The sequence below is a fragment of the Labeo rohita genome, chromosome 9, assembly GCF_022985175.1.
Source record: "Labeo rohita strain BAU-BD-2019 chromosome 9, IGBB_LRoh.1.0, whole genome shotgun sequence".
NCBI lineage: Eukaryota > Metazoa > Chordata > Actinopteri > Cypriniformes > Cyprinidae > Labeo > Labeo rohita.
Window position 1 is genome coordinate 30,373,095 of NC_066877.1, and position 72,089 is coordinate 30,445,183.

At 34.3% G+C, this 72,089-nt stretch overlaps 3 protein-coding genes across 5 annotated transcripts; 2 read left to right on the plus strand and 1 right to left on the minus strand.

Annotated features, from left to right (window-relative positions):
* Positions 1-7,623: 7,623 nt before the first annotated feature.
* Positions 7,624-12,343, minus strand: agr1 (anterior gradient 1). Its single transcript, XM_051119053.1, has 8 exons — positions 12,253-12,343; positions 11,551-11,670; positions 11,391-11,454; positions 11,246-11,298; positions 9,816-9,892; positions 9,651-9,714; positions 8,039-8,122; positions 7,624-7,788 (listed from the first exon to the last, which is right to left on the minus strand). Exons 2-8 carry the CDS (start codon positions 11,645-11,647, stop codon positions 7,721-7,723), a joined length of 507 nt encoding a protein of 168 aa, XP_050975010.1. The 5' UTR covers positions 11,648-11,670; positions 12,253-12,343; the 3' UTR covers positions 7,624-7,720.
* A 4,423-nt stretch (positions 12,344-16,766) lies between these two features.
* traf3ip1 (TNF receptor-associated factor 3 interacting protein 1) lies at positions 16,767-50,287 on the plus strand. 3 transcript variants are annotated; one of them, XM_051119043.1, is made up of 17 exons: positions 16,767-17,008; positions 18,469-18,537; positions 23,034-23,195; positions 25,132-25,260; positions 25,459-25,869; positions 27,261-27,341; positions 27,475-27,495; positions 29,687-29,710; positions 29,939-30,014; positions 30,181-30,201; positions 31,787-31,871; positions 32,312-32,398; positions 33,976-34,108; positions 34,199-34,235; positions 34,332-34,405; positions 47,014-47,237; positions 48,430-50,287. In XM_051119043.1, exons 1-17 carry the CDS (start codon positions 16,886-16,888, stop codon positions 48,593-48,595), a joined length of 1,923 nt encoding a protein of 640 aa, XP_050975000.1. In that variant the 5' UTR covers positions 16,767-16,885; the 3' UTR covers positions 48,596-50,287. The 3 variants fall into 3 exon arrangements, with proteins under 3 accessions (XP_050975000.1, XP_050975001.1, XP_050975002.1); XM_051119044.1 differs by lacking the exon at positions 29,687-29,710; XM_051119045.1 differs by lacking the exons at positions 27,475-27,495; positions 29,687-29,710.
* A 3,412-nt stretch (positions 50,288-53,699) lies between these two features.
* asb1 (ankyrin repeat and SOCS box containing 1) lies at positions 53,700-62,486 on the plus strand. The gene is made up of 5 exons (XM_051119047.1): positions 53,700-53,919; positions 55,823-55,964; positions 56,392-56,694; positions 58,031-58,413; positions 59,643-62,486. Exons 1-5 carry the CDS (start codon positions 53,829-53,831, stop codon positions 59,771-59,773), a joined length of 1,050 nt encoding a protein of 349 aa, XP_050975004.1. The 5' UTR covers positions 53,700-53,828; the 3' UTR covers positions 59,774-62,486.
* The last annotated feature ends 9,603 nt before the right edge of the window (positions 62,487-72,089 follow it).

The following is a 72,089-nucleotide window of genomic DNA, read 5'->3' on the forward strand; positions in this document are numbered from 1 at the left end:
ATATTAAAATAAATAAGTAAATAGATTAGTACAGTACTGCATTGACGTTACTTTATAGAGACTAAATATTTTCCAACAATTTACACATATTTATATTCATTTTTCACAGGATACATTGAGTCTTTATACAAGAAACTTTATAGATGCCTTTACATTTTGAAAAGCCTTGTAATAGTTCTGGTTATGGTTTCGAACAAATGTTTTATTACTATTATTATTATTATTATTATTATTTGATTGTTTATTTGTTTGTTTATGTTGCAGACATAGATAAGACTTTAAATAATGCAGCTTGTTAAGGATTTATTAATTTATTAATTTTTATTTTAATTGATTTTTTTTTTTTTAGCCAAGATATTAGCCTGGCAGATGATAACATGGACTAACATGCTTGATATTGCAATTTGGTGTGTCTTACCTTATTATTTTAATGTATTATCTTAATTATGAACAAATTTGTTATTAGTGCAAACAGTTTTACTGTTTACTGCACGTTGTTATTCTTCTCGTTATTTCCCTGTAGTGGCTAATGAACCAGAAGTCTCACCCATAAGCTTATTTCTGTGTTGAAGAATATGGTCGCATTGGCAATGAGTTTTGCATGACCAAACACCTCTAACATTTAATCAAATGTAGTGTATTTACATGCAAATTCTGATCTTTTGGAAATCTTTGTCATGTTTTGCTGTTGCAGACTTTTGCATTGCAGCCGTGTGAGTTTTTCTCCACCTTTGCTGAGAACAGAGCCCTCACCTCACAATAGAGATCTGTTGGTGTTTGTGTGCGCTAGATTTGAGCCGGCCTGTGATTACATTGTTTCCTGATGTCAAATAAAACACTACACGGCCGTTCACTTCACACGAGCATTTAGCTAATGTCCCGAGAGTTAATTGGCCCCGTTCCCTCTGCCAACCCACAGCATATTGATCTACAGTAATTACTCTTGAGGTACGACCTGAGAGCCCGCGAGGAGACGTCGTCACAGGAATGGATAACAGTTATCTGAGAGCTCAGACCTTTGCGCGCGCCGCGAAATTCTGACGAGGAATTCTTTGAAGCTGACAGAATAATTAAAAACATCGACCCGGCCTCTATTGATGAGTGAGGGAGACTTGGTGGAAGAATGAGAGCGAATTAGCATTTTGACCTTCCTGTTTCAATGGCACGGATGCCCCTTTCTTTCCAGGGCACACGGTGGACTCAAAGAGACATCATAGACCTCGCTCTGGCAAAGGTGCGTTACGGGACAAACGCAGAAAGAGAGAGAGATTAATGTCACATTACCTATTCAGCTTCTCATTGCAAACAGTTTCCACAAAGCGAGGGCATATTTGAATATCTAAATTGTCTGAGCGGAGCTGGAATGGCAGCTAATGGGTCTTTGTCCTTGTCAGATTTCAGCAAGTCAAAAAGGAGTGCAGAATTTCACTGGTAAATGTCTAACTGTTGGAGCTTCCTCATACACTTCCTATCCTTAAAATTCAAATAATATATGCAACTATTAAAATAGTATGCATTGTAATATTGTGTATAATAGGTTTATACTAAATGCTTTTTGGACCCTACTGTAGATGAGACTGAGGCTAGTTGTTTTTTTACTTCAGCAAACATGTCTTGGGTGGGTTTGTGTTTTAAATTGGATCTATGTATAGATACAAGCTTTGACGGCTACGAAAAATTGGCTGTTGAATATTTACAGCATTATTGCATGGAGAAAAAAAACATTAATTCAGCACATATAATCATTTGTGACAACTAATGCCCTAATAAATGATATGGTTGCATGAAGAAGAGCTCAAACAAAATATAGTTGTTGTTGATGTTTTTGTAGTTATCGATGTTATTGAATGTTGTCGTTGTCGCTGGGGAGGGCTGGGGGTCCAAAATAAAAAAAAAATAAAAAAAAAAAAAAAAATAAAAAACATTAAAAAGTACAAAATGAATAAAAACAATAATTAAATTTACAAATAAATAAATATTAAAATAAATCTTAAATATGAGATTAAATAAAAACAGATTAAAATACAACAAAAATTATAAAAAAAAATACAATATTAATAATAACAATAATCAAATGTGTATATAAATGAATAAATAAATAATTTGTAAAAATGAGATTAAATAAATTTGATTAAATAAAAACTTAGATAAAAATAAAAATTATATAATATAACAATAATTAAATGTATAAATAAATAAATAATTTTTACAAATTAGAATAAATAAAAACAGATTAAAATAGAAAAAAGTTAATAAATAGAATAAAAGAATAAACAATAGAAGAAAGTACAAAATAAATCATAACAATTTTAAATATAAAAATAAGTAAATAAAGATTAAAATACATTTTAAAAATCAGATTAAATAAAAACAGATTTAAAATAAAAAATTGAAAAAAAGTACAACATTAATAATAACAATAATTAAATGTAAGAATAGATAAAAAATAAAAATAAAGATCAAAGTAAATAAATAAAATAAAGTGTAAAATAAATTGAAAACAATAAATAAAAATTAGAATCAAACAAATAAGTACAAAAATACATGTAACAATAAATAAATGCAATAAAATATATAAATAAAAACAGATAAAAATAAATAAATAAATAAAAATTAGATAACAATTAGACTACAATAATTAAAAATTATAAACAGGTAAATAAAAGAGTACAGTACTATACTGATATAACTTCATAGAAATATTTTCCTAAATAATTTGTGATTATTACCAGTAGTGTGAAATAACATGCACAAGAGAAAACACACATTTGTGTAATTGTAAACTCAAAGCCTTATAATATTATACATTGTTAAATAAATAAATAAATAAATAAATAAAACAAAAATTACTGAAGCAAGTTTTACAAGAAAATACTAATGTGTTTTCCATGTTGTGTATTATTGTACTGGACAAAATGTTGTCTTTATACTATTACAATTTATTTTAACAATTTAGATATTTGCTTAATGTAAATGTACACATTTGATTGTGATTTATAATATTTAATAATTAGAAATATGTAATATATAATTGTATTACTTTTTATTTAATATACAAATTTATAATTATTTTATTTTATTTTATTTTTTATTTAGTGTTTAAACTGGGGTGCAAATAACATTTCCCCCTCTTATTTATATTTAGAATAAAACAAATTAGTACAAAAATACATGTACAAATAAATAATTGCATGTAAAATAAATAATTAAAAGATATAAATTAAAAAATATATAAAAATAATTAAATGTATAAAAATAGATTAAACCAAGTAAAAAAATTAATAACATTTTAAAAAGTGAAATCAACCTCAAAATTGTTTAGCTTGAGTTATTGTTTTTGTATTATACACGTTATTTCATTTTTAGTATTATATTTTTTAACTCTTCCCTGAATATTTTCACACCATCTCATAATTTTTAAATTATAATCACGTCGACCTTGAGTAAGTGTAAAGCCCTCGAAACCCTCAGCCTTTGAAATAAACTGGCCTTTAGATTGCATGCATGACCATCTCACATCTGTCCTTGAGTAACACTACAGCTCTCAAAAACATCCTCCAGAATCTATGACCATCGCTGCATTCGCCCAATAAAATAACTTAATATAGACAACCGAATGGTACAGTATTGACTCTTCTCAGTGCATATACTGGTCTCTCACCGTGAAATGAATAGTTTACAGCAGATAATTGATAATATGACATGGCCTTCAGGAAGAATACACTTTCTACTGTAGATACAACAGTTTTTCTGAGTTGTGCTGTACTTAATATCACAGCAGAGCTGAGTGAGAGCAGCTGCCAGACGATATGACGAATGGGATTTGTCTTGAACTGTTGTGCTGGATGTGCTGTTGTTTGAGACATTCATTTTTGAAGAGTGTCTTTCTGTTGTGATGCATACAGCAGGTCGCAGAAGCCTTTGTGCTTTGTATCAGGCACTGAGGAGAGGAGAACATCTAAACATATCACAAACATGAATCATATTTCTGTGAGGATGTGCTTTGAGACAGGCAGACTTGCTGAATGTGGGTTTTCTCTGTCTCTGGCGTTGTATTGTTTCACTTGTTATCTTAATCTCTCTCTCTTGTTATCTCTATTTTTTCATTTGTAATTGAATTCCTCTCATGCTCATTTATTTATTTTTCATTTATTTTTCATTTAATTTAATTAACTGTATTTATTTTATTTTGTTCTAAATTAAGACCATGAAAATGTCTTCTGGATAACAGATTAAAATATTATTTTTTTGTCTAATAAGAATTTTTTTTCATATTTTATATTTTATTTTATTTTAAAATGTACCATCTTTTGGAATGACAGATAAAAATATTCATGACTCATGACATGACATTTTTGTCACATTTTTAAGAATTTGAATTTATTTTTATTTTATTTACTTTTAAATATTTTTTCATGTATTGTTTATTTTATTTTATTTTTATTTTATTTTACTAATATTTTATTCTAAATTAAGATACTTAAAATGTACCATCTTCTATGATAACAGTCTAAAACATTTATGACTTACCCACATTTTTGTCTAATATGAATTTTATTTTATTTATTTATTTTTTATTTTATTTTATTTTATTTATTTATTTTTTTGGCCCATTAGGCCACTGTTCAAAAATATATAATATTCTTGTGTAATATTATACATTTCTTTAATATCCCTCAAGAATAAAAGTAATAATTTATTTCTTACAAAACAAGTACAAGATAATTTGTAATCAATTTTAAAGGAATATTTTTAAATTTTTTTAAGGTTTCACTTTTTTTTTTTTCATTTTCAGATTTTTTCCCTCACTTTTTAAAGATTATTTTATTTTATTTTATTTTATTTACATTTTTAAATTAAGACATTAATACAAAAGTTTGGGGTCTTTAATGTTTTTAAATATATATAATATATTGTATAATATATAATATTCTTTTGTAATATTATAAATGTCTTTAATATCACTTTTTGATAAATGAAATATCTTACAAAACAAAATAGTAAAATATCATATTTAATTTTTAAAGTAATCATTTTTTTTATTTTAAGTTTAAAACTTCTTTCTTTGTTTCTTTCTTTTTTTCATTTTTAGACTTTTTGAATTGAGTGAGTTGCTTCAAAAAGTGAGCACTGAACACATTTATTATTTGTACATTTCTTTGGTGTGACTGTGACCATCCTTGCTGTCCTTTGTCAAGGGCTTGTGTGTGTGTGTGTGTGTGTACTGACAGCGGCAGTCTTATTGGTGAGGTGAGAGGGTGTGCTCATCTGTGGCGTTAATAAGACCGTTCCCGCGCCTGCGTGTGAGCAGCGTGCGTCTGTCAGTCAGAGCCGTAACCAGGCGTACAGCATTAATTCACTCTGTCGACGGAGGAATGACCATCCTGCTCCGCTCCATTACTCTCTGTGACCCTGGGCCGGAGGAGGATGGCCGCGGGATTAAAGTCTGTCACCTCACCTCCCCTTCATTCAGCACACTCAGCAACTCCTGACTCATAGTCATAAAGCTGCTTTTTCAAATCCTGTTGAAATTCAGTGTTTTCAGAGCTTCAGGCCCACCTCTAGCAGACATACTGCAGTGCATTAATGCATGTGGCACGTGCTTTTTGCAGATCTTACCATACTCCACTGTTTAAGGTACTAATAAATGCTTCACAAAAGCAATGTTTACATGTATATTCTAACCCTGTGCTAGATATTTGACTTTTAAATGACTTATTTAGACACCATGACCCACATGTACTGTACAGTTGTTTGTGCAGGGTTATTTTAAAGAATAGACAGCAACAGTGCTGATCATACAGAAAATAAATTGCAATTATTTTCACCATTAAAAAAAAAACAACAACACAATTTTGTACAGACAAGTTGTACAGACCTACTATAAGCTTTGGTTGTTAAGTAATGATAAATGCTATTTTTCTTTTCTTTGTCTGTTTGTTTGAATATGTTATCAATACACTTAAAATGTGGTGTCCTATAAAAAAAATTATATAATCATATTATGAGTTAGTTTGCTCATAAGTACCTTAGTTTGTTTATTTTATTTTATTTTATTTTATTTTTTATTCAATAGTTGTACTGTGTTAGCCAGTTGGTTTGCAATTCAGTTTTTCATAATCATATATAATAATTCATATTATGAGTTAGTTTGCTCATAAGTACCTTAGTTTGTTTATTTTTAATTTAATTTAATTTAATTTAATTTAATTTAATTTAATTTAATTTAATTTTACTATTTATTTTTTTATTTTTTATTTTATTTTATTCATAAATACCTTAGTCTATTTATTTTATTTTATTTTATTTTATTTATTTTATTTTATTTTATTTTATTCAATAGTTGTAGTGTGTTTGCCAGTTAATTTGCAATTCAGTTTTTCATAATCATATATAATAATTCATTTTATGAGTTAGTTTGCTCACAAGTACCTTAGTCTATTTTTTTATTTTATTTTATTTTATTTTATTTTATTTTATTTTATTTTATTTTATTCAATAGTTGTAGTTTGTTTGCCAGTTGGTTTGCAATTCAGTTTTTCATAATGATATATAATAATTCATATTATGAGCTCATAAGTACCTTATTTTATTTTATTTTATTTTATTTTATTTTATTCAATAGTTGTAGTGTGTTTGCCTGTTGATTTGCAATTCAAATTTAATTTGAATAATTTATTTTTTCGAGTTCGTTCATGCATAAAAAGTACCTTTATCTATTTTATTTTTTTATTTTACATTATTTTATTTTTTAATCAATAGTTGTGTTTTCTAGTTGATTAAGGAAAAAAATCTTCTAGAAATAAGGCAGCTGCAATTTGAATTTTCATAATCATTTATAATAATTCACGTTATGAGTTCGTTTTTATTTTATTTTATTTTTAAAAAAGTACATTGCTAAAATATAATTTTCTAAATAAATAATTTAATTTTCTAAAAATATCCTCTAAATAATAATTCTATATATATTTTCTAAAATAAAATATTTATATAAAAAATATTTCCAGAAATAAGGCTGCTTAAAATCACAGCAACTGCACTTTTGTGTATTAATTTAGCAATTTCAATTTTTGTCCATCCAAAAGTGTTTATTTCATAGCTCATATGTTTACTTTTATGAAATCTTTATGTTTGGTAGCCATTTAATATTTATCTGCTGAAGTCCACCTTTTAATTAATGTGATAATATTAATAAATAAATGAATTAATATTGTACTTGTAATTTACTTGGAGCATATGCTCATCTATTTAGAGCAATAAATTGATGGTCATGACAGTCTTCTGTATATAGTGTGTTCTGCCATCTAGTGTTTACTCTGTGTCACTGCATAATGGAAGATGTTTGCATTTTTCCTGATTGTAACTTAAACATTGATTCTTATTTCACATCATTGATCCTTTTAACAAATCACAGACAAGTCATGCCTCTTAATTCTTGTACAGTGGAGGTTAATGGACCTTCAACTGTGTATTCATGATGATCTTAGTCATGTAGATCACTTTGCTCTACCTGGTGCTGCCAAAGGGTCAAATGAAGCCAGAGGCAAAATAAACCCTGACTGTTTCGCATAGTTTGCATTATTTCTTGCTGTTTAAGGAATGAACACAATAATATTACTACAACTAACAGACTTTATTCAAAGTTGAATATTGTTAGTTGTGCAAAGAAACCTGTGTATTGCATACAGTTCTTGAAAGAGGGTAAACTGTTGTCACTGCATCACAGATCATCGTGATTCTCGTGTTCATCCTTGAGCAGGATCTTGGCTTTCATCATGTTCTCTGCCACTGCGCACAAACAAAGATATTGGCAAGGGATATGATTAATGCATGATTAACTAATGACTTTAGTAAATCAAATATTAATTTTCAACATTAGCACATTCACATGCAGATAGAGTAGGAAAGAATGGGTTACGGATGAGTGTGAATAAACAAATGAACAGCTCGGTGTCTGCAGTTGGGAGTCGGAAAGCAATTGACAGTGTGGAGCTGGAGTCTCTCAGTGGAGCTCATTAGACGGCAGAAAGACACTCACAGAAGTCTATGTCGCTCGGCTCGTACGTGTACATTCGGTTGGCGTATTTTCCAGCAATGTCAGCTCGCACAGTCAGTGAGGGATCTGGGTAGAGGAGGAAAGAAGATGAATCTCTTGAAAACATATAGTAAGCCCAATATTAAAGCTAAAAAGTATTTAAATATTTTGCATAAAGAGTATAAAACCACTTAGCCCTACTAATTTGAAACATAACTTAAACATTAGAAACAATATATAATATAATATAATATTAAATAATATAATATAAAAGTTAAACTGGTAGTCAAAAGTTTGGCATAATTAAGATTTGTTTATTGTTTTTGAAAGAAATCTCTTATGCGGACCAAGGCTGCATTTATTTGATCAAAAATATAGTAAAAAACTGCTGGTTACACTTTACAATAGGGTCCCATTTATTAACATTAGTTAACATTTACTAACAATGGAAAATAATATTTACAACTAACCCACATTTTTGTCTAATAAGAATTTTATTTTATGTTATTTTATTTTATTTTTATTTTATTTTATATTTTATACTTGTCTTCAGTGACAAGATCTTTCAGAAATCATAATAATTAATGTTGAACTGCTTAATAGTTTTGTTTAAACAATAATGTATTTTTCAGGATTTGATGAATAAGTGCTGGTAATACTTTGCAATAGTATTTGTAACTAACATTTGTTAACATTAGTTAACATTTACTAACAATGGAAAATACTCCTAAATCATCTTAATGTTAATTCCAGCATTTACTAATACATTATTAAAATCAAGTTGTAGCTATAATGTTATTAGTAACACTTCACAATAAGGTGTCATTTGTTAACATTAGTTAATGTATTTAACATGAACAAACAACGAACAATACATTTATTACAGTATTTATTCATCTTTATTCATTTTAGCTAATAAAAATACATGTTGTTCATTGTTTGTTCATGTTAGTTCACAGTGCATTAACTAATGTCAGCAAACACAACACAAACACGCAGTATTGTTCATTCTTAGTTCATGTTAACTAATGTAGTTAACTAATGTTAACTAATAAACCTTAATGTAAAGTGTTACCATGTTATTTAATGGACCTGAGCCAACATGGACTAACAGTGAACAGTTGTATTTTATTAACTAACGTTAACAAAGATGAACAAATACTGTAACAGTGTATTACTCATTGTTAGTTAATGTTAGCTAATTTTCGTAATCATTTATAATAATTCATGTTATGAGTTCCTTCACTCTTAAGGAAAATTCATTTTTGCCATCATAGGAATAAGTTACAATTTAAAAGTAGTTATTATAACAAAAAACAGTTATTTTAAATTGTAATAATATTTTGCAATAATACTGTCTCCTTTATTTTGGACAAATAAATGCAGCTTTGGTGTGCATGGTAGTCTTCATTTAAAAAAAAAAACTAAATAAAAATCTGAATTATTTCACTCTTTTTACCGCCAGAGACTGTGAAACAATAATATTTATCACTTTTGCTATTAAAATCCCATTATTACAGAGTTACGAGTATACAGTATTATCAGATAATCTTGGGTGTACAGTATAAGTCATTACATTGAACTGTTTCATAAAAAATATTATGTGAAAACTCACCAACAAACAAGATCCTGGGGACATAGTAGCCGTCAGGTGCCAAGTTGTTATCGGTGGTCTCATGCTGAAAATCAAAATCACTGGAATCAATAGTTTATTCTTACAGTTTCAGATGTGTTTCTCACTCCATTGTGTGTTGAATATTTGATCATAATTGTACTTTACCACTAAATTGAGCATGATGAAATCTGATTTGGCCAGCCTTTGAATAGATTGATGTTCAGTAAAAGCCTTTTTCAGAGCTAAAAGGGAGCAAACAGTGTACAGAAAGAGATTAATACATTGACATGCAGTAGCATTTTATGCAAACACGTAATTCAAGTCAAACACTTGTTACTTTCAGGTTGTGATTTAAACTAACATGTAAATAAATAAATAGATAAATAATATTATAAACGTAATAAATAATAATTGATTAAAATATTTTACAAAATTGTTATATATATATATATATAATTTTACAATTTATACAATTATAAATACATAGATATTATTTATATATTTACTTATAAAAATTTATGAAATATATACAGATATAAATAAATAAATATATATTATGTATGTATGCATGCATGTATGTAATTATTTATTTATTTATTTATTTATTTTGCAAGAGAATATATAGTTGTTGTTTTTTTTTCAAAATTTGCTGATAGGATGATGATATTTGAGGGTCAATGGCATCTAAAAGATTGAAAACCCTTGATTTTAAGGAACAACGCACCATCTGTTACTTTACTATACAGGTTTGTAATTGTTATTTTTGTGTGAGCTATTCCTTTAAGCTCTCTTAGATGGATCTATATGACACAAAAATTAATCGATTGGGGATGTGATTAGGATGAGATCTCGCGAGATCCCGTGATGATATCGTCGCAAAACATTGTGCAGTGTTTACATTAGAGCTGCACGATTAATCCCTTAAATATGGAGATCTCGATTCAAATACTCACGCGATTTTATTCCTAAATGACAACGATTTAGCTATGTGTATTAGGACTGAGTCGTAATGAAATGAGACACTGACTCCTTCATTGAATGTTTTTTTATTATTATTATTTTGTTTTTAAAAGGTTTAAGCAATGAACAGTTTGTCAGAACCACTAGTAAATTACGTTATTTTGCTTAGTTTTCTGATCTTTTTTTCTCCAGAATCATGAGAAAATCATAGTCTCCAATTTATTAAAAACAACTGGGATTCTCAATTTATCCAGAATCGTGAAGCGCTTGTTTAAATGTCGTTTATTACTGCATATAATTCATTACAAGTTTTTTGCATTTTGTCTTTATCAGTTGAATAAAAGACTATTGTCCCTACACAGTAGTCAACTTTTGAAGTGGATCAAAAATGTTCATCAAAGTTTTATTTTTAAGACAACTTTAATGAAAGGTTTGATCCACTTCAAATGTTGATTACTATATATTTCAGCATTCTTAAGAAAAGTTTAAAAATCTCGTCTCCTTCTTGTGAACCCAGTCTCGTGTCTCGTCTCGTCTCGTGGGATAAGTATCTCGTCACACCCGTATAATCTATACATTTTTATTTCATTGCAGATCATGCAAACTATTTGATGCAGAATGCAAAACATGCAAACCTTTACTGTGCGGACAGTCCTCCAAATGATGAATGACCATCAGAGGCTTCTTACTACAATAAAACAGATATTTAAAATCTGATTACATGTAATGTAACATACGAGTGAGAGATGAGTTTCATGTGATTGCATAGTTTTTAGGTACCTCTCGACCGCTTTAGACAGTCCTTCTTCATACGTCTGAACCCAGGTAATCTCATCACCCCAACCTGAAAAAAAAACACTTTTAATTGAATTTCTATGATCAATTTGCCATAGTATAAGATCAAAATGAGCTTATTTGAGACTGTGTAATTCATTGATACCTCTTGAGAGAGTTTGGACTGTCTTTTTTTTCCTTTGCGTAGAAACATCACAGAATACAAGAAATAAAAGTATTACGCAGATTATCCAGTGTTGCATGATTGTAGTATGTGCGATGTGTCCTGAGAAAAAAAAAGAAAAAAAAAAGAAGAGTCAAACGTGACTAGTGCATTGTTTTAGTCGCCTGTTTTTAAGGTTGGGTCCACCTACTGACATCTTTTAAAATAGTTGACAAGAGCTGTTAAACTGGACAAACGTGCTTGTGAAACTTTGTCCTGAAAGCAACACGTAACAAATGTTCACTTGACTGTTACAAAGCATTTATAATCAGTTCAATATCATTTAACTTGATGATATTAATGAGAACTATGATCAGTAATTTCACTTACAAATAATGTACACATACTTTGTCATGTATTAAATGCAATTAGAAAAAATTTGAAAGTAAAGCTTTCTCTTGATATTCTAATAACAACTACAATTTTAAACTACAGACTCTAAAACAACATACTTTAATGCTGGCATTTTTAAAATGAAATGCAAAAGAAATTCGAGAATGTCAAATGAGAGTAATGTGAAACTGAAATAGCTCTCAGTGCTCCAACAAAAAAACAGCCTTTATATGTAGATAATAAATTCAGATTCAGATCAAATGTTAAATAATTGCAAGAAAGTACAAAAATAGCAAGTAAAAGAGAACTTACCGGGAGTGAAACAGGTGAACTAGATTTACTGTCCCTCTCTCTAAACCGACAGCAACTACTGTGATGTATGTCAGGGATTTTTATAATCACGCTATGTGGAAAACCTCCCAAACAGGTTTTGCATGCAGGAAATACAGAATTCCTTTCAGGTTTATTTAGCCAATCACAGAACCTCCCTTGACATTGTAGAGTGTGTAGTATGTACTTTTTTTTTCAACTGAAGATCTCTGTGCTTTCTTTAGTCATTTCATTGTAGAAAATAATCTTTGCCACATGCTGTTTTATTATTCCAGGAATGAGCCTTGGAGTCACATATGCACACAAGCTCAGTAACCTGTCAGTTTTAGGTGGAGGCCTGTATGCATAACCAGCCTGTGCTTTGATGATAGTAATAATGGAGGCCCAGTGCTGTCTATCTATCTATCTATCTATCTATCTATCTATCTGTCTATCTGTCTGTCTGTCTGTCTGTCTATCTATCTATCTGTCTGTCTGTCTGTCTGTCTGTCTGTCTATCTATCTATCTATCTATCTGTCTGTCTGTCTGTCTATCTATCTATCTATCTAGCAACTTATTGAATTTATTACATTTATATGTATTAAATTGTGTTAATATATATCAATTTATTGAATTAAAACAACAAGTCAGGGAAGTGTATGTTTGTTTATTTATTTATTTATTTATTTCATTTTATTTATTTCATTTTGTTTTTTAAAGTACATTTACTATTAAATTGGTAATCCCTTCATATTGTTATTTTTTACCAAATATATTAATAAATAATTATTTTAAAATAATGTACTTTGTATTCTTTAATGTGATTTGTATTTCTATATTTTTTATTTTAGTTATATATAATTTCTTTCTTCCCTTTTTCTTTTTAATTTATAAAATTATTTATTTTTAAACAGTTTTTCTCTAAAAAGTGTTTCTTTTTACAATTTTATTTTATTTTAATATTATTATTTATTATTATTTTTATAACAGTATTATGATTATTATGATTATGATTATATTTTAATTGTATTCATTTGAAGTATTTTATTGTCATTATATAATCTGTATTCTGTCATTGAATGTGTAATATTATTTTTCGTTTTAAAATTATTGTTTTATTATGTTATTATTAATATAATATTTTAATTGTATTTATTTGAAGCATTTTATTGTCATTATATAATCTGTATTCTGTAATATCATTTTTATCTATCTGTCTTTCTATCTATCTACAGGTGCATTTCAATAAATTAGGATGTTGTAGGAAAGTTCATTTATTTCAGTAATTCAACTTAAATTGTGAAACTCGTGTATTAAATAAATTCAATGCACACAGACTGAAGTAGTTTAAGTCTTTGGTTCTTTTAATTGTGATGATTTTGGCTCACATTTAACAAAAACCCACCAATTCACTATCTCAACAAATTAGAATATGGTTAGATGCCAATCAGATAATCAAATCAAAACACCTGCAAAGGTTTCCTGAGCCTTCAAAATAGTCTCTCAGTTTGATTCACTAGGCTACACAATCATGGGGAAGACTGCTGATCTGACAGTTGTCCAGAAGACAATCATTGACACCCTTCACAAGGAGGGTAAGCCACAAACATTCATTGCCAAAGAAGATGGCCGTTCACAGAGTGCTGTGTCCAAGCATGTTAACAGAAAGTTGAGTGGAAGGGAAAAGTGTGGAAGAAAAAGATGCACAACCAACCGAGAGAACTGCAGCCTTGAGAGGCTTGTCAAGCAAAATCGATTCAAGAATTTGGGTGAACTTCACAAGGAATGGACTGAGGCTGGGGTCAAGGCATCAAGAGCCACCACATACAGACGTGTCAAGGAATTTGGCTACAGTTGTTGTATTCCTCTTGTTAAGCCACTCCTGAACCACAGACGACGTCAGAGGCGTCTTACCTGGGCTAAGGAGAAGAAGAAATGGACTGTTGCCCAGTGGTGCAAAGTCCTCTTTTCAGATGAGAGCAAGTTTTGTATTTCATTTGGAGTTCAAGGTCCTAGAGTCTGGAGGAAGGGTGGAGAAGCTCATAGCCCAAGTTGCTTGAAGTCCGGTGTTAAGTTTCCACAGTCTGTGATGATTTGGGGTGCAATGTCATCTGCTGGTGTTGGTCCACTGTGTTTTTTGAAAACCAAAGTCACTGCACCTGTTTACCAAGAAATTTTAGGGCACGTCATGCTTCCTTCTGCTGACCAGCTTTTTAAAAATGCTGATTTCATCAAAAGCACCAAAAGTTGGTTAAATGACCATGGTGTTGGTGTGCTTGACTGGCCAGCAAACTCACCAGACCTGCACCCCTTAGAGAATCTATGGGGTATTGTCAAGAGGAAAATGAGAAACAACAGACCAAAAAATGCAGATGAGCTAAAGGCCACAGTCAAGAAACCTGGGCTTCCATACCACCTCAGCAGTGCCACAGACTGATCACCTCCATGCCACGCCGAACTGAGGCAGTAATTAAAGCAAAAGGAGCCCCTAACAAGTATTGAGTACATATACAGTATATATACACATCTGTCTGTCTATATCTCTTTAAGTTATGTAATTAACATTTCTTCCTTTCAAGCTTATTTTTAATTATTTATTTGTTTTTATACAGTTTTTATCTAAAAAGTGTTTGTTTTCATTTTAAAATGAAGATGATTATTATTATAGTATAATTTAATTGTATTTTCATTTATTTTTGTTTTTGTATTTTCATTTATTTTTGAACTAATGCGTTAAAAATTATCCATATACACTGTGTGCAGAATTATTAGGCATGTTGATATTCTGGTCATATTTTTTTTCCAAACACATTTTACCAATTCCAAACCACATCAGTCTTAATAACTACTGTTAATTTTGTATTTAATCATTTATATGTGATATATAATTGTCCGTGAAGGCTGGAAGTGAAAAACTCCTTATATTCAGGTGTGCATAATTATTAGGCATGTTTTCTTTTACAGATAAAATGAGCCAAAAAAGAGATTTAACCCAGACTGAAAAGTCCAAATTATTAAATGCACATGAGAAGAATGCAGTACTAATGCATTACAAGAATTTGCAAAGTTAAGGCTTGACCATTGGACAGCGAAATGGTCAGAAAAAACAGGTGGAGAAGAAAAGATGTTAACTGCAAAAGAATTAGGAATTAAGGTGAAGAATTAGGTGTGACACCATCAGGAACCGTTTAGTCTCCAGCGCAACCATTTTCCAGAACTGCAACCTACCTGGAGTCTTCAGAAGTACAATGTGTCAGGTTCTCAGAGACTTTGCTTGGTAAAAAATCCTAAAAAATGCCCCAATAACAAGCTGACGTGTTGTGAAATACATGAAGACAGTTTTTTTTTATTTTTTTTTATAGGCTTTATTGACAGAGAAGTTGAGAGTGACTCTTGAAGGACAAGCATCACATCCTCTTGTACCTCTGATTCAAGAATTTATCTTCCAAAATCTGGCAGTAAGTTTTGGGAGTTCATTTTAGTCCATCTCTGCAAGTCAGACTTTTCAGGATAGGAGACTAAACATGAACTCCTAAAACGTACTGCCAGATTTTGGAAGATAAATCCTTGAATCAGAGGTACAAGAGGATGTGATGCTTGTCCTTCAAGAGTCACTCTCAACTTCTCTGTCTATAAAGCCTATAAAAAAAAATTAAAAAAACTGTCTTCATGTATTTCACAACACGTCAGCTTGTTATTCTTATTAAGTCAGGGGCATTTTTTGGGTTTTTTTTTTTTCCCCAAGCAAAGTCTCTGAGAACCTGACACATTGTACTTTTGAAGACTCCAGGTAGGTTGCAGTTCTGGAAAATGGTGGCGCTGGAGAACTGGAAACAGTTCCTGATGGTGTCATACCTAATTCTTCACCTTAATTCCTAATTCTTTTGCAGTTAACATGAATCTTTTCTTCTCCACCTGTTTTTTTCTGACCATGCAGACTCAACAAGCATTTCGCTGTGCAATGGTCAAGCCTTAACTCTGCAAATTCTTGTAATGCATTAGTATTGCATTCTTCTCATGGGCATTTAATAATTTGGACTTTTCAGTCTGGGTTAAATCTCTTTTTTGGCTCATTTTATCTGTAAAAGAAAACATGCCTAATTATTATGCACACCTGAATATAAGGAGTTTTTCACTTTCAGCCTTCACGGACAGTTATATCTCACATATAAATGATTAAATCCAAAATTAACAGTAGTTATTAAGACTGATGTGGTTTGGAATTGGTAAAATGTGTTTGGAAAAAAAATATGACCAGAATATCAACATGCCTAATAATTCTGCACACAGTGTATTAGTTAAAAAATAATATAATCTGGATTCTATAATCTAATCTCTGTCTTTTTTCATATGGTCGGTTTGTGCAGGTAAAAATGATTATTTGTTCCATTTGTTCTAAAACAGCTACAGTGTTCTACTGTTGTTTGTTGTTGTCATGGACACCTGTAGCCCGTGACTACCGCCTAGGTTCCGCGCAAGCGCAGAATCCGCGCAGCGGAGGATTGTGGGACAGAAAGCTATCGCCAGGGCAACAGCAGAGTTTAGCGAGCGGAAATCTGCTGCTAGCAGAACAGCAACGGCGCTAAATTATTAACGAAACATCTTTTACACCAAATACTGTGTTAGTTTGTTGCCATGAACGAATCTGTAGCCAAAAAGACCCAGGAGACTCTGGGAAAAGTGATCAAAAAGCCTCCTCTGACAGAAAAACTGCTCAGCAAACCGCCGTTTCGATACCTGCATGATATCTTCAGTGAGGTGAGTTATTAAACACATTGTTCTTATGACATAAGTGCTATTTTATTTCGCTAACAGTCTATATATTCACCTTTATACGCTTCAAATCCAATTTATAGATCTCCAAACGCTAGCCTGCTAATGTAGCCTAAGCATAGTCTTCAAAGTATGGCAGAGAAAGCTTAATATATGTTAGCCTGATGTGTAAATGTGTCATATTAGCTGTAATATTTCAATGCCCAGAGCTCTGGCTTAGTTGCAAGGTTTAGATGATGTTGGTGTTTTGATGCTGGCGAGCAAGTTAATATATTACTAATACAAGAACTGTTAAAACAGTGTAAGCAATGTCATGTCTAGGTTTACTGTCAGGACAATCAGAGCTTTTGTTGAGCTGTTTACCTGGTTACTAGGCATAACTCCACATGGTTATGCAAACAAAACTCAAGGGTTTGCTATCTAGGAGTCCATGTAGATGATCTTAACATATTCATGGATAAAACAGAAATAAACTTCTCGATCTAAGGGCAGAATATTGAAAAAACAAACTGTATGGCAACTTTTTGTGTTGTTGATTTTGTAATTAGGAGTATATTTCTTAATAAACAGCAATAATTGCCAACAAACACCAGGATCAGTATTTTTTTTTTTTTAAATGTCACACTATTAAATACCACACACTGAAGAAACTACAATAACTAAGCAGAAATGTTTATTATTAATTTCATTTCATTTCATTTGAGGTCTTTTATTTATTTTTGGTTAATTTAAGGTACACCACCGGTCAAAAAAATGAAGATTTGTAATGTTTGTTTTTTTTAAAAATGATTCTTTTGTTTACCAAGCCTGCATTTTTTTGATCCAAAGTACAGCAAAAACAGTAACATTTTGAATTATTTGTACAATTTAAAATAGTTGTTTTCTATTTGAATAAGAAGTTTTGTGCGGAAATGCATGCATGTGCAATTTCTATTTGTCTACGAAAACCTAGGTGTCAAGATCATGAGAAACATGAATTCAGTCAGGTGTGTTCAGACTTTGCCATATGGTTGTAACTCTGTACAGGTGTTTTGGTTCTAGACAGTATTAGGTAAAGGAACAGGACAGTTAAGGCTGAAGTGGGTGTGTTTGTGTCCAGAGATAGGCCCAAAGGTTGTAAGCTCAGCTAAGATTAGCTAGACAAATAGAATCACACCGTCTGTCAACTGTATGCATACTTGTCTTAATGTCATGTTGTGGTAATCACATTTTGTTTTCATACTGAATATTTAGTAAATTATTTCTCCATCATTATATGTTGTCGTTAGTGTGAAGAGTTTACAAAACTGATAATACCTTTGTTGCTGCCTATGTAGAGTGTTCCAAACCAGTCTCTGTCTCAGTTTGGATGCTCTTAAAAGGCAGTGGACAGCATGGCAGGGTCTTTATATTTTTGATTAAAAACATGTTTGTAAAATCTTGTTTTCCCATTCTTTTTTTTTTAGGTAATACGTACCACAGGCTTTATGAAAGGACTTTATGGAGAGGCAGAGATGAAGTCAGATAACGTGAAGGTAAATCGCCAATAAAAATGTGTCGACTTTTAGAGGAATGATAAGTTATATTTGGCTGGCCTTTCTTTCCAGTGGTTTTGTGCTTGACATACACTACTGTTTAAAAGCATGGCTTATCAAATTAATCAAAAGTGACAGTAAAGATGTTTATACTGTTACAAAAGGTTTCTGATTGAAATAAATGCTGTTCTTTTGAACTTGAACTATTCTCTAAACAATATAGAAAAAAATGACATGGTTTCCCCAAGCATGTTAAACAACAAAACTCATTTTAACATTATTAATAATAATAAATGTTTCTTGAGTAGTAAATCAGCATATTAGAATGATTTCTGAAAATCATGTTAGACTGAAGATTGGTGTAATGGCTACTGAAAATTCAGTCTTGCCATGATAGGAATAAATAAATTGCATTTTAAAATATTTTTTTTTGGTTGTGATTTTCATTTGAAGGGCAAAAAGAGAAGCAATGTAAGTCTTTCCTGCTTTTCCTAGCGATAAGAAGAGGAGAAAAGAATGAGAAGATAGATGTGGATGAATAAATCTTCCTAAAGACCCGCGTCTTTGTTCTCTTGACTTTAGCCCTGATGCCTTTAAGGCTTTTGGTAGAGCACAGCTACTGAAAGAGCTTACAAATGGCAGAGACAAGAAACGCTAGATGCCATCCTGGCAGTATGTAAACGTGGATAGAGTTTCTCAGCGTGGATTTTACTCGATATATGGGTGTGTTTAGACTCCTTGTGAGGAAAATCGATACGACATTTGGTTCAAGCCTACGCTTATATACATCTCTAAGCCAGCTTTAACCACTTTAGTAGCTGTGGTCATTGTATCAATAATTTATTTTCCAAGTTGTGTTGTGGTAAAAATAACGACAGGTAGTGCCAGTAGCTCAACGAGTGAAAACATTTCTCGTCATTGAATAATGGCATCTCCCCATAGTCCAGAATATGTATAAAATGATGTGGATTTTTTAAATAACGTAAATCTTTCATGCGTTTTTCTAGTGCATGTTTTAGTAAGAGACGTCATTTATGTTATATTAAGTCATACAAGTCTTAATATGTTAGGCTATATTAGGCTATATATGTGTGCATACGTACACGTGGAAACTTATTTCTTGCAGTACTACCTTACAGTCATATGACATTTTAATGTTCCCCGCCAATTAATCCGCCTACTTGGCAGTGATACATCATGTTACAGTTGACCTCTCGTATCTGCCTGATCTTCTGCCTCATTAAGTGTTCTTGGATTCTATAGCCACAGTATCTCAGACTTCCACTCTGCTGTGTTTTTTGCTGTTAAGGTGTTGACATTGATCAGATAACTAAGTGTAACTCAAGACTCTCCATTTAATTAGCGTGCCAAAGTCACAAGTCATGTTGAGTCATGAGGTGTGATAAATCTACCTGTTGAAAGCTTCGTGCCTTTAACTAGCTTTACTTGGATCAGTATCAGTGACCCTGTAAGAGATGCAGGTTACTAGCTTACCACAGCACTGTGTGTGAAAAGTGAAGAGTTCACGTCTGATCCTTCTCCAAACGCGGGGTAGTCTGAAAGAGCTCTGGCCTTTGATGTCCCAGCATGCATAATAAATGACCTACCCACACCTGTGCGAAGCAGGACGGCCCGATGGTGTACCATAACATTATAATGTTTTTTTGGCCCCACCATTCTAACACTTTTCAGGGGAAGAGCTGTCTATACACAATAACTGGCACAAATGGAGGTATTTTGAGTCCAAAAAAGTTACATAGAAAAAAAACTATTTTGGGGATCATTTAGAATTTTTTTAAAGAAGTCTGTTCTGCTCACAAAGCCTGCATTTATTTGATCCAAAGTACAGCAAAAACAGTACAATTCTGAAATATTTTTACTATATAAAATAACTGATTTCTATTTTAATATATTTTAAACTGTAATTTATTCCTGTGATTTCAAAGCTGAATTTTTAGCATCATTACTCCAGTCACATGATCCTTCAGAAATCATTCTTATATTCAGATTTGCTGCTCAAAAAACATTTATTATTATGTTAAAAACAGCCAAGTAGATTTTTTTTCAGGTTTCTTTGATGAATAGAAAGTTCAGAAGATCAGCATTTATTTAAAATAAAAATCTTTAATCAATTTAAGGCATCCTTGGTATGTACTTTTGTATTGCCTTTCTGGCTCTGATTTATCCTCATTTAAAATAAAAAAGAATTGTGAATCATGATATTATGTTAATGAGAAGCAAATTAATTTCACCACTGAGAATAATGAGAAAAATGTCTGGACTCATTATGCTAAAGAAAGTGTGAAGGGAAAAATTGCTTTAATGTCATAATGCGTAAAATCTTAACGGTCCTAAAATGTGTTCCTTTTTAATGCAAAATATGTTTCTTTGTGTTGTGTTGAAATGCATGTGTAATGAATGTGTTTTCATGAAATTTGCATTTGCTGCCACAGGACTAAATTACGTTTTCAAATATAATAAAATATATATTAAGTTGTTACAATACTTTTCAATATTATTGTTTTATTGTAAAATTGTTGCTTAATTGTCTTAATTCATGAAATCTAAATGGTCTTAAAACAGGCTTTACTTTATACAAAATATATTTCTTTATTTTGTGTTGCGGTGTATATGACGTGAACATGTTTTTATGAAATTTGCCTTTTTTCGCCTGATTCGCCATTCTTATTGCACGGATATTGTGTAGCCAGTAGTTAGATATTAAACACTGCTCAGTGTGTAAAATCATAACATATCACATCAGCATACAGGTTGTGTTGCCGTTGGGACCTCATTAGGAACCTCATGAAGTATGAAAGCATTAAATGACAATACGAATAGTTGCACTTCATCATAACCAGCAAAGCAGAAATACAGAAAAAGAGGGTTTAATGGAGTGGACGCATCATCAAGCTGCCAGTGATGATGTATGTACTGTTGTGTTCAAAGCATCAGGATAACTTTAGGTTCTTTGTGTACAATGCAATTAATCCCAGGCCTAAAATAACTAAGCTATACCAAAATAAAAAAGCAAAAAAGACCAAACTTTTCCTGTTCTTTTACTTTAATTTAATTAGAAAAAATATATTGTTTTCTTGACATAGTTGGAACGTTCTGAACACACCCAAGTGCCACGCATGTTGTATAACGTTTTTACAGCATGAGACACCACAAATGATTCACATAAGATAAAGTTGCAAAAAATCGTCTTGCTTTTTCAATTCTGTTACTACAAAGAGTGTAGCTGTTCTGTTCTATTTGTTGAAGCTTTTACAAATTTATACAAAAGCAATATCACATTCAGTGTTGGTAATTGGAGCCTCAAAAAGTATTGTTTTATGTTTTTGAAAGAAATCTCTTCTGCTCACCAAAGCTGTATTTATTTGATCGAAAATGCTGTAAAATATTATTACAATATTAAATATTAAATTATTATTATATGTGATTTATTGCTGTGATGGCAAAGCTGAATTTTCAGCATCATTACTTCAGTTTTCTGTGTCACATGATCCTTCAGAAATCATTATAATATGATGGTTTGGTGCTCAAAAAACATTCTTCTTGTCGGCACCAATAGCCTTGTGGGCAGTGTTCTGACATGTGGCGCAGTTGCGCTTCGGGATTCCCAAGTTCGAATCCCTCCTCGTGGACCTTTCCCGACCCTGTCCCCCCCTCTCTCTCCCACTTATTCCTGTCATATCTCCACTGTCCTTTCAAGAAAAATGCAAAAACACCAAAAAAAAGAAAAATTCCTTCTTATCAGCAGTTGGGCTGCTTAATATTTTTGTGGAATTATTTATTTGGTGTAGAAATATTTTGTAACATTACAAATCTCTTTTATTGTCACTTTGGTCAGTTTAGTGCATCCGTGCTGAAGAAAAGTATTAATTTCTTTTTTTAAAAAAAAAAAAAAAAAAAAAACCTTACTGATCCCAAAAATAAAATTTTCTTTAAAAATATGTGCATTTCCTTTATCTTTCAAAATGTATAGAATTCTAAATACATAAGATATATTATTATTATTAGTGCTGTCAAGCGACAAAAAAATGAACTAATTACTCACATTTTTTCTGAAATTAATTGTGACTAATTACACATAAAATTCAAGTTTTTAAATATACTTTTATATTGCAGTCATTTCACATTAAATTTTCAAATGAATGTAGAAACATCAGAAGCAGTATATTTTTAATATTTGTTCAGTGGCATCTTTTTTTGTGCCTGAATGCCAGTGTGACCGATACCAATGTTACTGATATATTCACTGCCCTAAATCTCTGCCCTAAACATTTGTCCAGTGTGTGTTTCTGCACCCCTGGTTGCCCCAAGCGCAATTGCAATCAGTTTGTTGAAGTGACCCAACTAGGCTAGCAGTAACAACCTTTGCTTATCCAGTAGCGTGTGTTTCGGGTGGGACTACCTGTTTGTTTGAACAATGGCAGACTGGGTTTGTGTTTAAAACTTGTTTTGCTCTGTTCTCTTTATGTACCCTTCAGGACAAAGACTCAAAAATAGTGTTCCTTCAGAAGGCTATCGATGTGGTGATGCTGGTTAGCGGAGAGCCCTTGGCTGCCAAACCTGCTCGAATCGTAGCCGGACACGAACCAGAGAAGACCAACGAGCTGCTGCAGGTCATTGCTAAGTGCTGTCTCAACAAGGTCAGTCCTGCGATTAAAGATCGTTCAGCTACTGTACTTCTGTACTGCAGGATTCACTCAAAGCCATTTAACTAGTGAATGACTCAAGACTAATGATGTCCAAGCAAGGGGTAATTTATAGACGCATTCATTTAATTGCACCCTTGAGCTTTTCTGAAGGTTAAGGAGCGATGGAACATCGCCAGCAGCGTTATCAGGGGAACCCACTGATGCCTGCAGGGCAAAGAGCAGGTGCGCAACATTGAGCTGAATGACAGCTCTGCTGCTGGGATATTTTATAGGTTGCAAGAGAAAACGACATGAGGGCGCCACAGTGGTGATAGTTGCTGGATGGTTAAAATCAGAGATTACAGGGGTGACCCAGGTACTGGAAAATAGACAATCCTGCTCCGACTCTTTGAGCAAAACATTTGACCTGTGTTGCCCCAGGAGGATTGTATGTAGCTTTTAATGATATGACCACTTTCTTTTTGGAATGCAGAAAAATTTATTATTATTATTTTTTTTATTGTTTATGTTGTTGTTGTGATTATCCCACATAGTGACAAGGGATGGTCAAGCTGAAAAAGGATAAAAACTACCATAGAATTATCATAAAATAATCCATATGACTCTATTCCAAGTCTTCAGAAGTCATATGATAGCTTTCTATGAAGAACAGACCGAAAGTCATTACTGACTGACGGTCTTTCCATGTGGCTAGCTGTCAAATCTCATATGCATTTGTGAACAGTATAATGAACAGTTTTTTGGCTTTGGCATCAAAAAAATAAAAAACAAAATAATAAATCGGTAACTCTTTACAATGTTTCATTAATTAACTTTAGTTAACTACATTAGTTAACATGAACTAAGAATGAACAATACTTGTACAGCATTTATTAATTTTAGTTAATTAAATTATGAAATGAAATGAAAAATAACCCTTAAATATAAATTGTACTATAGACATGAATTATGCATAAATTGTACATAAATTGTATGGTTTGTTGAGGAGAGTTGCTGTTCATTTTCAGTTTTAGGACAATAAAATAAAATTTGAGGACAATAAAATAAAATTGGGCGAAGAAATAATATGCCATGGATATTGGATTTGACTTGCAACACTCCAGCAACTGTAAATTGCTTTTGATAAGTAAAACTATTACAGTAATTTTTGGTCATTGAAATAAATCTGAAATGAAATAAAATATTGTGTATATATTTATGTAATTTCAGATTTATTTTAATGAACAAAAATGATGAAAAAAAGATGAAAAAAACCTTACAAAATTAGAAACGTTGTCTGAACAACTGTCTGAAATAAAATTTCATTTCAAGTACTAAAACTGTTAAGACTTTAAGTTACATGTCAATATTTTAAAACAAAGTTATTAAAACGTAAATTAAATATAAAAACATAAAATATAGAAATGTAAAAATACAAGCTGATTAAAATATTAATACTAATAGTGAAATAATAAAATAAATAATACTGAAATAACACTTTACAACATATAGATCACCTACAATACTTTATTGATAACAGTGAGTTTTGCATCGAGCACAACCACGTTTTCTCCAGAAAATGTAAAAATTTTATTAGTAATTTGTCAGCTAGTCAAGCCAAATTTATTTGTATAGTGCTTTTCATAATACAAATGATTTCACAGCAGCTTTTCAGAAAGTGATACACTGTGCATACATATTTAGCTGATGTTTTTATTCAAAGTGACTCTTAGTACATTTATTCCAGGGAGAATTCCCATGTATTGCATCATGCAGGGATTTCAACCTACATTTTTTTGGTCACCAGCCCAGATCATTAACCACCATGCTACCCCATCTGTTTCTGAATCCATTTTTGTTTGGTCTGACAGCAAACTGAGGGTTTTCTTGGGACTTGTGTTCATTATATTAAGCTGTTGTTAAACAGTGTGTCCTGTCCTTGTTCCAGCTCTCCAGTGACGAGGCTGTTAAGCGGGTGTTAGCTGGAGACAAGCAGGATCAGAAGGGGAAGCCCAGCACCTCCAGGTCCCAGGACAAGGAGAACAGAGAGGGGAGGGAGCACCAGCGAGACCGTGAGGTGAGACCTGCTTGAGGCTTTGACACAGTGACATTTTCAGTCAAACCAGAATTTTCTGTTGTCTTAAATCATTATTCATTCCTTAACTTGTCCCCTTTGGGCTTTTTAATTCTTTTACTTCTGTTTGGATGCTAATGGAGCTGTTAGGTTTATTGTTAATAAAGTGAGAATTTGATGTATTCCCTGGCTGTTGTAAAGGAGAGGAAGGGCATTAAAGAAAGCAGTGGGAGCCGAGAGCAGAAAGATCCAGATCAACCCAAAGATCAAGAGAGCAAGAAAGACGACAAGGACCGCCGCAGAGATGCCGAGAGGTCTGACAAGGGAAAAAGCGAAAGAGATCGGACAAAAGACAGAGACAAGGACAAGAGCCGAGATCGGGAGAAAGACAAGACCAGAGAGAAGGAACGTGAAAAGGATAAGGACCGCAACAGGGACAAGGAGAGAGAACGAGATAAAGAGAGGGATAAGAAAAGGGAACGGGAATCTCATAAAGACAGAGAACGAGATAAGGAGAGAGATCGTGAGCGTGAGAAACGACGGGAGAGAGAAAAAGAAAAAGTACGACACCAAAAGACTGACGAGAAGCTAAAGGACAGAGGCGATAGAAAGGTTTGCTCACAATTTTATGATTCTGCTCACCAGCCACAATCACAGATGAAAGCCATTCTAAAGAATTGGTGCAAAGTCGGAGTTAGAAATATCTTGGAAAAAAATTTGTATGTGTGCAAATTGAATAATATCCAAGTTACAAATTTCTAGTAATTGTGCAGTTAATTCCCATATAATATTTTCAGAAAGTTTTGGAATATTTGTTCTCTCCCCAAATTTGTCACTACTGGAACACAGTAATATATAATTTAATTAGGGTTATATTGACCTATTAAGATTTTGCTTACTATCTTGTAAATATATATTTTGCTGTTTTATTACTTTTTTTCTGATTTTTATTATTTTTTTTCAATAGCAATTACAATTTTAACAATATTTTATATGTGATTTATGAGATTTGTTGTATTTTGAATCAAATCATTCAAAGTTGATTATATTGATTTCAAAGTTAAGGATTCATTAGTTTGAATATACATTGAGCCACACTATCTTGATAATTCAGTATACTTTATTTTTGACAAAACATCATGTTTCGGTCATGACAGCACAATTTCGATAGTGACCATAATGTTGACCACTTCACATTACAGAAATTTAACTCGCATACTAAAACTCTACTAAAACATATTAAAATACTAAACATTTGCAGAATTGTACTGAAATTGTTTATTTTCCCCCAAAAAAGGGATATGTGTTTCCTTTTGTCATTACTGAAACAATTATGACATGTTTCGGTCGTGACTGTTACGGTAGTGACAATTTTAGATACGTTTGAACCTAGCTCAAAGATGCTAATCAGCACATGATTAACTAGCACAGTTCTGAACAGCTGTACACATATAAAAACTAAATATTTTGGAATAACACCCCAAAAAACGATGTACTTAGATGCTTTAAACCTCAATCAAAGATGCTAATTAGATAGATAAAGATATAAAGATAAAGAAAAAAAAACAAAACAATGGAATAAAATGCAACAATTATTTCAATATCATTTTGTATCGAGTTGAAATTTAGGGATTAGGGTTCGGAACAGCCGCCTCCCGAATGAAAGTATCCAATAAATGATGATTTGATATATATTAAGCATACTGAGTTTCAATGGGTTTCAATAGACAATAGAAGGATCTTAGCAAACATCTAAGATTTCTATTACTTAAATGCTTTTTAAACGTGTTTTTTTGGTTGACCAATTTGACCAGCCTTTTTTCCAAATCAGATTAATTCTCTTGCATTTAAAATCCCATTTAAACCTAGAAATAACATTTTAGAATTGTGAAATTTTTAACAAAAACAAAACTTAAGAAATATTTATAAAGCAAATTTCTGTAACATTTAAACGCTTAGTTCTTCTCAGCTTTTAATTTTTAATAACAGCTTGTCTTCCATAGATCAAGGCAGCAGAGGAGATCAGCAAGCCAAAGCCTCACCCAGAGGTTGTGAATAAAACACATGAAGCTGAAGCAGATGAGGTGAGATTGATTTCTTTCATAACCACTGTTTACGCCCTTTATGTTTGATCTGCAGGTATGGGCAATCAATAAGGCTTGACGTAAAGTTCTTCATAGTTTATTGTTCTTTTCTTTGTTTTATTTTGAAATGGAGGCCGAGGGCGGTGAACTGGAGGTACGAGTCTGTTGTGATGTCAGTGCCTGCTTTGCTTCGCTGTAGAATAATGGGTGCTTTGCATATTAGGTGGCGCAAGGACAGTCTTGATGGTGGAGGTTGTCTCTGGTCCTTAGGTCAAATTAAATATTTTGTTTCAAAAAGTTTTAAGAGCGTCAATTTACACTACTGTTTTAAAGTTTGGGGTCAGCACTCCAGTCTTCAATGTTACATGATCCTTAAAAAATCATTTTAATATGCTGATTTGGTGCTTAAGAAATATTTCAAACAGGGTTCCTACAGGGTCTGGAAAAGTATGGAATTTGATTCAAGTGTTTTCCAAGTCTGGAAAAAAGAAAGCAGAGTGTGAAGAAATATTTGAGTTCCCAGAATTTTGCCCCTATTTAGTTTTATATAATAGAAAATTTAATGAAAATAAATTTATTGTACAAGAAGTGAGATTGCTGGCAGCTGTTTAGAGATTCTTTAGTGATTGCTAAAAATGCACTTTTTATTATGCAATTATTATGCTTATGCAGATTGGAGGCTATAAGCATTTTGGGTTTCTTCTCCCAATATTCTTTTATACACTTTTATATACAGAAACCATTAAACTTAGTATACAGGACAATGCACACTGAGCCACCTATTGTGCCATTTAGGGTGTGGTTTCTTGGCCTCCATAAAGTATGCGTTTAAGAGAGCTAAGGCCTTGAAATATTGTATATTGCCCTAATGAATGCCATATTTGAAACACTTTTTACAATACCAATATAGACCCTTAAACTTGGCAAATTTTATGTCATCAGCCCATTTTGTGTCATGGTTTCTGCGCCACCACAGAGGAAGTTAAATTGGACATTATGGCATGATATTAGAGGTAATACAATAAAAATGCCAAATTTTGAGTAGGTAGATCTCTGTTAATTCATGTGCATCCATGGTCTTGTTTTATTCATAGTGATGCACAAAGGAAATAGGTTATATAAAACTAGAAATTGTAATGCATAAGCATGCAAAAAAATTCCCATATGCATGTGAATAGTTTCTCAAGGGCACAAAAATGTTTCTGTGTGCATGTAAAAGTCTGTATTTTTTATTTTAGGGACTGTACTATATACCTAATATAAAGCTGAAAATAAGGCTGATATGATCTGAAAATCTATTGAGAAGTTTGGAAATTTGAGTCTGGAAAAGTATGGAGTTTTAAAATGGAAAATGGGTAGGAACCACTGATTTATAATAGACATTATATATAGATCAGTGGTAGGAACTCTGTATCAAAGCCTAATATTTTTGTTGACACTTTGATGCATTTTATGATGAATAGAGAGTTTTGAATTTTTTGTATCAATGCTGAAGTCTCTACTATCATTTTTGAACAGTTTAATACATTCTTGTTGAATACAAATATTGATTTTTACTGACCTCAGACTTTTGAATAGTACATTTAAATAAACTGACATTTTTTTTTTTTTAAGTTTAATAATTTATAAAATTTTAAAGACAAATAAAATGTCAGTAACTATTCACATGACCACTATCAAGCATACATTAACAAATCTTCTGGACCTTCAGCATTTTGTACATAGAATCTACATTTGATGTGTTTAGTGGAACAAAGTGCTCAAAATGAGATATGTATATTAAAAAAGGAGCCTTTGAACGGATTTTGTTTTAATGTGACAAGAGGCAGAAGTGTTTGTACATCTATATTTACTCACAAATTGCTGTAAATAACAATAATAATCACAGGAAACAATGCATCACATGCTTGGATATTTCTAGAAAGTGTTAACTTACATGGAGCTTTTTGTGAACAGACAACAGAAAAGAAGATGCTTGCTCGTTCACATATCAACAGTATACCGTACATAATCCTGCTATTTTTTTAACAGTCAGTTTTAAGTCAGATGAACATTTTTGGTCGCCAAGCTGCTTCTCACAGTTGTTTTTTGTAGTCTGTGTTTTAAGGGTCTGTTCCAATCCCTGAGTGTTTTGCTTTAGCAAGTGCCCTTAAATGTGATATTGTAGCTTCATGTATTATTTCCTGACTATATATTTGTGTTGCTCCATGTCCATGTGTCTTTGCAGCTTCAGTAGCTTCTCATTTAGAGATGTGAACTGTTTTATTTGGCTAGTGGCTGTAAGTGTACTATTAATATAAATGTTAAAGTCTTAAGGCTCTTTGTTGCATTTTATCTTCATTCAGCCTACAGATCTCTCTGAAATCCAGGTAAATTCTGTATGTCGGAAGTGAAATCTGTTTCCTCCTGCATTTTCTTATTGTTCAACTCTGTGGTGATATTTCACATGTGCAACAACAGCCCAGGAGATTTTGTCAGGGGGGTTGTAAAGAAAGAAGGCTCACTTGTTTCTTGGCTAATATCAGATAAGTGCTCCACAGGAGAGGAACTCCTAGTAAAAATGCATGCAAACTAATGTCTTTCCTCATTCCTTTCAGGCTGAGAGTCCTTCCCGCATTCCAAGGCCCTCATCAGCTAAAGGACAGCGGCGGTGGCCCAAAACAGGAGGTCAAGGTACTTAACGTGCCTTTCTTAACAGACCCTATTAATTATTGATGTGCAATGAAGTAATGCGTTGTTGAATGTCTAGCTTGATTTGTTTAGATGTTTCTAGCAGAACAGCAGATGTTTAATTTGATTAGTCTTAAATGATGACATGAACTCTCTATCCCTCTTTCAGATGAGACTGACAGTGAAGGAGGTGAGTGTTGTTCTCTTGATTGAACACCTCTTACAAGATCCAAAACTGTTTGTTTAATGATATTTTGAGATAAAAACAAATCTGTGGTTAATTTATGTGTCACACCATAGGACATTATGTGACACCAAGGACAGAAATGGTAGTTATTAAAGTATTTCTATTTAATTTTGATTGTGTCAAAGGAGAAAGTTAGTTTAATTTTGATACAAACAATAATTTTCATCAACAAAATTCAGTCTCCTAGTCAATCAGTATGTTCCTGAAACTTTTTTTAGTCCCCCTATATGCTAATAAAAAACAATATACTTAAGTGAGTGTGCAGTTATAATCTTTCTTTAAGTTTGTTCTTCTAACTGGCACCTCTATAGGTGTGCGTTTGTTTTATGATTGTTAAGCAAAATGCTATTAACATGCTAATCCAGGGGTGCTCAACCCTGTTCCTAGAGATCGACCTTCCTGCAGAGTTCAGCTCCAACCCTGACCAAACACACCTGAACCAGCTAATTAGGATCTGAAGGAGCACTTGATAATTACAGACAGGTGTGTTTGATTAGGGTTGGAACTAAACTCTGCAGGAAGGTCGATCTCCAGGAACAGGGTTGGGAACCCCTGTGCTAATCATACTAGTAACATGCTAATTATGATAGAAACACATTAGCAACATGCTAGTAACTTGCTAGTCATGCTAACAACTGCTAGTAACATGCTAATCATGCTAGTAACATGCTACTAACTTATTAACCTTGTTAGAAACATGCTAGTAACTTGCTAATCATACTAGCAACATGCTAGTAACTTAATCATACTAGCAACATGCTAGTAACTTGCAAAGCACGTTAACAGCATGCTAGTAACATGTTAATCATGTAAGAAACATGATAGTAATATGTTTATCATGCTAGAATCATGCTAGAGACATGCTAAGCATGCTAACAACATGCTAATAATATGCTAATCATGCTAGAAACAGGCTAGCAACAAGCTAGTAACATTCTAATCATGCTAACAACATGCTAGCAACATGCTAGTAACATTACCATGCTAATTATGCTAGAAACATGCTACCAATATGCTAATCAGGCTGTAAACATGTTAGTAATTTGTTAATCTTGTTAACAACATGCTAATAACTTGCTGATCATGCTAGAGTCATGCTATTAACTTGGTAATCATGCTAACAACAGGCTAGTTACATGATAACAACATTGTAATCAGCCTATAATAATGCAAGCAACAAGCTAATCATGCTAACCACATGTTAAATCATGTAAGCAATGTGCTAAATCATGATAGCAACACCAGTCATACTTTTACAACTGCTTCAAACTTCCAGGCTTGGCTTTCCTAAGCCAACTCAAAGTTTGCGCTTTTCTTAATAATGTATAAAAGTTGTAATTTATTGAACCATGCTTGAGACAATCACATCATAGGTTTTTAAAATTTTGATTTGACTCAAAATTTAGAAAAAAAAAAAAAAAAAAAAAAAAAATTCTAATAACACTGTAGCTTTTATAACAACATGTCCGTGTAGGACGACAAAATAATTAAAAAAAAATGTCTATTCTGATTTTTTTTTTTCTTTCAGAAGGGGAAGCCCCTTCAGCAGAGAAAGCAGTCCTCATTGAAAATGGAGACACAATAGATTCTGTGCCACCGCAAACAACACACAGGTTTGTGCTTTCTTTATTTTTTCTCTCTTAATTAGTGGTAATGATCCCATAAGTGTGTTGATTCAGAGATAAAAAAATGGCTACGGCTCTGTCCAGAGATAACAAAGCAAGCCATTGTGATAATGTGCTGAGGTGTTTGTGGGTGGATGGAGTGTATCATATATGCCCCTGTGAGAGATTGTCTGGCAGTGGAAGCCACTGATGCAAATCCCTTGCTTTCCCTGCAATGTACCGCAAGATTTAACCACAAGATATCACTCTCATCCACATCATTACTCTTGGTTCTCAAGACTGTTTTTGTAAGCATTTGGCCATATAGGAACTTTCTGTTACTTAAACTCCCCATGCATAAAATCGCATGCATACTTTACAAAAAGTGCTTTTGTATTTCCTGTGTGAACGTACTTGTTCTTCTTTTGTGTGAATGTTTGTATGAGTAGAAGATTACCACGGCCTAGCAGCGCTCGACCGGCAGCTCCCCGTGTTAAACGACAGGAAAGCTATGCTGATGTGACCCCAGCAGAGAGGTGAGAGATCTCGCTCATCAGGCTCTCAGGTTCTCACTTTTTATTAAAGAAGTAAACCACAAGCAGGCTGCATTACAGTGATTTTACTTCAGGTTGTGGCTTCTTAGCTGCAATATCCTTAGTAATATGGGTCATTCTATAATTGTGGGTACATCTCATGACCGTGAAGTGTATTTTTGATATATTTTCATCAATATAAAGCCCCGATGCTAAATTTTCTAGTACACAGTTTTTGTTTTATTTTTCCCAATCACACTACTATATATTGAAAAAGCCATATCTTTCGTTCAAAAATTATGTTCATGTCACATACAACCCTGCTATTCAGCTGTACGATTTTGTAAAGTTGCTCATTTTACTCTGCATTTAGGCATGAAAATGACTTCAAATATAAATTAATTTCAATTTCATAGTTTTGCCTTCAGTTAGATTAGGTTATGAAGACATTTGGGTGTGCGCTTTAAAAGTAAGTGTTCCGAAAAAACATTGTCAACTAAGTTACCCACTAGACCCCCCTCAAAAAGGAGTGGTTTGTCCCATTCTCACATAATTTGCACAGTATGATGATATTTCCTCTGGAAGCACGTGGATGAAACACTAGAAGTTATGTTCGCTCTCTTTCCCCTTATATTGTTTAAACTAGCAAACCTGTCAAGAGTGGATTAATTGACTGTCAACAGTGTTACACAGATATTATTGCTGCAAATTTTAACAAGATGATTTAACAAAAACTCATGTTTTGTTTATAAAAATATATTTCTAAATATACCATATGCTCAGTAGTTCTAGGCGTCCATGTTGAGTATAGGCCCAAAACACTAAAAATGTCAACCAAGTTACGTGTCAACTGTGTTACCCAGTAAAGGTAACATGGTGGACAGTTGCAAACGTAGATGGTATTTATGCACCTATTCCTACAGATCACCTTTATTTATATCGCACTTTAAACAATTTAGATGTTTCAGTGCAGCTTTGTAAGGTCATGTCTGGGTTTTTGGAAACACACGGTCAAATTCTGAATGTACCCTTAATTATAGAATGACCCATATACAGTACATTCAAAGTTTAGGCATGGTAAAAAAAATTTTGAAAGAAATCTCTTATGCTCACCAATGCTGCATTTATTTGATAAAAATATAGCAAAACACTAATGTTTACTATTTAAAATAATTATTTTCTTTTTTAATTTATTCTAAAATATAATTTATTCCTGTGATGACAAAGCTAAATTTTCAGTTTTCTTTCAGAGATCATTCTAATTTTTAAAATATGTAATTAATTTTTTAATTAAAGTTTTAATTTTGTATTTTGTATTGTATTTTGTACTTTTATTTTCAATGTTGAAAACAGTTGCATTTTTTTTTGTGAAAACCATGATACATTTATTTTTAGCATTCTTTAATTAACAGAAAGTTCAAAAGAACAGTATTTAATTAAAATAGGAACATTTTGTAAAACTGTAAATGTCTGTACTGTCACTTTCCTGCATCCTTACTATGTAAAGTATTAATTTCTTTTTTATAAAAGTCATACTGACTCCAGAAAGCTGTATTTAAACATGACTGGGTTTTTCTCAGGCTGGGCAGTGGCAAGACCCCTGCCACTGTCATTTTGGATGGCAAGAAGCTCTCTGAAGATGAGGATGATGAAGATGGCCAGTTTGTGGTGGAAGAGGCAGCTGTGCCTCCTCCTGACATACCTGAAATTGAGGTGGTGTAGATGCTTCATATGCATATGTAGTATCCAGATTTTAAAAAAAATCATAATGATTTGGACTAATTGACTTATGTTTCATTACAGCGTAATTCACTTGAACTGCAAGGAGATGACAAACACGGTAAGCCATGTGCAATAATTCATTCTGAAATGAAAATTCTGCCATAAATGAGGAATTATGTGAATTAATCATTGAATGGTTTTCATTTGTTCATAGGTGGACTTGTGAAAAAAATCCTAGAGACAAAGAAAGACTATGAATCATCTCCATCCACAAAATCAAAAGAACAGGTATGACACTCTCTTGTTCCCATTAATGCCACTAGGTGGCAGTGCTATTCCATCTTACAGGTCCAAGTTTTGTTTTTCACAACAAAATTCCAGTAACGTGAGTAAATGTGTTTCAAAATCTCTTCATCAAGGGAATCAGCATTTTTTGTGCTCTACAATACCTCAGGGACTCCTGACCCAGTGCACCATCAGTTTACTAAAGAAAGCAACTTTGCAAATGGAGTGGAGAAATGTAATTGCGGTCCCTTAGAGCCACTGAAGTGTTATTTTCTTCAACGGAGCTTAAATAATTAGGGCAAAACAAGCATGATGGCACCATTCATGCTGTTTAGATATTTAACATGGGTAACTATTGTGGCCTGTTTATTTGTGAATTTTGTTGGTTTTGGTGGCTTGGAGTTGGAACTTGCTTATGAATTTGTTTTAGCTCTGAATTGTTTTAAGATTAAAATTCTTGGGGGATTTTATCTGATAGCTTTGTTCCTTTGGCCCATGACAGTATAAAGATTGATCAGTGGAATATAGATTAATATGAAGACAGTATTTCATTTCCAAAAAGCAATAAAACCAATTTCGCTTTTTGGGCACAGTTTCAGTGCGGTTCAGGCTATGTATTTTCCTCTTCTGGCCAAAAAATTTGTGGAACGATTTTTCAGGACTGTTGGAATATGATTGTCAATCCATAGTTGCACTTTATCAATGTCTTCTCATATTTTTTTGCCTGAATTGGGCTTTGATTTGACTTTTGAAGTTTGATTTGAGTTTTGAAGGCATCCTGTCCATGCCCTGGTAGAAGGGGCCATATGCACTGGGTGGTCCACCCTAGCCGGAACGGATGCTCCGGTCTATCTGTCCGTCACTGGCTGTAGGCCTGATGGATGCGGTGTTCGGTGGTGGCCTTCATGCAGAACCCCCACTCTTTCACCCCAACTTACCACCTTAGTCACATCATGCTTGAAGAGTGAGTCGGCAGTGGGGAGAAATAGGTGGGAATTGTAAGGAATACTGACTCTTTTGTGTTTTTTTTTTTAAAATAATTTTGAGGCAGAAAAAAAGAACTATTTTTATTTCATACTTTACTCAGCTAGACACTGTCTTTTTTCTTAAAGGGATAGTTCACCTAAAAATGAAAATTCTGTCCAAATTACCTTTTTTCATTTTCGGAACACAAATGAAGATATTTTTGATGAAATCTAAGAACTTTCTGACTCTGCATAGACAGTAACAGTACTACCACGTTCAAGGCCCATAAAGGTAGTAAAGACATCATTAAATCAGTCCATGTGACAGCAGTGGTTCAAGCATAATGTTATGATGCTATGAGAATACTTTTTTTGCGCAAAGAAAACAAAAATAACAACTTTATTAAGCAATTTATTTTCTTTCCTGTCAGTCTTTGACGCACACTCACAACGGTACGACAGTGCAAACGTGCATTCCTCTGCTCGAAAAGTATTCTCGTTGGTTCATAAAATGGATTTCATGAAAAAACATCTTAATCTGTGTTCTGAAGGTGAACAAAGGTCTTATGGGTTTGGAACAACATGAGGGTAAGTGATTAATGACAGAATTTTCATTTTTGGTTGAATGATCCCTTTAAATAAAAATTTAGACTTAAAAAAAATAATACTAATAAGTAATAAACAATAATAATACTAATATTGCTAATAAAAAACTATAGTAATACTAATAATATTAATAATAATAGTATTACGGTTATTACCATTTTGCATATATTCCATGTAGGCTAGCAAAAACAGTCTAAAGGTTCCTTTATTCTGCAAAAATGTATAATGTTACATGGACAGTGGTGGCCAAAATTGTAGTGTAATAGTGTGTCAATAGGAAATATCAGTTTATTTTTTCAAACATTCATTTTGCCTTTAATTGTGATAATCCAGTGAGATTTTTGTTTGCACATGGAGTCTGACAACAACCAGGGCTCCACACAGAGATCTGATCTCACCATCATCCAGTATGTCTGAAATGACATGAAGAAACAGATTCAAACGGAGAACTGTGGCAACATCTCCAAAATGCTTCAAGAGATCTACCTGCAAAGCTACCTGAAAAACGATGCGCAGGTGCACCTAGGGCGAAAGCTGCTTTAAACACAAAGGATGGTCAAACCAAATGTTATTTAATTTAGTTAATAGAAGTTAATTGTAAAAGAAAATCGATTTATGACATTTATTTTTGAGAGCATCCTCATTTTACAGCATTTTTACACAGGTGCCTAACATTTTAACAGTAATGTAGTTTTGCAGGTAGGTTTCTTGAAGCATCTTGGAGACTTTGTCATAGTTCTTTGTAAATGTAAACTGGTATTTTCTATTGACATACTATAGCAAAATATAAAAATAACCGACTTAAAACCATTTTTAGCCGGTGAAAATACTAGCATTCTAATAATTTTGGCCACCACTGTATGATGTTACAAAAGATTGCTAATTCAAATAAATGTTCTTTTGTATTTTCTATTTATCAAAGAATCATGAAAAAGATGATTTCCAGAGAAATCATTTCACTGCACAGCTGTTTGCAACATTAATAATAATAATTTTTTTTTTTAGCAGCAAATCAGCAAATTAGAATGATTTCTGAAGGATTATGTGACACTAAAGACAGTAATGATGCTGAAAATTCAGATTTATATCACAGAAATAAATTACATTTTGAAATAAATTTAAAAGTTTAAATTTAAGAATAAGAATTTCTTATATTTGAAAATTCTTGTCATTTTCATCTCTGTAATGAAAGTAATGAGCAATGTCAAGTAGATTTGATCTCAAAACTGATGTTGCAAGTTTTTTTGGAGCTTGAGTCCCCATTACATTTTATTGTTTGAAAAAGAGTGTTCAGTACGTTCTTCAGCCTTCCCCTTATGTTTTGCATTGAAGAAAGAAAGCGATACAGGTTTGAAATGACACAATTATGACACAAAAAATCATAATTGTCGATCTTTCCCCTGTAATTGTAATTGCGATTAATTACGATTATCACAATTTACATTGAATTATGTTTTGAATAGCTTTATACCATTGTTTGAAGCAACTGCATGTCACATTTTTATATATAGTTTCTTTTTTAAATATAAAACAATGAGAACTTAAGATAACCTGTAACCCCCCCACATCTTAAGAAAGCAGAATTTTTTTTTGTAATTGTGCCTTTGAACGTAATTGGCATCTGTAATTGTAATCACGATTAGAAATTCAATTAATTGTGCAGCCCTACTTGAAATGTTCATAAAAGTATCATTTAGTTCATTCAGTTGCAGTTTTTGTTTCATAGACGACATGAGCTCTGTGCTTCATCGCTAGCGCGATCCTGTTTGGTGTTCAACCTCAGCCGCACACAGTGAGCTGCTCCCAGCTGGCCCTTACAGCCAGCACTTCTCCCTCCTGTGTTCTTGATTTCAAAACAATCAGACTGGATTTCCTTTCAATCCCAAATAATCAAATTAGATTTCCCCCATCAAACGCAGGCCAACTCGGGGCTGGAATCTGAGCGCTGCTGGCCGCGCTCTCCTAATTGACTTAATTTAGCCTCATCAGCTCTCTAAATTCTCCATCTTAATTGCGGTGCATGAAATGGGCGTGTGTTTTCGGGGCAGTACATGTTAACCGGCACACCGCACCTCTCCTGTCTAGTCAGCTGTATTGAAAAAAATCTGTAATGACTTCCTTCCTGACATGAAAGGGGGGGTGAAGGTCGGTGCAATAAAGCGCCTGCTCTCCTGTAATCACGGTGTAACATCCAGGGTTAAAAATGTAAATATTGAGCTTCCTTATCCTCCCCGACAGGTTTGAAGTTACAGTGCTCATAACTCATTCAACAAATATGAGCTTTCGCTCTCAGATCTCTCTGGGATTTTGAGTTAACGGAGATCCCTAAATCAAGTACGTATGACTTAATCTCTTCGGAACGACCACAGAATTTAGAGTTTTGACTATTTTGTCATTTCAAAGGTGAAACTGAGCCTGTGACTCATTCTGTGGCTTTATTAGCTTGAGCTTTCCGTTCCGCTTCGTAAGTGAAGATTTACCTCGCCGAGGTCGACAGAACTTCATTTATTAAAATCTGCTAGGTCGTTATCTTTTCATTTGGCTGGATGCAATATTACGAAGGGCCGTTTCACCATCACCATTAGAATTTTTTTGCAGCTGACCTTTGTTGTGACCCTCCAGATCACGTGTATATTATTCTAAGATACTTCTTGTAGGGCGTCTTTTTTTGTTTTGAGAGTATTGGCCCCTGACAGCAGCTGCGTTTTCATAAGCATTTTTTTTCCTCCTTCCTTTTCCCTCTTTTGCGCCATCAAATTAGCCTGATGAAGGTTTGCAATGTATAAATAAACCCCATGGCACACAAATGGATGGCTGTTGAGTGAACGCCACGCCAGCTCGCGCTCTGCAGAACAGGCAGGAAAATAAATAGTCATCCCTTCAGGCCTGTGTCTTTGTAAACATCTACCTTTTTGTTGGAAATGTAAAGGAAATGACTCTCGTTGCATTCCTCAACATTTTGCCCTCACCGAGAGACGATTGACATCTCTGTGTAATGACCCCGGAGGTTACGGTGAAATACCACGGTACGGGTCTCTGAAGTCTGATAGCGTAATTGGTTGTGTTTTAACTTATTATTTCAGTCCTACCGCTGTCTGGTTCTCATAAGACGAACTGTCATACACTGTGGTTCTGTGGTGATCCGCTTAGCACGCAAGTGCAGGACGGTGACCCCCACGGGGCCGAACTGACCCTTCCATCCTGTGTACACGACTCTGCCTCTCTGCACTTCACTTCATCCCAGCTATTTTTATGATGTTGCTGGACGGGGCCCATGTTTTCCCCAAGGAGGAAACCCTTAAACATTGCTAAACAATTAATCTTTACCCTTTGAGTCAGTGTTGGACTCAAAGACCCACCATGGTGTTTTTTTATACCAGTAGCAGGCTGTCTAAACCATGTCTTTAACCATGTAGTTTAAATGTGTGTTTTCTGTGAAGAACATTGCATTTTGGATGTTTTAACTGCTTTTTGTGTATTCAGCTGAAAAATGCAACAGCTTTTTTAGTATGGTAAGATTAATTTTAATTCATATGTGGATATTTTTTAAATGTAAAAAACAGTAGCTAGTCAGCATGTAGGGTACAACCCAATATACCACTGTAACCAATCAAAAAGTATGATCGATAATTGATGTCACTTTCAAGTGATCAGGTAGTGATTTACCTTCCCAACTCAAAACTAATCTAAAACGGTTTATGAATGCAAAATAGAGGTAAAAAACTATAAACTGGTGGAAATGTTACATTTTCGAATATCAGTTTTGAATATCGCTTCTACCTGTGAACCCGATAAACTAGTAGAAATATGGTACATTTAAGAATATTGGTTCTGAATATCGTTTCTTACCAGTTAAAACCATAAACCGGTAGAAATATAGTACATTTTTGAATATTGGTTCTGAAAATCATTTCTACCAGGTAAAATGATAACCTGTTAGAAATAAATATGTTAAACCTTTTAATATCGTTTCTGAAAATCGTTTCTGAATATCATTTTTACCAGTTAAAATGATAAACTAGTAGAAATGTACATTTTTAAATATCAGTTCTGAATATCGTTTCTACCACATAAAACAATAAACTTGGTAGAAACATGGTACATTTTTGAATATTGGTTCTGAAAATCATTTCTGGATATCCTTTCCAGTTAAAATGATAAACTGGTAGAAATATGGTACATTTTCGAATAATGCTTCAGAAAGTCATTTCTACCAGTTAAAATGATAAACTAGTAGAAATAAATGTTACTTTTTTTTAAATATCGGTTCTGAAAATCATTTCTACCAGTTCAAATGATAAACTAGTAGAAATGTTTAAATATGTTTAAATATCGTTTCTACTTAAAATGATAAACTTGGTAGAAATATGGTACATTTTTTAATATTGGTTCTAAATATAGTTTCTACCAGTTAAAACGATAAACTGGTAAAAATATGGTACATTTTCAAATAACGGTTCTAAATTTAGTTGCAGATAAAACGATAAACTGGTAGAAATATGTTACATTTTCAAATATACTGGTTTTGAATATTTTTTTTTCTATGAGTTAAAACAATAAACGGGTAGAAATATAGTACATTTTTGAATATTGTTTCTGTCTGCTGAGTTGTCCTCTCCTAGTATAGTCTGATTTAGTGCTGCACGATTAATCGTATCGCAATCGCAATCGCGATGTCAGCCTATGCGATTATATTACGGCAAAATGTTGCGTTTATATTAAATAAGTGTGGACTTGAGAACACCTACTTTCTGAGACAGTTTGCTGATTTTCCGTACCGCTAACAACACAAACAAACAAAAAAGATTAAAACAAAAAATCTGACAGTCTCTCAGTATAGGCAGTGCACGTGTGGCGTGCGCGTGTGCGTGCGTGTTCACTTGTGTTCGCAGCGTACAAGTACCGTTTATTATAATCGCAATCGATTATAATATTGACCTCAATAATCGCAATATGAAAATTTTCCCAAATCGTGCAGCCCTAGTCTGATTTATGAACAAATGATTAAGCTCAGTAGCATCTTTTAATGATTCATTTTCACTCATGTTGCTTGTTTGAATGAATCTGACAAATAACTGAATTCATCAAAACAGTTACTGAATCAACAACTGACTCACTGAACTCCAAGTTATTGTTCCTTTTGGTGATGTCCGTTGTGAAATGAAGCATTTTTTTGTACTAAGGCATGTGAAACCTCATGTAAGATCATTTCTGATTGGTTGAAGCTCCTACTGTCACGTTTACAGTACATGTTGTAGCCTGTCTGTCTAAAATGCTCATCATGCTCAGCTAAGCTTTATTGTTTACACTGGGGAAAAAACAACACAGAGCACATATAAATAAAATTAGTATAGTATTCATTTATTTATGAAGATGTCTCATTGCAGTGTTCTTGACTAATCTTGACTTTTAAGCAGTGAGTTTATGGACAAAACAGTCCAAACAATGATAGATGAGCAGAGTATTTGTCATTATTTTCCTATTCTGTTTGACGCTGCTAATGGCGGATAAGTGACTCATTCATTTTTTAAGTTTGCCATACTTGTCCTAACCACAAATTAACAAGGAAAAACTGTTCTCGTTTGTACTAATGTAAGCCCAGCTTATCTCATGAATCATGTTAGAACTGAACATTTCAGATCCACAGAACCGTGACACGACACACAGCGGCAAAGTGGATGTTTCTCAAGTTTGCCATTCTCAAGAGGACTGCAAGACTCTGATTTTCCTTGCCAGAGCTCTAATTTGAACAGCGCTGCTCTGCTTCTTTTCGTAGTTCTTTATTAGCACTCTATAAATCATGCATTTTGCATGCATTTCTTCATTAAGCAAATTGGGCTTGCAGCTGAAGGCTCAGATCCACATAGCGAGGTAATGAGGCGTCCTGGTGCAAGAGGCTTCGGCCCGATGCATCGGCGTCTCTGAAAGCCACCTGCCCCAGGCACACCGGCTCTACGTCCCGCTTGTGTCACTGTCTGAGATAATGGGAAAACCTGTCCTCAGCTGCCTCGTGCAAAACAAATATTTTTCTTGGGTCCAGTGAAGAGAGGGGAAAATGAGAGCCCCTATAAACGATTGATTTATGTCCTCTGAGACAGAAAGCTGGAGTTTTTCTTTTCTTTTTCGACTAAGGGGTGAGGTGCAGGAGGACGGCAAACAGAGCAAATCCGGCCTGGCCTTCGCGCTCCACGAACAGTGGGCCGAATGTGCTGGCCGGTGTTTGTGTAGAGGGGGTGTTTAGGGGCCAGGGAAACCACCCACATTGCAGACAACTATTAGACGTTTCAATCCGAACACACTTGTAAACCACAGAGAGAGAAAGAGAGGGGGGAAAATTAAGTTTAGCAAAGCGGCATAGTTAACCTTTGAAGTGTTTGTAATATAGTTACCGAACTCTGTAAAGTTGTAACAATAAACTTTTGGTTTCAAAACACAGATGATTAGAGACCGGCACTTTATGAAAATATTTTCAGATTTCAAATCCTAATAGCGTTTGACCAACTGTATATCTGTATATGCACTACCAGTCAAAAGTTTTTTAACAGTAAGGTTTGTAATGTTTTATTAAATAAATCTCTTCTGCTCACCAGCCTGCATTTATTTGATCCAAAGTACAGCAAAAATTCTGAAATATTTTTACTGCTTAAAATAACTATTTTCTATTTGAATATGTTTTAAAATGTAATTTATTCCTGAGATCAAATCTAAATTTTCAGCATCATTACTCCAGTCTTCAGTGTCACATGATCCTTCGGAGGTCATTCTAATATGTGGATTTGCTGTTCAAAGAAAATCTTTTATTACTGTCAATATTTAAAACGGTAATTTTTTTTTTTAGGATTATTTGACTAGAAAGATCAGCATTTATCTGAAATAAAAAGCTTTTTACCACTCAAAAGCTTTTTGGGAATTTTTGGGAATTAATTGGGAATTAAGAAATTATAGAAATTAATACTTTTATTTAGCAAGGATGCTTTAAATTGGTCAAAAGTGTTAATAAAGGGATTTATAATGTTACAAAAGATTTCTATTTTAGATAAATGCTGTTCTTCTGAACTTTCTATTCATCAAAGAAACCTGAAAAAAAATTTAAACATGATCATAATAATAATAATAATAAAAATAAATAAAAATAATAATAATAAATGTTTTTTAAGAAGCAAATCAGAATATTAGAATGAATGAAGGAACATGTGATGAGTAATGATGCTAAAAATTCAGCTTTGAAATCACAGGAATAAATTACATTTTAAAATATAATTCAAATAGAAAACTGTTATTTTAAATAGTAAAAATATTTAACATTTTTCCCGTTTTTGCTGTACTTGGATCAAATAAATGCAGGCTTGGTGAGCAGAAGAGTCTTTCTCTTGAAGACTCATACTTACAAGTTAAGAATGATGCTTAATTGCCAAATAAGAAACTCAAGATATTTACATTGTTGCTCAGTGTATCGCCGGAAAATCATTTCAAATATATTGTTTGTATGTTGATTACATATAACACAATGTTAGTTGAGTTCATGTAATTCTCTGGCCTATTTTTATAAGGACGTTTCTGGTTATTGTATTGTCACGTAGCCCATGTTTGATGCGCCCCACCTTAGATAGGAAGATGTTGGCGTTTATGGCCAGAATGACACTAGTTCAGCTTGAAACGAGGTAAATGTGAAGTAGTTGTTACCGAATACTGTTGTAAAATAACTTCACTGCCATAGCCTGTTACTAAAATAAACAAAGTCATGTCTTGCATGAGGGTGTGTGTGTGTCTGAGTGGGACGGAGGCAGTAAGAGTAAAGCCTGTTGGCCAAGTGCCACACACAGCCTGTGGCCCCAGCTGAGTAAATAGACACGGCCCCGTGTGCCAGGGGGGGCCTTCTTGCGCTTGGCTGAAGGGTGACTGGGGCAGACCAGGACCCCCCAACCACACCGCATACAGAGGAGGCCTTCAGTAACCACTCACTCACATTATGGATCCCATGTCTCTTTCGTTTTGATCTTTATATACATTGCAAGGTTTGTATAATTCCTGCCTTGAAATTCTAAACATTTGTAGCCTTGACATTAAAAACCACTAAATGCAGACTTCTCCCTGCTGCTTTTTTTCCCTAAAGTATATTGTTGGTAGGTATAGATTTCCTCTAACCTCATTTATAGCATTCATCTGAAGTGGTCCCTTATGGGAGTGACTTCCCACTATAGTCGTTTTTAAGCAATTTTCAATTGTAAGCTTCATTTACATAGTCGTTTTGAGAATCAGAGGACACGATTGCCCATTAACAGCTTTTGCGATTCAACTCTAGACTCCAGATGCAACACTAACCACAGTTTAACCATGATATTTGTAGTAAATCAGTGGTTATACAAATGGTAATCAATATGGCAAAAAACATGGTTACTTCACCATGGTTAACATTTTTAATTGGCATGGTGTTGTTTTGAACAAAATCAGTTTATTTCAGGAGTTCAGATTGCCAAAGCAAATTTTCCAGAAGCGTTTTCACACTGGTAAGCACCTTCAAACTTCCATTGGTTCACGTGCACCTTCTTTGACGTGGAAATCTTCTCCAGTTCAGTTAGTTTGTTTGTTCCGTTGAGGTCAGACACGAGTATAAACATGAACGCACTAAAGAGCTGCTTTGTAATAGAAATGAAGTTGTGATTTTAATTGAAAGCAACACTGAGACAGGTTATTTCAAATAATTTTTTACCCCTAAGCGAAAAGCGGAAAAGTTAATCCACAAATGAAAATTTGACATTTACTCACCCTCATGTCGTTCCATATGTATATTTGACTTGTGACATGTAAAAGGAAGATATTTCGACAAACATTTCAACTGTTTTTATGTAAACAGTCAATGGGGTTCAAAACAACAACGTTGGACTCCATTGACTTTCATTCTATGCACAAAAACACATATCATGAAAATCTGACTTTTTCCATGTTTAAGTGCTATAATTGGGTCCCCAGTGCATCTACCAACCCAGAAAATGTGAAAAAAGACAACCCAGTAACTTTGTTTTGGCAAGCCTTTTTTTTGCAAGCATGTGAAAAAAACGAGCGTGGCAGATTTCGTTCCCCTGTTACACAGAAAGGGGATCTTATTATAATATTAAAGCCACTCAGTCTGCATGTTGCCACCCACGATGCTGTCATTTTGTTTTCGCAAACCACAACGGCGTACCAGTAATAAAAGTTCGGCTAAAGTTAGAGCAAAGCATGCTAACTGTTCTGTCATTCATTGGCTTCACAGATGAGCACAAACCACTGTTTAGAGTCCCAGCCCCAAAGGAGACAAGAGAGCAGTGAATTTATTGATTTATTTACTGTATATTACGCTGTTGCCTCACAGATCCGATATAAACATTTTTTTTTTCCCAGCTGATCACCTTCACGGACATTTCTTGAAACTCCTGTGTGTTTTTAACATAAACTTTGACAGTTTATGCACAATAAGACATGAAAGAGAACTTAGTTTAGTACTCACATGCCGTGTAACAGCCGCTTTCTGTGTGCGTGCTTCAGATGTGCGCTCAGAAAACCCTACATCAGAAGTTTAAACTTAAATGCTTTAAAACGGACAATTTGAGTGTGAGACATAATCAAAACCAAAACAGATGTTTTTTAGCAGAGTATCTAAGGTACGAGCTGTAAAGGCACAGCCCTGTTCTGGAAAAGGGGGCAGGGAGCAGCATCTCATTTGCATTTAAAGAAACATGCATGAAATTAGCGTGTTTCTGCTTCCACCCCAAAATGAGCATTTTCAAAATGGTATTATAAATGATCTGTAGGGTGTTTTGAGCTGAGACACATTCTGAGGACACCCAAGACATGTATTACATATTGTAAAAAGGGGCTTTATAGGTAAGTTCGAAGCTAGTGATGGAAAGTTCGGATCATTTTACCGACTCTGACCTTTGAGTCTCGTTCAGCAAAAAGAAACAAATCTTTTTTCGAGTCATTTAATTTGTTTTAGCAAAATATAATTAAAATGTTATGCGTTACTTCCCTAACGCATCTACTACTTACACAAACGTTATTATTTATGTAATGTTTTATTTGTTAGGGACAGATACAATAAACATAGATGAAACTGTCATCCCATGCATGTATCATAGCGCTTGTCGCTAAAGCACACTACAAACAAGACAAAACTGTAATGCTATAAGAAACAGAAATTATTAATTCATTGTTTACCTGGGTCTTTAGTCTGTGATTAGCTCACCTCACCTCTTATCTGGGAGGTCTTCGGGTTTGAGTCGTTCGTTCATCATGCGACAGCCCCATAAGCTCAACCTATGCAGTCTGAGATGGAAAGAAAATTGATTAGTTCACCTTTCGAGTCTTCGGGTTAGAGTCATTCGTTCATCATTATGGGGCTGTCACGTGATAAATGAACGACTCAGAAAAACCCGAAGACTCGAAACTGGTGAACTAATTCTAGTACAGAACCTATAGGATGTTGCCCATGTGCGACTGAACCCCCAATCCCAAGACGTTCTCGTTCTTCCCGAGTCACATTAAAGATTCATTCAAAATAAACAAATCGTTCAAGATCAACCCTTCACTATTTAAAGCCACATTTACAAAGGCTAGTTATTGTATACACATTGAATTAAAGGTACAAAAGCTATCAATGGGGCGGTATCCTTTCAAAAAGTACTAATGTGTGCCATTTAAGTACTTCTATGTAACGTTAAGCTACTAATATGCGCTCTTTAGGGGTAAATAAGGTACAAAAGTGCACTTTTTGAAAAGTTACCGCATCAGTGACATCTTTTATACCTTTTTTTTTCTGAAAGTGTATGCTGATTGGGTTATCCTACAAATGCAGAATCATAGCTTCATGTTGAAAATCTGCCAAAATGGGCCATAATGACAGCGGATTGAAGAGAAATGACGCAGTCGTTTAGCCTGTCACCCCTTTTCCATTCCTAAGTGACTCTGACAGAAGATGGTGAAATTTTAGTAAGGAAATATGACATTGTTTTGAGACGGCTAGTGTTGATCTGTTTCCTGTGATTCTGTCTCTCCCTGCAGGATCGGTCGCTGGTGTCGGAGGCGTCTCGTAGGAAGGAACGTGAATTGGTGGCGAAGGAGATCGAGCGCCTGCGGTCATCCATACAGACGGTGTGTCGCAGCGCTCTGCCTCTGGGCAAGATCATGGACTACATTCAGGAGGATATGGACTCCATGCAGAACGAACTGCAGACCTGGCGCAAAGAGAACAAGGAGAACGCACAGGCTCTGCTACAGGAACAAAGGTGCACATGCGTATTAACTCTGTCCCTAAGCCTAGTACGTTTGAGGTCAAAAGTTTACACCCCCCTTTCAGAATCTGCAAAATTAATTAATTTTACCAAAATAAGAGGGATCATACAAAATGCATGCTATTGTTTATTTAGTACTGACCTGAAAAAGATATTTCACATAAAAGATGTTTACATATAGTCCACATGAGAAAACTTTTGAACAGAATGGAGATGTGTACATTTTTCTTATTTTACCTAAATATCATATTTTTTCATTTAGTACTGCCTTTCAGAAGCTACAGAAGATGGTTACATGTTTCTTAATCGCTCTTAATGCATGGTTTTTCCTACTGGAGCATCAGTGAGCATTTGAACCTTCTATAATAGTTGCATATGAGTCCTCAGTTGTCTTCAGTGTGAAAAGATGGATCATACAGTCATTGTTGGAAAGGGTTCAAATACACAAAAATGCTGTAAAACCAAAAAAATTGTGGGACCTGAAGGATTTTTCTGAAGAACAGTGGGCAGTTTAACTGTTCAGGACAAACAAGGGACTCATGAACAACTATCACTAAACAAAAAACACAGCTGTGGATCATTCAGGTAACAACACAGTATTAAGAATCAAAGGGATGTAAACTTTTGAACGGGGTCATTTTTTATCAATTCAACTATTATTTTCTCTTGTAGACTATATGCAAACATCTTTTATGTAAAATATCTTATTCAGGTCAGTACTAAATAAAAAAAACAACATGCATTTTGTATGGTCCCTCTTATTATAAGTACTTAATATTTTGCAGATTCTGAAAGGGGAATGTAAACTTTTGACCTCAACTGTAAACAGCCTTACTGTATTCTGCCGACATAGACAGCATCCTAGCTGAAGTGGAATGTCTTAAAGGGATAATTCACCTAACAATGAAAATTCTGTCATTAATTACTCACCCTCATGTTGTTTCTAACCTGTAAGACCTCCGTTCATCTTCAGCACACAAGTTAAGATATTTTTGATGAAATCTGAAAGATTTCTGACCCTGCATAGACAGCAACGCAACTGACATGTTCAAGGCCCAGAAAGGTAGTAAGGACACTGATAAAATAGTTCATGTGACTTAAGTGGTTCAACCTTAATTTTAGGATTTCCAGCTGCTTGAATAGTTTTGTTCTTGTGCGTTAAGCCATTTCTCCGTCTGTATCTCAGAATCACAGACAGCGTTGTGGAACCTCTCAAGGCTGAGCTCACTGAACTGGAGCAGTTAATCAAAGACCAGCAGGACAAGATCTGCGCAGTCAAGTCCAACATCCTGAAGAACGAGGAGAAGATCCAGAAGATGGTGTCCAGTATTAGCTTCTCCTCGCAAACGTGAATACCAGCACACCCCAAAAGAAACCTGAAGCACTGAGCGGCAGGGAGAGCTCCTGTTTAATAGACCTGATGTCTTTGAGCAGCACTGGAGGGAGTTCAGAAGGTGCAGGTACAGTCAGGAGTCACTCTCCTCAAACCCCCTTCATGTAAGGTGCCTTCTGTAAGACTTAGGATCTGTTTGCGCTGGTCCGTTGGGATTCTCAAACACACTCATACGCCGCGGTAGATTTGCACTCGTCACTTGCTTGGAAGATAAATGTGTGTGGTCACCATACTGATGTGTCCTGTATTTTTTAAATAGGACTTAAACTGATTTCAACGTCCTCTTAGGAAAATTGACTGACTTTATTTTTTATTTTGCTTTTTTCCATTCAGACTGACAGGTGTTTTTGTTGACATTGGCAATATGTCATATATGTGTATATATAATTATTTATATATGTATGTATATGTGTGCATAGAAAACTATGGAACTTGTTTCTGCCATTTTTTATTTCTGGGATTAAATAATAAAAAGGAAATTATGACTTTTTATCTCACAGTTTAGACTTTTTTAAACAAATTTTGAGAAGTCAGAATGTAAAATGTAAACTTGCAATTGCAAGAAAAAAGTCAGAATTGTGCGATAAAGTCACAATTTTCTTTATTTAGTGCAGGTGCAAAAAAAATTATAATTCAGGTAAAAAGTCAGAATTCTGAGATGTAAACTCGGAATAGCGAGAAAGAAATTCAGCATTCTAAGTTTTTATCTCACGATTATCAAAATTGTGAGGGAAAGTCTAAGGTGTGAGATTAAAAAGTCACATTTTTTATTTATTTATTTATGCTATGGCAAAAACAAGCTTTTATAGAAATATACTATGATACACACTACCAGTCAAAAGTTTTTGAACAGTAAGATTTTTAATGTTTTAAAGAAGTCTTTTCTGCTCACCAAGCCTGCATTTATTTGATTCAAAGTAGAGCAAAAACAGTACAATTTGAAATATTTTTTACTATTTAAAATATCTGTTTTCTATTTGAATATGTTTTAAAATTTTTAAAATAAAAGTTTTAGTATCAGTACTTCAGTCACATGATCCTTCAGAAATCATTCTAATATTCTGATTTGCTGCTCAAAAACATTTATTATTATTATTATTATTATTATTATGTTGAAAACAGCTGAGTAGAATTTTTTCAGGTTTCTTTGATGAATAGAAAGTTCAGAAGAACAGCATTTATCTGAAATATAAATCTTTTGTAACATTATAAATGTTTATCATCACTTTTGATCAATTTAAAGCATCCTTGCTAATTAAAAGTATTAATTTCTATAATTTCTTTCCAAAAAAAAAAAAAACTAATTATACTGACTCTATATTTCAGATAAATATTGATCTTTGGATTCATCAAACAATCCTGAAAAAAATGTACTCAACTGTTTTAAATATTGATGATGATGATAATAATAATAATAATAATAATAATAATGAAAAATGTTTCTTGAACAACAAATCAGCATATTATAATGATTTCTGAAGGATCATGTGACACTGAAGACTGGAGTAATGATGCTGAAAATGTAGCTGAAAATGTAGGAATAAATTACATTTTAAAATATATTCAAATAGAAAGCAATTATTTTAAATAATAAAAATATTTCCAAATGTTACTGTTTTCGCTGTACTTTGGATCAAATAAATACAGGCTTGGTGAGCAGAAGAGACTTCTATAAAAATATTAAAAATCTTACTGTTCAAAAACTTTTGACTGGTAGTGTATATGTACACATAATATATAAATATATTTTAACGTAATGTTCTAAAGCTGTTAGTAAGCAATAGAATTTTACAGCTAAGCATTAGAATTGCCAAAAAATGGAGACACACTACACGCACACCTTTGCACTTTGATGAATTTGACTGTAATACACCTTGTCTTTTACCTGTACACATCAAAAACCTCTCAGTTAGCTTAATATAAGTTCAGCAAAACAAGATGAGATTGCATAAATATCTTTAACATCAATTTATTGTATAAATCAAATCAACTGTATATGTGTATATTTCCATTGAGAATCATTTGAGAAAACATGACTGAAAAACTTTCTAAGACACTTTTTTTAGAGGGCTATTGAGAGCGTTTCTACTGCAAAAATGAGATCCATAAAGCAATTATTACTTAAATGTCTATTTTGATAAGGCTGTGACAGGAAAAACTGTGTTAGATAAAGCAATATCAGATCTGATCTGTCAAAGCTGATCCGCTGGTCAAGCACAACGTTTAGAAAATCTAATGTATAATGTATAATCAGTCAAATTTATGGATACTGTGGTACTGTACCGGTGTCTAGATGAATTTCACATCTAAGCCACACAGCATGAATGTCAGATCTCAATATACAGATTATATACGACATCAGTATTATCAGCTGTGCACCATGACACAAAATACTATTTATTTAAAGTAAAATCAACTTCTTAAACGTTGATTAAAATATATTTGCTTTTCCATCTACTTTGTAAAAGAGCCGACCATTTACACTGTTCTCGCTGTACATTTTGTGTATATGTTGTTTGTATCATAGCTCACAAATGAATATTAATTTTGTAGTGAAGTCTAATAAACAGTTACACTTCTGTTAAAATTGTGAGCATTTTCCAATGCATGCGGTTTGGGGGATACAGCCATTATTTTTCCTATTCTGTTTGGTGGCGCCAGCGACACAAAAATTACACACGTCACCATTAAGTAAACATTGCGACATTTTAATGACTGTTTTGAATTGCATTTCAGAGCAGCGATAAACATGCCAAGCGAATGTTTCTGATGAGGCCTGGACATGTTTAACGCGTCACACACCGCGCTCTGGAAAGCTGACCCGGTGGGACGCAGTGAAAACATTGAATAACATTTTAAAAGCCTGTATCAGCACATCAGTTTTGATTTTGATTCTGGCAGAGCTTGAAACAGCTGCACCGCAGGCTCACACGCACACACTCAAACGCTATTGAGTAACAGTCGACCGGGCCGTTTAAGATCAGGATTTGGAGGCCCTTGAAAACCTGGGCACCTGCCTGAGATCCCAGAGCGAACGTTTGGATTAGGTCAGAGCGAACGGGCCGCGTGCCCTGTGGGGCTCTTTTGTCCGAGTGCTCTCCTGCTGCGGGCCCTGGAGAAAACCCCAGCCGGAGGGTCCTTGGGACTGTCAGATATCATTGTGCTGCTTTAGCAAGAAGACCAGCGAACAGGTGGAACTCGTGTTCTTCGGTTTCCTACATCGAAATAAGTCCTTTTTTTATTTTATGCCTTATTAATGGGTGCTTATGGTCAAAAGGAACTCAACTCAAGGAAAACGCTACAGTGATTGACCTCCAGAAAGAGCCGGTCCGTCATTAAAATGCTATCAACAATGAAAAGTAAACCGCAATTCATTATTACTATGCTCGTATTTAGGGTTAGGGGTTTAAACAAACCACTAACCATAAGTATTAAACTTTGGCATGCAACTCAGCATTTTCAAAACAGGTGTGATGTTACTACAGTGATCACTGACTTCTGATCACTGATTCATAGCAACTTGTTAAATTCACTTTTTGGAGAGTTGAGTGTTGTATCTCCCTGCGGTCCCGTTCTCTTCAGAGACACGTGAGGCCCGTCAGGCTCGCTGTTTATTTTTCAGGCCTGTAGGCCAGTGTTCACGGTTCAGCTGTCGTCAGGCAGCAATACGGCATGCGTCTGCGGCTCTTCAGTATAAACTTCCAACAATGACAGACTCAAGTCACCTACCACAGTTAAAGACATTCAAGAACCGTCTTCAACCACAAGAGACTGGAATGGACTGAGATCTACGCTCACCTGCTTTGCTCTGGGGCTTCTCACGTCTTTAAATGAACGAGAAGATTTGTGAGTATATGGATGCAACGCAGAAAATATGTCAAAAATATGTTGCAAAAATCATCAGCTCATCCATCAGCTCACTCAAAAAAAAAAAAAAAGTTAATTGATAAAAATAATAATTTACCATTTAAATTATTTTAATAATTATTAATTTAGAAACATATGTTTGTGTATGTGTGTATATATATATATATATATGTGTGTGTGTGTGTGTGTGTGTGTGTGTGTGTATATATATAATAAAGTGTTATTAATTGTAATAGTTAATTGATAAAAATAATTTACCATTTCAATTAGTTTAATAATTATTAATTTAGAAAAAATATATATGTGTATGTGTGTGTATATATACACAATGGTAAAGTGTTAATGATTGTTATAGTTCATTGTCACATTTAAATTATTTTAATTATTATGTATGTATTGTATATGCATATAACGTGTGTATATGTTATTATTTAAAATATACACAAATATTATATATATACAGTACTGTGCAAAAATTTTAGACCACTAGTATTTTCACCAGCTAAAAAATGGTTTAAAGTAAGTTATTTCTATCTTTTGCTGTAGTGTGTCAGTAAAAAATATCGGTTTACATTTCCAAACATTCTGTTTGCCATTAATTGTAATAATCTAGTGAGATTTTTGTTTGCACAAGGAGTCTGACAACAGCCAGTGCTCCACACTGATCTAATCTTATCATCATCCAGTCTTCCTGGAATGACATGAAGACACAGAACAAACTGAAACAGAGTAAATCCAGAAGAACTGTGGCAATGTCTCCAAGATGCTTCAAGAGACCTACCTGCAAAGCTACCTGAGAAATTTTGCGCAAGTGCACCTAGGGCAAAAGCTGCTGTAAACGCAAAGAGTGGTCGCACCAAATGTTGATTTAATTTTACTTTACTGACTTTAAACCATTTTTTAGCTGATGAAAATACTAGTGGCCTAAGACTTTTGCACAGTACTGTGTGTGTATATATATATATAATGTGAATGAATCCACATCTTTGTATTGTTGTCTCCCTTGAATAAATTGCTAGTTGTTGCATTATAATTTGTAAGTGACTTCGGATCAAATAATCATGTAGGAATGCACATATCCACAATCACTCAAGTACTTGTCACCTTAACTTGTCGCAGTCCACCTTAAATCCAGATGAGCCTGTCACAGACAACTGCCAGTCAGCCAATCAGAGCGCTTCATACAGTCACGCAGCCCAGAGTCCATGCCGCTGCTCAAAACAACATTAAGAAAACAACACAGACAGTTTTTTGTTGTAGTTTTGGCGATTTAGTGTCGTTTATGACACTTGAAGCAGGCTTTCATTGAAGTAAGGTATAAAGACATGATGGCTGATGGTGAGAATGTTGTTGAAGGGGATGCTGAGGAGATCCCATCGGTCCCTGAACCACAGCTCCCAAACACTACTACAGCTGGTAACGTTATGTCACTGTACCTGTGATCTGAATGTCCGAAAAAACATTTATGTAAGAACGAACAGAGGTTTCAGAGCCAGTAATACCGCACTGTGTTCAAAGCAGATCGGTTAGAGACTCTGCAAACCATATAAAAGCCTCTAACAGACACTAGTGAGAGATTTATACTCAAAACACTTACATTACTGAAACTAAATTTACATATTTGAAGCTAAAATTATCTTACAATCGCAGCTTGTCAGCTTCTTGTCAGTTTCACGGTGAACGCAAAAGCAATTATGAAAATAATATAGGCTTGTTTAACCTTACTTTATTATTGTACATACTAGCACTGTAGCTGCACATAACCAAGAATAAGTGTTTCTGGTTATCACGTGTAAAAATGTCAAACTTTTCCAAAAGTTTTATTAAGATGATAAATGGCTGATGTCAAGCGGGTTTGCACCTACATGACGGTTTGGTCCGTTACCCGGATGCGCGGCCATATTGGCGATACTCGGATGTAAACAACAGCATTGTTTGCAAGGTTAATGTGCTACTGAATATGTTGTCCTGGTAATTTACGCCGTCTAAACCACTTAAAAAACGTGTGGAAGCTGCTAAATCATATAGAGAAGGACTTAGTAAGCAGAAAAGGCAGCAATATTTGGACAAACTAAAGTTTATAGGTGGCAAAGACACATAAGAGCAGTATTAATTAAGATATTAAACTAATATTTCACCTACCTGATTGGACATGATAAGAACAAAAGTTAGTATTGTCGAGATTCTTGCCCTGGAAATCCTGGTTCAGTTTGGCCAACCATAAACATTTTTTTTTGCACTCTTCTCCTTGATTTGTTATAACTTTTGGCAGTCTATAGTATTCCTATCAGCCTAAAACATGACAATAATTGACCATTTTCAGCAGCAATAAATAGCAAAATATGCAAGTTTCATTCGGTTCAATGGCACTGTTTACATTCAGTGCCGCCAATATGGCCGATTGATGACGCATTGTGAAAATACTGTATAGTTATGAGCATAAAGGTTCTGCTGCATTCAATGTTGTTCGGCGTTGTTCGGTGAAATTCAGTCATTCCAATAGTAATCCACAGGATTGGGATTTACGCTTCTTGTCGTGTTGCGTAAGATGAGAAAAGTTGATATTATGTATCTTAAAGGGATAGTTCACCCAAAAAGTTAAACTCTGTTATTAATTACTCACCCCCATGTTGTTCCCATCCTGACATGTTCAAAAATAAAGATATTTTTGAAGAAATGCAAGAATTTTCTTACCCTGCGTAGACAGCAATGCTGCACTTTGCTATTCCACTCGTTATTTACCAGCAGCTAATGAAGTCTCGCACATTTACAGAAAACGTTTTTTAACCTTTGTGTTAAAAAAGTAAGGTGGATAGAACTACAAGAATACTTTATGCGTGCATCGCGTTCATGCATGCACTGTGGTACTCTTGTGAATGGCAGCAGAGACTGACGCGGAAGAGAAGAAATTGTTAAATAAATTTGTTTTTTTTTTGTTTTCTTTGTGCATAAAAAGTATTCTTGTAACTTTATACCATAACAGTTGAACCACTGATGTCACATGGACTATTTTAACAATGTTCTTACTACCTTTTTGGGTCTTGAACGTGTCAGTTGCATTGCTGGCAGGGTTAGAAAGCTCTCGGATTTCATCAAAAATATCTTAATTTGTGTTCTGAAGATGAACAAAGGTCTTATGAGTTTAGAACGACTTGAGAGTGAGTAATGACAGAATTTCATTTTTTTAAACATTCAGATACAGCTGTGTTAATTTAGTTTCAGTAATGATCCTCCATGGTGTCTTTTAAGTGCATAAATATGAATCTTGTTCTCACAAGCATCAAATATTGATTATGTAATTGACCTGTCTCGCTGTTAGGTCGTAACCTGAGAGGATGGCTTCAGGAGCAGTTCGGCGACAGGCCTCTGGAACAGTGTGAAGACATGAGTCTACATAACGCCGCCCATGTAGGAGATCTAGACACTCTTAAGACCCTCCTGCAAGAAGACAGCTTCAAACTGTGAGGCTTTTACTCTGAATGATAAAGTTGGCATAAAATGAAAATTTGCCCTGTTTTCTAAATGCATGTTATCCACCTTCATTCTTAAATGTGAAAGTAAACCTATGGGTGAGACTTCCAGTTCATTATCCGCTATAGGGAAATAACGAGAAGAATAACAACATGCAGTAAACGCTAAAACTGTTTGCACTACAAACCAATGTGCTTATAATTAAGATAATACATTAAAACAATATGGTAAGACACTTGCAATATCAAGCAGCAGAACAAGCTGTTTTGCACAGCTAAAAATATCTGGATTTAAAAAAGACCACGTTTTACATTGGACAAAACTGACAACCCATGTTTATCCTCATTTCAAGTGTAGTTCTTAACACAGAATGTAAGATTGTTTTTTCCATATGTGTAACATTGAATTATATTTTAGGAAAATCAATGAGAAGTTGATTTGGTCCTGTGGTTTGCTGCCCTGCACGCCCCTGCGCATAGCTGCCATGATGGGTCACAGTGAGTGTGTAGAGTACCTGATCTCTCAGGGAGCTGCAGTGGACCTGGTGGATGTGAAGGGTCAGACTGCTCTGTACATGGCGGTGGTTAATGGACACCTGGACTGTGTGAAGATCCTCCTGAAAGCAGGTGCTGATCCGAACGGCAGCTTTCATCACCGGAGCACCCCATTATACCACGCTGCACAAGTGGGCCGAGCAGACATTATACTAGAGTTGATCAGGTGGGGATATCTTGCAAACTCTATAACTACAGTGGAGGTCAAAAATGTACATACACCTCGCAGAATCTGCAAAATGTTAATTATTTTACCAAAATAAGAGGGATCATGCAAAACGCATGTTATTATTTATTTAGTACTGACCTAAATAAGGTATTTCACATAAAAGAAGTTTAGATCTAGTCCACAAGAGAACATAGTAGTTGAATTTATAAAAATGCCTCCTTTCAGAAGTTTACATATGCTTGATTCTTAATACTGTGTTGTTACCTGAATAATCGACAGCTGCATTTTTTTTTCTTTAGTGATAGTTGTTCGCGAGTCCCTCCTGAACAGTTAAACTGCCTGCTGTTCTTCAGAAAAGATTCTTTGGCTTTTCAGCATTTTTGTGTATTTGAACTCTTTCCAACAATGACTATGATTTTGAGATTCATCTTTTCACACTGAGGACAACTGAGGGACTCATATGGAACTATAACAGAAGGTTCAAATGCTCACTGATGCTCCAGAAGGAAAAACGATGCATTAAGAGCCAGGGGGTGAAAACTTTTGAACAGAATGAAGATGTTTAAATTTTACATTATTTTTCCTAAATATCATGTTTTTTTTTTCATTTAGTACTGCCCTTCAGAAGCTACAGACAATGCTTACATGTTCCACAGAAGACAAAATAAGTTAAATTTACCCTGACATTCAAATTCTAAAAGTTTTTACCCCCTGGCTTTTAGTGCATAGTTTTTCCTTCTGAAGCATCAGTGAGTGTTTGAACCTTCTGTAGTAGTTACAGATGAGTCCTTCAGTTGTCCTCAGTGTGAAAAGATGGATCTCAAAATTGTACAATCATTGTTACAAAGGGTTCAAATACACAAAAATGCTGGAAAACCAAAGAATTTGTGGGACCTGAAGGATTTTTCTGAAGAACAGCAGGCAGTTTAACTGTTTAGGACAAACAAGGGACTCATAAACAGCTATCACTAAACAAAAAAACACAGCTGTGGATCATTCAGGTAACAACACAGTATTAAGAATAAAGTGTATGTAAACTTTTCATAAATTCTGCTATTATTTTCTCTTGTGAACTATATGTAAACGTCTTTTATGTGAAATATCTTATTCAGGTCAGTACTAAATAAAAAATAACATGCATTTTGTATGATCCCTCTTATTTTGGTAAAATAATTACCATTTTGCAGATTCTGCAAGGTGTAAACTTTTGACCTGAACTGTATATAAAATAATGAAAATAATCTTAATTATTCCAGACTTTTGGCTGCCAGTCTGTGTTCTTATGGATTATTTGTGTATTATGATAACACTGATTCCCCGGGAATACACACAGGTTCAATGCTGACGTTGATATTGACCATCGGCTGGATCAGAGGTCTTTGTTTGGCACCCGCACTTTGACAACTCTGGCACCCTGTCCGCTTTTCATTAGTGCTGCTTACCACCACCTCCCCTGCTTTCGGATGCTTCTGAATGCAGGTGCCAACCCAAACTACAACTTCAATGGCTCCATAAACAGGGAAGTGCTGCTCAAGGGCCGGGCCTCCTGCATGCTGGATGCTGTTCTGAAACTCGGATGCGAACCAGCTTTCGTTAGTTTGCTCCTGGATCACGGTGCTGATCCTTATCTAGTCCCCTGGGAGGAGCTCGATCCTGACACCATGGTTCGCTTAAAAGTCAACACTGAAGCCCTTCGTGTCTACCAGGAGGCCAAAAGTAAGATGTGTTCTTGATGTCATGTTGTTATTGGATCACTTCTGTAATGCAGTGCAAATGTTTTTTCATTAAAACCTGGAAATACATGGAAGGTTTTAGAATTATGAATGTTTTATAGCAAAGAAAAAAGTTATGTAAAATAAAGCAACAGGCACGCAAATTTTAAACATGGAAAGTTAGTTTTTCAGTATTTTAAATTTTCAGTGGATTTTATTCATATGCCATGCACTTTTAATATGCAAAAACCGGCAGTTTATTAAATATTTTTTTTAATGAATTAATCTTTTATTTCTTCATTCAGATTCTTTCAAACGATGCTGTTAATGTTAAATAAAACTGTTAAAATAGTATTTGGTAATTTAAATAAAGCTCAAATAAAATTAAATAAGTATTAGATAAAAACCTAAATAAAAAAATAACTTAGAAAAAAATGGATATGTTGATTTAGCAATAATTGAAATAAGTTGAAAATAATAAATAAAGTTGAAATAATAAAATTAGTCAAAAGTTTTTTAACAGTAAGATTTTTGTTTTTTAAGTCTCTTCTGCTCACCAAGCCTACATTTATTTGATCCAAAGTACAGCAAAAAAAGTAATATTTTAAAATATTTTTACTTTATAAAATGTTTTCTTTATTAATATATTTTAAAATGTCATTTTTTCCTGTGATTTCAAAGCTGTATTTTTAGCATCATTACTCCAGTTACATGGTCATTCAGAAATCATTCTAATATTCTGATTTGCTGCTAAAAAACTAATTCAAAACATTACTAAATACTGTAATAGGATATAAATATTAAAATAATGTGCCAATGTTTTCTTTGGAAATATTGTTTCCAATTATCATAGTTCCATAGTTTTTTCATGTGTCCTGCATCCAGCTAGTCTTTTGTGAAATCCTTTTAACTAACAACAGCTTAATGACATCGTCGTCTAGGAAGTGACATCATTTTGGAGAGAAAAACAACAGCTCAAACATTAGTGAGTATTAGCACTGGATTTAATGAATTCTGTTACATTAAAACTGACAAATTATCTTAATTTTGCTATTGGGATTAGCACTTGAAAAAGGCAGTTCAGGAAATTCAGGAGATTCAAAATTGCTTGATTGTGTTATTTAAGAGTATAACTTCAAAAATGATTCTTTCCATGACTGTAAAATAACAGTTTGATTACTGAAGGTCTGTGAGGCCTGATCTGTACTCGCTAATATTTGTTTTCCAACACAGGAAACCCGAGGAGATTGATGAACCTGTGCCGCATTGCTATCCGGAAGATCATGGGCAAGAAGCGTCTATCGTGTATCTCTTCCCTTCCACTGCCTGAAACGGTCATAAAATTTATGTCTCACAAGGACTGACGCAGCTCTGCTTCTCCATCAACTACTTACATGGAAACCAATGACTTCCACAAGACGGCCAGCTGTGATGGCAAGGTAAATGGCACCTTTGTGTTGATTTTGGGGGGGGAATCTGTGGAATGGATTCCTGAAATGGAACTGAGCACTACACACTTATTGTGAGAAAAATACGTAAGCATAATAGCAAAAATGTTTAATATATGTTAATTATGCTACTGCTGCCATTTTAAGAGTTTTAGATACTCTTCTTTGCGCTGTGCCAAAGAACACTGCTTACCTGCAGTAAAATCACTGTAACGTCCTGCCTTTAGTGGCTTATTGCTTTAAAGAAGGACAATATCGAACACAACTGATGAGAGGAAATCATATTAAGAATAGACTTATTTTTGTTATTTTAGCTTGTGCCAACAGTTGTTACAGCATTATTATAATATTGCTGATATTGATGATATGTTCTTATACCACCTTTTTAAATATACTGCTGAAATTGCTTACTTTTTTGCATTGATAGAAGTGTAAAAAAATTGTACTTCTACTTGTCTTGAATATTTAAAATTGTTGCAACTTTTATGTTTACCTCACTACATTTTTTTCAGATAAATATTTTTTTATTCTGATAGGTTCTGATTGTCTCATTAATCATCACCCTGATTAAAATGTCTCAGTATTTGCAAAAATAGCATATACCAAGACTACATTTATTTGATCAAAAATACAATAAAAACAGTACTACTGTGAAATATTATTTTAGTTTAAAATAAGATTTCTATTTTATGTATATTTAGGGACCCTACTGGAATTGCTCAGATTCGCCTTCTTCTTCTTCTTCTTCTTCTTCTTCTTCTCCAAAATGAATTGCATTTTTGAGGGCCTAAACTTGTTAGAAAACTCATGACACTTTGCACACATGCCAAAAGTGGTGAAAATTTACATCTGATATTGATTTCAGTAGAGGGTGTGGCAAAATGGCTTGATAGCACCACCAAATTTTAACAAAGTGCCCCTCAAGCTATGTTTCACATACATGTACAAAATTCGGTAGACACATGTAACACCAATACCTACAAATAAGTCCCCCTGTACGAAGTCCGAAACCCAACAGGAAGTCTGTTATTTTTTATTTTCTCAGCAAGTTTTGTTGTATTTAAATGAACTTCCTAGAGATTTAAACAGATCTGCACCAAATTTGGTCCATCTAATCTAAAGCCCTTTGTGACGTTAAATTGCGAAGATCTTGAGTTTCTTGAGTATCAAACTCATGTTTGATAAGAGTCCTGTGCTGAACACATGCCCATGACCATATTCAGTTATAGTCATAGCGCCACCTGCTGGCAACAGGAAGTGACATGTTTTACGCTGTAACAAACTCCTAGAAAGTTAATGAAAATAACATTATATTTGGTCAGTCTACTCTTAAGGCCTTTGTAATGTTAAATTGAGAAGATCTTGAGTTTTTGTTTAAAGGATCATGAAACCCCCCTGTTTCAGCACTGATTAGTTCTCACCATAGTTTTGAAAAATGCTGCAAAAGTGGGCGTGGTGTGCCACGGAGCGGAGGGCGAAGAGGGAAGAGAGTCAATTTCGAGTTCAGACAGTTTCATTTCGCTCCCATTGAGTTAACAACACAAATAAATGCACAGCCATTTGCACTCTGCATCAAAAACATATATGAACGTGATGTTGCACCTCTATTAACTTTTAAGGCTTATTTTGCAGCATTGATAATCCTTTTAATACGTTGAGTTGTAAAAACCGCTATTACACTCTCCTTATAAATGAATCGCGTTTGTGCCGAACTCTACTTACAAAGCAAACCAAAACAGTCTCTGCTAACATTGTCATACATGAAGTGCAACACAAACACCTCTGCTCAAATCTCAGAAAAAGTAGTCTGGGGTTTCATGAACCTTTAAGAGCGTGTCCGTGATGGTTTGACACAGTTCGATGTTTCGCCATGGGAATAGAAGATGTTGTAGCTCAGCCCTACAATATTCGATCTGCCCCAAACTTCACACGTTCAAACACATTTAAAGGCCAATATTCTTTTATAATCATAGGGCCACCTGCTAGCAACAGGAAATTACTTGTTTTACATCTTAAGCATGCAATGTCTAATTTGCACCAAACTTTACGTTTTCTAAGAGTCGTGGCCTGAAGATATCTAAAGAGCAATATTCAGTTATAATCATAGCACCAACTGTTGGCAACAGGATACGTCATGCTTTGCACTAACTTAAACATACCATGTTCAGTCTGCACCAAACTTCATATGTTTTATAAAAGTGCTGGCCTGAAGACATCTACATGCCAATATAGTGCCACCATATGGTAGCAGGAAGTTCGGCACATATAAAAGATTTCCTTCTATATTTACCACTTTAAATGCATGTTGCCCACCGTTCGCTTTTTTCTAAAGCCACCGGGTGGTGGTGAGCCCAGGTGTGAGGGCCCTTTCAACACTGCTTGTAGCTTTAATTTAAAATGTAATTAGTTCCTGTCTTCAGCGTCACATGATCCTTCAGAAATAATTTCTCAAAGTCATTTCAAGAAACTTATTTTAATAAGAAACAATAAAAAACTTATTACTAATTTATCATCATCAAAATTGAAAAAAAAGTTGTGCTGCTAAATGTGTCAGGATTCTTTGATGAATGGACATTTCAAAATAATAGCATTTGTTCAAAATAAAAATATTTTGTAACATTATAAATATCTTTAGTCACTTTTAATCAATGTAATGTGTCCTTGCTGAATAAAACTATTAATTTCTTTAAAAAATAATTTTTAATGTTTTTTAACTTATTTTTACTTTATTTTATTGTGTCCATTATTATATTTTTGTTATTATATTGTTTAATTATGTATATTTAAGCAAGAGTCATTCATTAAAATATAACCTACGTAATTTATTGATGTGATATCTTTTATTTATAGTATTGATATGGGAAAACTATATTGTACACAGCTCTTCCCACTGGCTTTGTTGTTTGTATTTAGCTGTATGGTTTTTTTTTTCCTTACCCTAAGGGGTCATTGTTGCTCTTCACTCTCAGCATTTAAATTATTGCTAAAGCTCTTGATTAAAAACGTAATTATCATTCAGCACAGGAAGTGATTTATACTTCCTGTAAGACTGAGTCTGTCTTCACAGAGGCCCTGCCCACAGGTTTCTCAGGGATCTTAGTAGATATCATGTTAAGCTATCACATCTCACCATCATATAATAGTCCCTGATGTGCACTGATTCCACTGAGGTTTTCAACCATATCGCAGATTTCCCAGGCTTCATCCATCAGGATCACTCTCTGGGTACAAATGCCTTTTTTCCTTGTCAGACTTTAGTGTGCTGTGACATTAAAACCACATCTTGTTGAAAACCACAAACTGTGGAAAAAGCAAAGCCTGGGAAAGGCCGGACTCTGCCAATCGAATCGCCAGTGGACTCATAGAGAACTGCAGTCCCTCTATCTGCATCTGGGGGAAAGGTGGGTTCACACACTACTAAGTGCACTCTTGTTCATGGGTACCCTGTAATAACCTCCCCTCTGTGCATTTTTGCTTTTACGCTGCCATCGAAATTTCGATCAAAGCTCCCTGTGTTTAATGTCAATATGTCAGCAGCAGATCTTGACTGTCATCTTTTTCCGATTGTTTTCAACAGCGGATTTGGAAGGAGGCCACTTAGCAACCCCAAAACTCCAAGAGTAGGATCCTTGTCCAGATGGGTGGGCACTAAATCCCTGAAGTTTGATTGGCCAGTCCAGGTGTCAGCTCAAAATTCTAACCTGTGATTGGCCATCTCCCAAGGCAGAGGTGGGAAGCACCGTCAAGAAATGGCAGACTCATTTGGAATTTTTCCAAAATAAATATGTACGTACACAACAAATATCAGTTTTCTTTATCCCTAGTATCCAACACTTTTTTCCAGATTTATTTACTTTTCGTGGAAATTCGTTGAAAGTACACTCACTCTCAGACCATCCAAAATGTAGATGAGTATGTTTCCTCGTAAGAAAATATTTAGTTAAATTAATTTAGTAAGCTTTACATCATTTGCTCACCAATGGATCCTCTGCAGTGAATGGGTGCCATCAGAATGAGAGTCCAAACAGCTGATTAAAATGTCACAATAATCTGCAAGACTTCATCCATTGATAAAAATATAAGTCCTCTATGCATAATGTTTCTTTTTCCAGTGAAAACGTTGTTTTAGTCTGACTCTGGAGAGAAATATGCATAGATCAAGTACCACTTACAGACCAAAACAGTTCAAAGCAAATATTTCAGCAGATTTTAATGTGAGCAGACAACAGGGGATGCACTTTGTAATTGGAGGAAGTGCTTGTGGATTATTGTGATGTTTTTATCAGTTGTTTGGACTCTCATTCGGACGGCACCCATTCACTGCATTGGTGAGCAAGTGATGTAATGCTAAATGTCTCAGAATCGGAGGGTGTTGTCAGCAAAATTGGTTTCATGTCAGCACTATTCCTTGGGCACATCAGCTCTAGGCTTTGTAAACTGAGCTGAATGTATTATTTGTAAGTAAAAAAAAAATGGCCATGGGAGCGGACTGCATTTTTTAAACAAAAAAGGTTTGGCTAAAACGCTTATTTTGCACATTTTGGGTTTGCTGACTTCTTTTTACATGGTGGGTTTTTAGTCGAAAAAAGGTTAACTTTATTGCTGTATACAAACATTTCCATTACAGCTGAGCTGCATCCCAGCAGTCACCTGTATAGACACACACATCAAAGTTGTCATGTAGTATCTAGATAATGATAATTTGCTACATGTTTCAACTCTCTTTCAACTGTCTTTTGGTGCCCTGGGACTGTCAGGCCATGCAAGATGTAGATGAGTTTGTTTCCTTATAGGAAAATATTTGGAGAAATTTAGCATTAATTCACTTGCTCACCAATGGATCCTCTGCAGTGAATGGGTGCCGTCAGCATGAGAGTCCAAACAGCTGATAAAAGCATCATAATAATCCACAAGACTCCGTCTATCAATAAAAATATAAATCCTCTATCCATAATATTGCTTTCTACAGTGAAAACGTAGTTTTAGTCTGAATCAGGAAAGAAATGTGCACAGATCAAGCACCACTTACAGGCCAAAACAGTTCTAAACAAATATTTCAGTGGATTTTGATGTGAGAGGACACCAGGTGATGGACTTTTTCACTGGAGGAAGTGTTATTATGGATTGGTATTTTGGCCAGAAATGACAGCCTTTCATGTTACAAACTTTATTTGATGGACTGGAGTGGTGTGGATTACTTGTGGATTATTGTGATGTTTCTATCAGCTGTTTGGACTGTAATTCTGACGGCACTCATTTACTGCATTGGTGAACAAGTGATGTAATGCTAAATGTCTCAGAATTGGAGGGTGTTGTCAGCATATTGTCAGCAAAATTCATTTTTGGGTGAACTATTCCTTGACCACATCAGCTCTAGGCTCTGTAAACTGAGCTGAATGTATTATTTGTAAGTAAAAAAAAAATGTCATGGGAGCGGCCTGCATTTTTTTTTTTTTTTAAAGCAAAAAAGGTTTGGCTAAAACTCTTATTTTGCACATTTGGGTTTGCTGACATGTTTTTGCATAGTGTGTTTTTAGTCGAAAAGGCACAAGGTTGAGGTTAGCAAAACAGTTTTAAATAACTTCAAACACCTTTATTGCTGTATACAAACATTCCATTACAGCTGAGCTGCATTTTAGCAAACAGTGAACTGTATAGACACACACAGTAAAGTTGCAATGTAGTATCTTGATACTGCGAAATTTGCTGCATGTTTTAACTTTGTCTTTTGGTGCCCTGGGACTGTCAGGCCATACAAGATGTAGATGAGTTTGTTTCCTCATAGAAAAATATTTGGAGAAATTTAGCATGAATTCACTTGCTCACCAGTGGATCCTCTGCTGTGAATGGATGCTGTCAGAATGAGTCCAAACAGCTGATAAAAACATCACAATAATCCACAAGACTCCATCCATCAATAAAAATGCTGAAAGTTCTCTATCCATAATATTGCTTTCTCCAGTGATAATGTAGATAATGTAGAAATATGCACAGAGTAATCACCACTTACTGTCCAAAACAGTTCTAAACAAATATTTCAGTGAATTCTGATGTGTGAGGACAACAGGGGATGGACTTTTTCACTGGAAGAAGTATTATTATGGATTGGTAATTTGGCTAGAAGTGACACAGCCTTTCACGTGACAGACTTCAATTGATGTACTGGAGTCATATGGATTATTGCAATGTTTTTATCAGTTGTTTGGACTCTCATTCTGACGGCACCCATTCACTGCATTGGTGAGCAAGTGATGTAATGCTAAATTTCTCAGAATTGGAGGGTGTTGTCAGTGAAATTCATTTTTGGGTAAGCTATTCCTTTACCACATCAGCTCTAGGCTTTGTAAACTGAGCTGAATGTATTATTGTAAGTAATAAAAAATGGTCATTGGAGCGGCTTGCATTTTTTTAAGCTAAAAAGGTTTGGCTAAAACTCTTATTTTGCACATTTGGGTTTGTGGACATGTTTTTGCATGGTGGGTTTTTAGTCAAAAAGGCACATGATCTGTATACAAACATTTCCATGACAGCCTAGTCATTTACAGTTGAGCTGCATCCCAGCAAACAGTGACTTTTATAGACATGCAGCAAAGTTGATACTGATAATTTGCTGCATGTTTCAACTTTCAACTGTAAGACCATCCAAGATGTAGAGGAGTTTGTTTCCTCATGGAAATATTGGGAAAAAATTTGCATGCATTCACTTGCTCACCAAAGGATCCACTGCAGTGAATGGGTGCCATCAAAATGAGAGTCCAAACAGTTCATACAAACATCACAATAATCCACAAGACTATAAAATCTTCCATCTATAGAATATTGAAACTCCTCTATCCATAATATTGCTTTCTCCAGTGATAATGTAGTTTAGTCTGAATCAGGAGAAAAATATGCACAGATCAAGCACTTTTTTCAGGCTAAACAGTCCAGTTCTGGCCAGCATGTAATATCTCTAAAAGTATCTGTGTAGGACTATGTGGTATATTGTGATGTTAAATCAAGACGTTTTACTTATTTAATCAAGATGAAACTGCGCTGTAGATGAGTGTGCATTTAATTTTGTCTTAGACATGATCTCTGCTCTGTTTAGCTGTAGGAGTTTCAGTTTAATGGGTTTATATTGATTCAGTGCTGTCTAAAGGATGGCTCTAGATGGCACTATCTTCATGTGAAGCCTCTCCATGACTTATTTCTTTCCACAAGAGACCAAAAAGAATTTACAGCAAACATTTACTCTTGGGCATTAATTGTATTTATTTGTTTGTTTGCATATTTAGTTATTTAACTTTTTCTTTAGCTGTATTTTTATCACTGCCTCTGCTTTCTTTTGCATTCACCATTTCCAAATGTAGGTTTCTTTGCTGATGTGCAGTTTACATTTTTGATTTGTGTTTTTGAGTTTTGTACATTAGCTGCCCTTATATTCCCAGATCAGTGATCCTGGCTCAGTCTGATATTTTGCAGAAAATGTTGTTTCATTTATTTTTCCATTTGAATTGTTTTTCTCCAAACCGATCAGCTGTAGTTGTAGTTTTTCTGTTGTTTTATGATGCCACTAATTGCATTCTTGTCTCATAAATGTATTAGAAAAAACATCTCAAGTTTCCAACCAAACAGACAATTTCCTCATGCATTTAATTTTGGTTTTAGCGGAAATGCAATTAACTGCATCTTAAGATTTTATATGAGCTTATAAAATGGCATGTGTGCTTGTGTCGGGTATAAAATTAAGTTTTTCCCTTTTTGTTTAAATTGAGTAACAGCTGCATGTTGTTTAGTTCATTTTAATCTCGCATCTCCTCTTCTATCAGACTAATTTGCACTTGCGCTCTTATTTTATTCTCCCTCTTTAATTGCATTTTTTTTTGATCTCATAGCTCTTTTTGTTGTCGTTTTTTCTCTCTATGTCTCATACTGCGGGGTATTTCACATAAAGAAAAGAGAGAGTGCATTTTTTCTTTTCTGATTTGTATATCACATGTGATTTAGATCAGGTATTATTTAAGCCGTGCCAGAAAAACACGCTAGACTTCAAGAAATTAAACACTATTGATATGCAGTCCAAGTAAAACAGTGTTGTTGCTTGTTTTGCGTCAGGTCAATATAACAGGAAGGGTAGCGATTAAATAAATATTGGTAATTTTTCATTTCTGTGTCATACACATGCAAAATCAATTACTGAAGTATTTCCGGTGCAGCTCTCCTCTGAAACGTCCGTTGCATGACTGTGCTGTTAACAGGCGACGCTTAAATCCGCGGCTTGGTTTAAGACAGGAAATATTGAATGGAGAAAATTTGCCAATAAATCTGTTTTAATTAGAAAACCAAAATTGCTTAATGCCACTTAATTTGACTTTTTTCCAACAGCACCGGCAGTTGTGAATTGCGGCGAACGGAATCGCTCATGAATGTTCCAGACGCAACTAAACAAACAGAAAACATCTTTGAGAACATTTGCCAACTCGTATTGTAGGTCAACAGCCTTGTAGCCTTGGGTTTGTGCTCATTAACCTTAGTCGATTTAGAGATCATGTAGATTAGCTTTAGATTGCTGCTTTATTACTAAGCATCAATCTCAAGTCACACAAAACTGCTAAAAATAATCTCGATATGAATGTTTTACGTGCGTTTTTTCCTCCTCCGAAATACCGCACAGTCCCAGAGTTTTTCCAGCTCTGTAAGTACAGAGGCTTTGTAATTGATAGTATTCATTAAGCCAAACTACCCATGGTTAATTGCTTCTGTGAAGCTTTGGCTCTGGGGAACAGCTCCACAGCTGAGCTGAACGCTTTGCTCTTGGCCAAGGAACAAAGCTATCAGCAGACATGTTTGAGGGCATTCGGGCTTCCTCTGGAAATTAAGCAGGAATTGTCACTCGGCTGACAAACCGCCATCAGACAACAGCATCAGCAGGAACCCTGGAAAAGAAGAGGAAAATAACAATTCCACGACCACTATGGGAATGCAGTAAAATGTGTTTTCCTGCAGCCCGGAATCCCGCAGTTAAACCTGCAGGCACAGAAACGAGTGGAAAGCGGCCTTCCCAGAGGCTTGTGAACGCCATGCACGCTGAGAACCGGTCGAGTCACAGGATTGCATCATCATGTGTCACGAAACCCCAAATCCAAATCCACCGCATGCCTTTAGATTTCTGAATCATGCTGTTACGTAACTCTGAGCACATTTGCAGACTCCGAGAGGGGTGTCGGATCGAGTGACCCTGAATTGGAAGCGTGAATGGCGTAGAAGGAGGATATGGGGTGTCTCATTTGGATGGGCGCCTTGCAGCGATTCCCTTGGCTCTTCCTCCTAGTATGACCCTTCTGACTGAGGGTGGGAAAGGATCCAAGCCCACGGCCCAGCGCCACATCAAATCAACCATTTCCTCCCATGATAAGATGGCTCAGACGAGCTTCCCAGATCTCCAATAAGAGGAAGAGAGATGTTTAGAAGATCAATCCTGGTGGAGGATGATTTTGGCCACCGTTGTTCCTTCCCACTAAAGCCTCTCGTGTTTCCTCTTTAGCATCGAGAGACGTTTTCCTCAATTTCACATTGTTCTGAATAAAGGCTTACTGACACAAATGCTTCAGCCATCTTCATTTTCAACAGTTGTCAGGGAATTGTCAGGTTCAATATGTTTACAAATTAAATTTGGTGTATATTTCAGTAATAATGTCCACCATGTTACTGATTAAAACTATTTGTGGCCCTTGACCACAAAACCAGTTGTAAGTAGCACGGAGTATATTTGTAGCAATAGCCAACAATACATTGTATGGGTCAAAATGATTGATTTTTTCTTTTATGCCAAAAATCATTATGATTAAGTAAAGATCATGTTCCATGAAGATTTTTTTGTAAATTTCCTACCGTAAATATATCAAAACTTAATTTTTGATTAGTAATATCAAACCTCGGATTCTAGATTTTCAAATAGTTGTATCTTGGCCAAATATTGTCCTATTTATTCAACTTTCAGATGATGTATAAATCCAAATTCCAAAAAAATTGACCCTTATGACTGTTTTTGTGGTCCAGTGTCACATTTATTACAACAACTGGCTGGAAGTGGGCAACTTTGGTGACACTGCATGTTTTTGATTGACTAAGAAGAAGTGAATCATATGCGTTGGCCAACATGTAAAACCCAGTACGATTTTTTTCCCATTGTTTTATGCATTATTGCAGAAAATAAGCTCTGTGATCAACAAAAGTTTATGATTCTTACATGTTGTGTTCATCATGATAATCTTCACAATTGAACACAACTTTTATGAATTCTGAAGCCTAAATCACTACAAGTAAAAAGCTAAAGGCTATAAACGAATCACACCACAGTTGCATGACTTCAGCTGTACTTAGGCTTCTGACAACTCTTTCAGTATTTATATTAAAGCGTTTTTGCTGAAAGTTTCAAAATACATTTCAAGAGCATGATTATATGCTCAATGAGGTTTTGACCCTTATGAAAATATTTTTCATATAATAATAATTTCCTACCGTAAATATATCTAAACTTCATTTTTGATTAGTAATATGCACTGGGAAGAACCTCATTTGGACAACTTTAAAGGTGATTTTCTCAATATTTTGATTTTGTAGTTGTAGTATAGTTGTAATAGTCGTATCTCAACCAAATATTGTCATATCCTAACAAACCATACATCAATTGAAAGCTTATTTATTAAGCTGTTCTGTGTGATGACATATAATGGGGCTGAGTTTTGACAAATTTCATGATTCAATTCGATTTTGATTCACAAGCTTGCAATTCGATTCAATTTGATTTGATATTAATTATTTTGGATATATATCAGGTACAGTACATGCCAAATGTAAAAAACAAAAACAAAACTCATCTAATCCTGTAAAATATACATGAGAGTCAGTTGGTACTACATATAATACGGAAGATATTAAAATTAACCAATTTGTATACAAACGCTTACATTTGATTCAGTTAAGTTTTTATAACAATAAAGTTATAATACTAACTTAACAATTACATAATTATATTTTTACTCTAATTCGTTTCTTGGAATACAAATATTTAAATGGTGGCTGTAATAAAAACTTTACGGATTTATTCAAACATAAATTAAACATTGAAGAACAGTAAACATTACAATGAATATGTAATATGGTGCCCATACTTAGCAAAATTCTCCTCTTTAGAGTTCATTTTTCTAGCTGACTAACGAGTTTGGTTACCGAATATGTTTTTTTCTGAGGTAAATGTGACGTCACGTGACATTGTTTACAAGCTGTTATACTGACGTCTTTTCGTGGTTTAAACGCTGATTGAGCGATTACGTGAGACATAAACGGATTTCGGGAAGTTGTACTCTTTCTTTTAACATACCTTCGGATGTTTATTCCTATTTATTTCATGCTAAAACTGGTTTTAAAGTGGAGGAGACTTCGCTTGAAGTTCAAGAGTGATCTGTCACTCATTAAACAGTGCCATAACGGCTTAATTATTATTAAGACTTTGTTTTATATCAAAAGTAACAAATCACAAATCTTATTGCGATTTATTGGATAGGAGGGGTGCTACAATGCTCCATTCATTAACTAAAAAACAGGCTAGCCGCTAGACTAATAGATTCTTGGGATATTAGAATCAATATCGTTTCGTAAAAATAATTTATTAAATTTATTAATTTATTAAAATCGCGAAATCTATATATTTTTTTTACCCAGCCCTAACATTTAATGTCCAAAATAACCTCTGCAGTCCTATTTAGTGACTTGTAAGCAACCATCTTTTTCAAGACAAGTCAAAGCTTATAAAAACAGGATTTGTTACTGATGTATTTTATGTCTAAATGAAATGTCAAAATATCTTGAGCTTGTGTTAGCTACCAACCTTATTTCAGACATTTCATGAAAAACTCATTCAAGAAACCCCTTGAATTCAAGTTAAGTGCTAAAATCCTAATTCGTTTTTGGGTTTTGGCCAACATAAATATGTATTCTCTGCAACACTCTGTTGCACAGCATTAAATACAGACTGCAAATTAAAAAATTCACACTGCAGATAAAATAATTTCTTTTGCATTGGTGTTCAAGATTTAACAGTAGCCTTCCAAAGAAATCATGGAAATTGGAATGTAAACTGAAGTCAAAAGCAGTCCAAAATCCAAAGTATACTATTAAAAAGAAAGGTTATTAGTATCTATGGTTCCACAAAGAACCTTTTACATTCATGGAATCTTTCCATTCCACA

Excerpts from the sequence above, each read along its gene's own strand:
- agr1 (XM_051119053.1), bottom strand. The coding sequence starts at position 11,647 with ATGCAACACTGGATAATCTGCGTAATACTTTTATTTCTTGTATTCTGT. Across the intron at positions 11,455-11,550 it reads AGTCCAAACTCTCTCAAGAG|GTTGGGGTGATGAGATTACC; the intron begins GTATCAATGAAT and ends TTTTTTTTTCAG. Across the intron at positions 7,789-8,038 it reads GCCGAGCGACATAGACTTCT|TGGCAGAGAACATGATGAAA; the intron begins GTGAGTGTCTTT and ends GTTTGTGCGCAG.
- traf3ip1 (XM_051119043.1), top strand. The coding sequence starts at position 16,886 with ATGAACGAATCTGTAGCCAAAAAGACCCAGGAGACTCTGGGAAAAGTG. Across the intron at positions 17,009-18,468 it reads TGCATGATATCTTCAGTGAG|GTAATACGTACCACAGGCTT; the intron begins GTGAGTTATTAA and ends TTTTTTTTTTAG. Across the intron at positions 23,196-25,131 it reads CTAAGTGCTGTCTCAACAAG|CTCTCCAGTGACGAGGCTGT; the intron begins GTCAGTCCTGCG and ends TCCTTGTTCCAG.
- asb1 (XM_051119047.1), top strand. The coding sequence starts at position 53,829 with ATGATGGCTGATGGTGAGAATGTTGTTGAAGGGGATGCTGAGGAGATC. Across the intron at positions 53,920-55,822 it reads CCCAAACACTACTACAGCTG|GTCGTAACCTGAGAGGATGG; the intron begins GTAACGTTATGT and ends TCTCGCTGTTAG. Across the intron at positions 55,965-56,391 it reads CAAGAAGACAGCTTCAAACT|GAAAATCAATGAGAAGTTGA; the intron begins GTGAGGCTTTTA and ends ATTATATTTTAG.